The 54,283-nt window shown below is 49.1% G+C and overlaps 2 protein-coding genes across 7 annotated transcripts; both read right to left on the bottom strand.

The window, feature by feature from the left end:
* Positions 1-10,053: 10,053 nt before the first annotated feature.
* NOLC1 (nucleolar and coiled-body phosphoprotein 1) lies at positions 10,054-21,778 on the bottom strand. Of its 2 annotated transcripts, none has more exons than XM_003904174.4 (13): positions 21,431-21,778; positions 16,829-16,884; positions 16,573-16,715; positions 16,346-16,470; positions 15,677-15,842; positions 14,603-14,718; positions 14,343-14,478; positions 13,904-14,032; positions 13,585-13,695; positions 12,830-13,477; positions 12,266-12,372; positions 12,003-12,095; positions 10,054-11,817 (listed from the first exon to the last, which is right to left on the bottom strand). In XM_003904174.4, the coding sequence occupies exons 1-13, from the start codon at positions 21,752-21,754 to the stop codon at positions 11,659-11,661; spliced, it is 2,313 nt and encodes a 770-aa protein (XP_003904223.1). In that variant the 5' UTR covers positions 21,755-21,778; the 3' UTR covers positions 10,054-11,658. The 2 variants fall into 2 exon arrangements, with proteins under 2 accessions (XP_003904223.1, XP_009213503.1); XM_009215239.3 differs by having other exon boundaries at positions 16,573-16,718; positions 21,431-21,756.
* A 2,890-nt stretch (positions 21,779-24,668) lies between these two features.
* Positions 24,669-41,995, bottom strand: PPRC1 (PPARG related coactivator 1). 5 transcript variants are annotated; one of them, XM_003904171.4, is made up of 14 exons: positions 41,773-41,995; positions 37,291-37,479; positions 36,563-36,709; positions 36,349-36,450; positions 33,322-36,232; positions 32,219-32,272; positions 31,012-31,069; positions 30,227-30,297; positions 27,615-28,338; positions 26,473-26,622; positions 26,298-26,364; positions 26,054-26,175; positions 25,663-25,814; positions 24,669-25,068 (listed from the first exon to the last, which is right to left on the bottom strand). In XM_003904171.4, exons 1-14 carry the CDS (start codon positions 41,923-41,925, stop codon positions 24,965-24,967), a joined length of 5,004 nt encoding a protein of 1,667 aa, XP_003904220.2. In that variant the 5' UTR covers positions 41,926-41,995; the 3' UTR covers positions 24,669-24,964. The 5 variants fall into 5 exon arrangements, with proteins under 5 accessions (XP_003904220.2, XP_009213502.2, XP_021799311.2 ...); XM_009215238.4 differs by lacking the exon at positions 41,773-41,995 and adding an exon at positions 37,877-38,031; XM_021943619.2 differs by lacking the exons at positions 30,227-30,297; positions 31,012-31,069.
* Positions 41,996-54,283: the final 12,288 nt, after the last annotated feature.

Below are 54,283 nucleotides of genomic sequence, written 5' to 3' on the forward strand. Positions count from 1 at the left end.
GAAATCAATTTCTGTTGTTTAAGCCACCCAGTCTGGTATTTAGTTATCACAGCCCAAGCTAAGACACGCACACCTTTAATGGCTTCCTATTGCCCTTTTTTTTTTTTTTTTTTTTGAGACAGAGTTTCACTCTTGTCGACCAGGCTGGAGTGCAATGGTGTAATCTCAGCTCACTGCAGCTTCCACCTCCCAGGTTCAAGCAATTCTCCTACCTCAGCTTTCCGAGTAGCTGGGACTACAGGCGCCCACCACCACACCCAGCTAAATTTTTGTATTTTTAGAAGACACAGGGTTTCGCCATGTTGGCCAGACTGGTCTCAAACTCCTGGCCTCAGGGGATCCACCCGCCTCAGCCTCCCAAAGTGCTGGGATTACAGGCATGAGCCATCAAGCCTGGCCCCTATTACCTTATTAAAGACCAACATTTTAAATATGCCTTACAAAGCCTCTGCCTGCTCTGCCCCTGCCTACCTCTCTAGCTTCATGTCACACTGCTCTCTCTCCTCACTCTGCATTCCAGCTGCATAGACCTTCTTTCAGTGTGGGGGTCTCCATCATCCTCCCAAGGCACCAAAAGCCTTTGCACATGCAATTCCCTCTAACTGGAAAACTCACACATCTTGCACTCCCAACCCCCTACCTTCACCTAATTAACTCTTACCTTCAGGTTTCAGCTGAAACATCACTTCCTATTCTTAGATTTCTATTACTAGAATGACCATATGTCCTGGCGTGACTAGCATAGCCTCACTTTACACCTATTCATCTTAGCCTAATTTCCCTCCCTCTCCCTCTCAAAAGCATCTCAGTTCAGACAATAAGTTACATGGTCATGCCGGGCGCAGTGGCTCATGCCTGTAATCCCAACACTTTGGGAGGCCGAGGCAGGTGGATCACGAGGTCAGGAGATTGAGACCATCCTGGCTAACATGGTGAAACCCCGTCTCTACTGAAAATACAAAAAATTAAACGGGCGTGGTGGTGGGCGCCTGTAGTCACAGCTACTTGGGAGGCTGAGGCAGGAGAATGGCATGAACCCAGGAGGCGGAGGTTGCAGTGAGTGGAGATCGAGCCACTGCACTCCAGCCTGGGTGACAGAGCGAGACTCCATCTCAAAAAAAAAAAAAAAAAAAAAAAAAAAAACAGTTAACGGGGTGCAGTGGCTCATGCCTGCAATCCCAGCACTTTGGGAGGCCAAGACGGACGGATCACGAGGTCAGGAGATGGAGACCATCCTGGCTAACACAGTGAAACCCCGTCTCTACTAAAAATACAAAAATTAGCTGGGCACAGTGGCAGGTGCCTGTAGTCCCAGCTACACGGGAGGCTGAGGCAGGAGAATGGCATGAACCCGGGAGGCGGAGCTTGCAGTGAGTGGAGATCGCGCCACTGCACTCCAGCCTGGGCGACAGAGTGAGACTCCGTCTCAAAAAAAAATTTTTTTTAAGTTACATGGTCATGCTATCCATGAGGAAGTCCCACCACCACATGGGTCAGCTGCCCCTGTTACATGCTCTCATAGCTCTGTACAACCTGCCTTCACACACTGAAGTTTGTATTTACACATTTATTTGTGTGGATTAATATTTTGTCCCTCACTAGTCTGAGTAAACTTTGATGGCTGGGACTGTGTTTTTTGTTCGTTCAGGATTGTATCCTCAACAGCTATCACACAGGATCACATGTTATGTACCTGGCACATGGCAGCCACTCATATTTTCTGAATCGAAGAATTTTTGCTGAATGGATAAATTTCTGTTTGGCAGGCTAATTTCTGGAAATATTCTGTACTCCCTCTGCCACCTGGAAGTATCCACTTCCAAGGCGGAAGCCTGGCATTTGTTCTCCTCAATCCTGAGCTCCTTGAGATTATGCTGGGAGAGGAGGGAAGACAGAGGAGAGAGGAGAAGTCACCAGAGCCTCTGAGCTCCCAGACCTAGGAACAACACAGGCCCGTAGTTTCCATCAGCAGTGGCATCTGCAGCCAGTCACCGTTGCAGGAGCCCCAAGGCCCTGCCAGGACCTGGGGGTAGGGTTGGGGTTCCACGGGGAACATGAATCTTCTACAAGCCATGTTGCCTGCCACTGGCTTTCAGGTATCAGGTAACCTCTCAACCAGTACAGACCAGAGATCAGAAAAGCCTCCTTTCTCTAATTTTCAAAACTAAAGAGCCTCAAATGAGGGCCTGTGTCTTATTCATCTGTGTATCCAAAGGCTGTCACAGCAGGCTCTTCAAGTTTTTTTGTTTTTTTGAGACGGGGTCTCACTCTGTCGCCCAGGCTGGAGTGCAGTGGCGCAATCTCGGCTCACTGCAAGCTCCCCCTCCCGGGTTCACGCCATTCTCCTGCCTCAGCCTCCCGAGTAGCTGGGACTACAGGCACCAGCCACCACGCCCTGCTACCACGCCCTGTATTTTTAGTAGAGACAGTTTCACCGTGGTCTCGATCTCCTGATCTCGTGATTCGCCCGCCTCGGCATCCCACAGCGCTGGGATTACAGGTGTGAGCCATCGCACCCAGCAAAGTTTGTTGAATAGAACTGGAGTAACGAGTTAAGCTTCTATTTAAATCTAGCCCAGCTCCCTAAACGGGTGACAAGATCGCCACCTACTGGCCACATCAGTAACTGCAGACAGGCTCTGCACTAGGGATTTGAGAACTTGGTGGACCGGCAGAAATACTGCTTTCACCACGACCAGATTAGTGCCAGGAGTATTGCATTAGACTATCAAATCTCCTAACATACTCAGGTGGACAAAATAAAGTACTAACTCCTCACTTAGGTACAAAAGGCCATTGACATTGAACCCTCAGTGAAATTTCGCAGTATCTCGCCCCCACCTCCCGCACACCTCTCCTTGACCCATTCTAACAGCCCTCTTCTCCCACTGGAAAAGGCACTCTTCCTTAAACGGTATGCACCTTTCTCACACCTGGCGAACTGCTACTGTCTTCAGAATCCTAGGCCAACATCAGCCAAGTCTCTTCTTCTCCTTCTCCTCCTTTTTTGAGACGGAGTTTCGCCCTTGTCGCCCAGGCTGGAGTGCAGTGGCGCGATCTCGGCTCACTGCAACCTCTGCCTTCCGGTTTCAAGCGATTCTCCCGTCTCAGTCTCCCGAGTAGCTGGGATTACAGGCGCCCGCCACCACGCCTGGCTGATTTTTTGTATGTTTAGTAGAGACGGGGTTTCACCATATTGGCCAGGATGGTCTTAAACTCCTGACCTCGTGATCTGCCTGCCTCGGCCTCCCAAAGTGCTGGGATTACAGGCGTGAGCCACCGCGCCGAGCCAAGCCAAGTCTTTTCTTGCTTGTACCTTTACGGGTGCTACTCTGACCTTCAGTTTGGGACAGAACTCAGCTCAGTGCACAGAAACCATTCCCATGCCTGACTTCCCCCATTAGACACTGAACTCTCTGGGAGTTCTATGACGAGTACATAGCAGGTTCACAAAGACTATCGGATACAGGTAGCTCCATGTTTGGACATACAGAGACCTGGGCTCTTGTCTCAATGTGCCACTAAGTTGCAGTTTCATCAACCCTAAGTATATCATTTGATACTCTGGGCTGTTTCCGCAGTGGTTTCCAACTAGGGGCAGTTTTCCTTCCCAGGAAATATTTGACAATGCCTGGAGCCGTTTTTGGTTGTCACAACGAGGGGAAACTATTGGCATGCAGTGTTAGAGGCCAGGGACACTGCCACACAACCTACAACACACAGGGCAGTCCTCAAAAGCAAAGACTCACCTGGCCCCAAATGGAATGATCTAATTGATACCCACCTAACAGAGTTGCAGTGAGGCTACACCAGGAGAAGGGCAAGTCCCCAACAGGACATTAGGAAGTCTCCTGCCTGTGTCCATGAAGCATAATGCAGACGGGCATGAGCAATGTGTCTGGTTGACTGAATTTGTGGATTTCAGTGCCAGAGCCTGTCAGCAAGAGGTGGGAATTCCGGATCCTTCACAAAACTAAAAAGTTTCTAATAGGACCAATTCTGCATATCCATTTTTGTATCAGGAATGAAGATGATAAACGTGAAACAACAAAAAACCATTGCAGGGAAATAATCATTAACATATGCTTGATGCCTTTGCCGAAACAGCATGTTGCACATCACAAGGTAACCAAGGAACATCATTTCCAAAGCTTTTTTTTATTGAGCAAGAGGCAGTTATGGAGTGCTTTATAATATGCCAGGGACTGTGCTAAGTGCTTCAAATTCTCAGTCCTTACAACAAGCCTCTGAGAGAGTCAAGAGATAGTATTCTCTCTTTTTTTTTTTTTTTTTTTTTTGAGACAGAGCCTTGCTTTGTCGCTCAGCCTGGAGTGCAGTGGTACGATCTCAGCTCACTGCAAGCTCTGCCTCCTCAGTTCACGCCATTCTCCTGCCTCAGCATCCCAAGTAGCTGGGACTACAGGCGCCCGCCACCACGCCCGGCTAATTTTTTTGTATTTTTAGTAGAGACGGGTTTTCACCATGTTAGCCAGGATGGTCTCAATCTCCTGACCTCGTGTTCGGCCCTCCTTGGACTCCCAAAGTGCTGGGATTACAGGCCCGGCCAGTATTTTCATTTTACATGAGAAGGTACACTCTGGGCTGGGCACAGTGATTCACACCTGTAATACCAGCACTTTGGGAGGCTGAGGTGGGAGGATTGTTTGAGACTAGCCTGGGCAACACAGGGAGACCCTGTCTCTACAAAACAAAATTAAAAACAAAAACAGGGCCGGGTGCGGTGGCTGAAGCCTGTAATCCCAGCACTTTGCGTGGCCGAGACGGGCGGATCACAAGGTCAGGAGATCGAGACCATCCTGGCTAACATGGTGAAACCCCGTCTCTACAAAAAATACAAAAAACTAGCCGGGCAAGGGTGGGCGCCTGTAGTCCCAGCTACTCGGGAGGCTGAGGTAGGAGAATGGTGTAAACCCAGGAGGCAGAGCTTGCAGTGAGCTGAGATCCGGCCACTGCACTCCAGCCTGGGCGACAGAGCGATACTCTGTCTCAAAACAAAACAAAACAAAACAAACAAACAAAAAACAACTAGCCAAGCGTAGTGACTACTGTAGTCCCAGCTACTCAGGAGGCTGAGGTGGGAGGATCTCAGTTACTCGGGAGACTAAGATTAAAGTATCTGCTTGAGCCCCAGAGGCTGAGGCTGCAGTGAGCCGTGATCGTAATCGCACCACTGCACTCCAGCCTGCGCAACAGAGCAAGACCCTGTCTCAAAAACAAACAAACGTAGACTTAGGTTAACCCTCCTAATACTGTTAGGCAATTTGCTAAACCGCCTCATTTGTGTAGCACACTAGCTGCAAAACGTAGCAGGCTCAGCTTTGCAAGGCCTAAGAGGAAATGAGTTCTGTCAGAAAAAAGCAAACAAGACTCGGAAGGGTTTTTATTGTATTATTATTATTTTGAGCCGGAGCGTTGCTCTGTCACCCAGGCTGGAGTGCAGTGGCGCGATCTCGGCTCAATGCAAGCTTCGCCTCCCAGGTTCCTTCCATTCTCCTGCCTTAGCCTCCCCAGTAGCTGGGACTACAGGCGCCTGCCACCACGTCCGGCTAATTTTTTGTATTTTTAGTAGAGACAGGGTTTCACGGTGTTAGCCAGGATGGTCTCGATCTCCTGACCCCGTGATCTGCCTGCCTTGGCCTCCCAAAGTGCTGGGATTAGAGGCGAGAGCCACCGCGCCCGGGGCTGGGAAGGGTTGTAAAAATGCAAAAGAAAAGCCGGCCGGGCGCGGTGGCTCAAACCTGTAATCCCAGCACTTTGGGAGGCCGAGGCGGGCGGATCACGAGGTCAGGAGATCGAGACCATCCTGGCTAACATGGTGAAACCCCGTCTCTACTAAAAATACAAAAAACTAGCCGGGCGTGGTGGCGGGCGCCTGTAGTCCCAGCTACTCGGAGGCTGAGGCAGGAGAATGGCCTGAACCTGGGAGGCGGAGCTTGCAGTGAGCCGAGATTGCGCCACTGCACTCCAGCCTGGGTGACAAAGGGAGAACCTCCCAACAAAAAAAAAAAAAAAAAAAAAAAAAAAAGAAAAGCCATAGCTTTAAACAATAAACAGCAACCTGACAAATTATTTATCTGTTTTAAGGAGAATAAATTAATGGATGTATGTCATATTCAACTTAAAAATGAAAATGGGCTGGGCAAGGTGGCTCCCGTCTGTAATCCCAACACTTGTGGGAGGCCAAGGCAGGCAGATAGCTTGAGCTCAGTTCAAGACCAGTCTGCGGCCGGGCGCGGTGGCTCAAGCCTGTAATCCCAGCACTTTGGGAGGCCGAGACGGGCGGATCACGAGGTCAGGAGATCGAGACCATCCTGGCTAACACGGTGAAACCCCGTCTCTACTAAAAAATACAAAAAACTAGCCGGGCGAGGTGGCGGGCGCCTGTGGTCCCAGCTACTCGGGAGGCTGAGGCAGGAGAATGGCGTGAACCCGGGAGGCGGAACTTGCAGTGAGCCGAGATCGCGCCACTGCACTCCAGCCTCGGCGACAGAGCGAGACTCCGTCTCAAAAAAAAAAAAAAAAAAAAAAAAGACCAGTCTGGGCAACATGACGAAACCCTGTCTCTACAAAAAACACAAAAGTTACCCAAATGTGGTGGCACATACCTGTGGCCCCAGCTACTCGGAAGGCTAAGGTGGGAGGATTGCTTGAGCCTGGGAGGCGGAGGTTGTAGTGAGCCAAGTTTGCACCACTGCACTTCAGGCTGGGTGACAGAGCAAGACCCTGTCTCAAATAAAAATGCCAAGGCCAGGCGTGGTGGCTCACACTTGTAATCCCAGCACTTTGGGAGGCCGAGGCGGGCAGATCACAAGGTCAGGAGTTCAAGACTCGCCTGGCCAAGATGGTGAAATGTCATCTCTACTAAAAATACAAAAATTAGCCAGGCGTGGTGGCGGGTGCCTGTAATCCCAGCTACTTGGGAGGCTGAGGCAGAGAACTGCTTGAACCCGGGAGGTGGAGGTTGCAGTGAGCTGAGATCGCGCCACTGCACTCCAGTCTGGGCCAAAGTGGTATAGACATACCATGGAATATCATGCAGTCTTAAAAAGGAAGGGAATCCTGTCACCTGCTATAACATGGATGAACCTTGAGGACATTTGGCTAAGTAAAATAAGCCAGCCACAAAAAGATAATTACTGCTATTCCACTCATGAGGTTGTATCTAAAGTAGTCAAAATCATAAAAACAAAGTAGAAAGATGGTGGCCAAGGGCTGGGGAGGAGGGGATATTAGTGTATAATGAATATAGTTTCAATTTTACAAGACGAAAACGTCCTAGGTATCTGTTACACAATGTGAATATACTTAGCACTACTAAACCATACAATTAAAAAGGGTTAGTGGTAAATTTAATGTTGTGCTTTACCACTATAAAACAAAAACAAAAATGAGAGAGCATTTTCATTTATCCAAGTAGTAAAGATCAATTTGGTAATTAGTGTTAGCAAGAGGGCAAAGAGGCACTTTGATAAAATGTTGCTGGAACTATACGATTAGTACAACGATTTTGGAAGGCAATAATGATCAAAATGTTATTAATAAATGCAAATACCAGCAATCATTTTTAGGAATATTTCCTACATAAAAACATACAGATACTCAGTCTCATGTATAAGACTATCCAGTGTAACACTATTTGTAAAAGCAAAATACTTAACGTAAACTTCTGCCCTAAAGTACTAATTTAAATAACTTAAAATGGAGTACCATGCAGCCATTAAAAATGAGCTGCTGTGTTCTTTTTTTTTTTTTTTTTTTTAAGACGGAGTCTCGCTCTGTCGCCCAGGCTGGGGTGCAGTGGCCGGATCTCAGCTCACTGCAAGCTCCGCCTCCCGGGTTCACGCCATTCTCCTGCCTCAGCCTCCCGAGTAGCTGGGACTACAGGCGCCCGCCACCTCGCCCGGCTAGTTTTTTGTATTTTTTAGTAGAGACGGGGTTTCACCGTGTTAGCCAGGATGGTCTCGATCTCCTGACCTCGTGATCCGCCCGTCTCGGCCTCCCAAAGTGCTGGGATTACAGGCTTGAGCCACCGCGCCCGGCCGAGCTGCTGTGTTCTATGAAATGCGCTCTGAAATTGCAAAACTGCATGTGGCGAACTGCCCCGTTTGTACCAGGAAAAAAAGGAGGGGAGGACGCATATAGTAGCACATACCTAGAAACTGTCTGGAAGGAGACACAGAAGCAGGTTCCAGGAAACAGGGCTGAGATTAATTTTTTTTTTTTTTCTTAATTTTTGAGACAGAGTCTCGCTGTCGCCAGGCTGGAGTGTAGTGGCATGATCTCAGCTCACTGCAACCTCTGCCTCCTGGCTTCAAGCAATTCTCCTGCCTTGGCCTCCCAAGTAGCTGGGATTACAGGCGCGCGCCACCACGCCCAGCTAATTTTTGTATTTTTTGTATTTTTAATCACCCAGGCTAGACTGCGATCTCGGCTCACTGCAACCTCCGCCTCCTGGGTTCACCCGCCATTCTCCTGCCTCAGCCTCTGGAATAGCTGGGATTGCAGGCGCCCGCCACCACGCCTGGCTAACTTTTGTATTTTTTAGTAGAGACGGGGTTTCACCGTGTTAGCCAGGATGGTCTCAATCTCCTGACCTTGTGATCTGCCTGCCTTGGCCTCCCAAAGTGCTTCAATTACAGGCGTCAGCCACCGCGGCCGGCCTATACTATTATTTTTAACAAGTATATTTGAAAATGGAAGCATGAAGGTGGGAAATACCAATTCACTTCTTTTCAAATACTCTTTAGATATGCGGTTTTCAACTCTGGCTGTTCACTAGAATCACCTGGGAGCTTTAAAATACCCTAGTTCCCAGGCCTCACCAGAGAGCATGAGGGTCTGACTCAATATCCGTGATTCTTATTTTTTTATTATACTTTAAGTTCTAGGGTACATGTGCACAATGTGCAGGTTACATATGTATACATGTGCCATGTTGGTGTGCTGCACCCATTAACTCATTTACATTAGGTATATCTCCTAATGCTCTCCCTCCCCCCTCCCCCCACCCCACGACAGGCCCTGGTGTGTCCAAGTGATCTCATTGTTCAATTCCCACCTGTGAGTGAGAACATGCAGGGTTTGGTTTTCTGTCCTTGCGATAGTTTGCTAAGAATGATGGTTTCGAGCTTCATCCATGTCCCTACAAAGGACACAAACTCATCCTTTTTTATGGCTGCATAGTATTCCATGGTGTGTATGTGCCACATTTTCTTAATCCAGTCTATCCATTGATGGCCATTTGGGTTGCTTCCAAGTCTTTGCTATTGTGAATAGTGCCACAATAAACATGTGTGATGTGTCTTTATATAGCAGCATGATTTATAATCCTTTGGGTATATACCAAGTAATGGGATGGCTGGGTCAAATGGTATTTCTAGTTCTAGATCCTTGAGGAGTCACCACACTGTGTTCCACAATGGTTGAACTAGTTTACAGTCCCACCAACAGTGTAAAAGTGTTCCTATTTCTCCACATCCTCTCCAGTACTTGTTTCCTGACTTTTTAATGATGGTCATTCTAACTGGTGTGAGATGGTATCTCTTTGTGGTTTTGATTTGCAAGTATCCATGTTTCTAGGTTCCCCAGATGATTCTAATTTTCAGCTGATGTCTTCGGAATTGCTGATTTAGACCAGGAATTGGCAAACTTCTTCTGTAAAGGGCCACATCCTAAATATCGTAGGCTTTGTGGGCCATTGATAAGATCTCTGTCACATATTCTCTCTTTTTAAAAGACCTTTACAAATGTAAAAACCATTCTTAGTTCCTAGGTAATATAAAAACAAGCCATGGGCTGGATTTGACCCATAGGCCATTTTGCCAACCCCCAATTTGGACTATGCACAGGCTAGAATATAGCCTGGAAAAGGCACCGTGAGACAAGCTGTGGCCAAGAAAACCCTGCAAGCTGCTGCCAAAAAGCCTCTGCAGTGAAATCACAGGTCCAGACCCCTATAACTGGCACCAAAGTTTTTCTGGTTTGAGTAGGGTGTGGTAGGGGTTTAGACTCACAATAATAAAACTCCCAAGACACATTATAAACCAGCCAGTTTATTATTTTGTAGCAAGATGTAGAACTTTTACCATGCAGACTGAAATATCTGTGTCAGCATGAACAGTACATTTTCTTCCTAGAGGCAGTTAACATGGAAAACCAGGTTATTATCAGGTTATTTAGCAAGTATGGAATCCAAACAAGAGGAGACTAATTTTAAGACCTGTAACTCATCCATGAAGGCTTGGGGCACACTTTTCTACCACCAGAACGCCTTAGCCTCCAGAAAGCTGTGGACTCTTCCCTCTCCATCTTGGTCTGGCTGAGTACCACCACTGCTCAGTCACTTCCTTCAGCCATACCGTCAGGCCAGCTTGGCCTAAGAGCTCTATCTCTGGTCACTGGTTTGTGTTGTTACAGCCACTGTTACTAACAGTTAAGGTTCTGAAGGGGGCATGTCAATTGCTCCCAGGTACCAACTACGAGACACAATAATCCTATTAGTTTGTTCTCCCAAACCCACTCCACTCAAGTTTATCAGGTAATATGCTCTGTAAGGTTCTTTCCAACCCCATTAGCACATACATAATTACCTACAATTTCACCTAATGTAATCTACCTTCCTACTGAGGATTGAGGTTTTAACGTTTTTTTTTTTTTTCCCCACTTTCTTGATCAGTGATTCCCAACCATGTAGGAATTAATGAAACCAATTCTGTATCACCACTGCAACCAAGACAGCGATACCAAGTGATATGTATTTTTCAAACTAATGTCATTTTGTTCTCTATACTGTAAAAAAACGAGAAGATGCAGTCCTCAACTTAGTACTCAATACTAGGAAGGGTGAAGTTGTCAAAAAATGTCTTTCAACAGTAGAAAAGTTTGCTTTCAAATTAAAAAACAAAGCATGTTTTGCAAACATCATGTAATGATAAAATTACAGAAAAAAAATTTATTCAGTATGACCCCATGGCACATGCCACACCAGAATTCTGCCTGTAACAAAACAGTGAATTTTATCCCAAAAAGTAGGTCAGGTCCATGCTGGCTAAAAACTTCAGTCCCAGACCCAATAATGAAGATGAAATACATACTGCATGCTTAACAGACATTGCATATACATCAATAATTCTTTAATGCCCCTCTCTAGGTTTTTGAGGGAAGGAGGGATGAAATGTGGACATGTGCACTCACAAAGGCAGAATTTTCTTCCAATTATAAAAAATCACACCTGACCCTTTACTATGTTTTGGGCAACAGCCAAGATTTTATCTGTGGGAATCCACCTTTGAAAATCACAACAAAAATCAATAGGAAATGATTTAATATAAAATATACAAATTTCTCAGTATGTGGACTTTCACAGAAAAGTAAGGAGACAACAATGAAAATGAATTTTCTTTAAAAACAACATTCCCTTATTTTGTCCCCGCTACTCAACACTCAAAAACAAGTCTGTACAAAACTAGGAACAGAGAAAAGGACCAGAGAGGATGTTACATTGTAAAGTCTTAGGACCTACCCTAAACTTCTGTCCTCATTGAGACCCTCACCTAGAGAGATTAGGGTTCCCAGGTCCACTGGAGAAAGTGAGTAGTCTCCGATCATAACCCTTGCTTCACCAAAGATGGCCTCAGGTCACTCGCTGTCAAACTTAATGGAATTGACCTGGACAGAGATTGAGCCTCCCCGGTAGCTGCCCCGCTTCTTCTTGGTTTTCTCATGCCGGAAGGACTTGCCTTTGGTGAACTTCAAAACCTGATTGGCTCGCTCTCCCCAGTCTCCGGCTGCACCTCGCTGGTAAGTAGAGAGGGGGATTAACACAGAGGAGGACCACGCCAGGGCCCTGTCACTTTATTCTTTCTACTTCTTGCTCAAGGCAACCTGAACCCAGAGAAGATTCCCACCAACCTGAACCAAGAGCTATCCCCTCTGACACTACCTATCCTCCCTCTCAAGAATGGCACAGATCTCTCTCTCACCTTGGCATCAAAGGAATTGTCTGCAACTCGTGAATCCACCTCAATTTCCTCCTCCCTGACCCTTCGGAATGGGGATGATGCCCTTTTTTCTCCCTACAGAAGAATGAAGTAGGAAATGAAAGACAGAGTGGTCATGTAACAGCTCTTCTGAGTGATACACATGGACACATGTGCCAGGTCATGCCAGGCAGAGCTGTCAAGATGATCCTAGATTTTTCTACTTTTAAAGAGCTGGTTCCTGAGAGGAAAGTGAGACAACTTACTTTCTTCCTTTTTGGAAATGTGTTAGGGGTCTGAAGCTTTATCTTCTTGGCCTGAGGAGTCTCTGCCTCCTTGGCAGCCTCATTCTGCTTCCGCTTCTTTAATGAACCTACAAAACAAAAAGCCAGACTCAGGCCAAGTGCAGTGGCTCACAACTGTAACCCCAGCATTTTGGGAGGCCAAGGTAGGAGGATTGTTTGAGCCCAGGAAATTGAGATCAGCCAGGGCAATATAGTGAGATTCTGTCTCTATAGAAAGTTAAAAAATGAGCCAGACATGGTGGTGCATGCTTGTAGTCCCGGCTACTCAGGAGGCTAAGGTGGAAAGATCACCTGAGCCCATGAAGTTAAGGCTGCACAAGCCGTGATCATGCCATTGCACCCCAGCCTGGGTGACAGAGTAAGATTCTATTAAAAAAAAAGAAGACCAGTTTCCTGTTCTTCCTCCCAGTTTCCACAACTGGAAGCCCAGTGGTGGGCCTCCTCTCACTACCCTACTCTCAAAGAGTATATCCCATCCTGATTTGGGGGGACAAAACCCAGAGGGCATGTTTACTGGGTACAGACCTGATTTGGAAACTGCCACTGCTGCCTTTTTCTTTTCTTCTTCCTCTTCCTCGCTGTTCTTAGCTTCTTTTCCATTCTGGGCAGTCAGTGCAGAGGTGCCATTGGCCTTGGGGGCTTGTGGTCTGGGAAAGCCCTTGCCTTTGGGCTTCTCTTCCTCCTCCTCACTGGAGTCATCAGAGGAAGAACTGCTGCTGCTCTCAGTCTTTCCTTTCTTTGCAGAGGCTGGCTTGGAAGGGGCTGTACCTCCTGCTACCTTCTGTGGCTTCTTCTTAACTGCAGACTTAGCTGTCTTCTCTTCCTCCTCCTCCTCCTCACTGCTGGAGCTGTCTGAATCAGAGCTGCTGTCCCTACTACCCTGAGGAGCCTGCTTGGCAGGCAGAGGCGGAGCTGCTTTGGCAGTCGCCTTGGGCTTAGTGGTGGCCACCGTCTTTTTTTTCTTCTCCTCCTCACTGGAGCTGCTCTCTTCCTCACTGGAGCTGCTGTCAGCCTTTCTCATCGGAGGCTTCTGGCCACTGCCCACAGATTGCTTGGGGGTTGCAGCTGGCTTTGCTGCAGGTGACTTGATGGTGACAGCTGGCTTATTTGAAGAATTCTTGGTGGTACCAGCTGGCTTGGAAGGAGCTTCAACATCCTCAGAGCTGTCAGAGTCTAGACACAGAGGGATGGGATCAACAGCTCCCCAATTCAGATTCAGGGGAGCCCTTAGCAGCTGCCTGAGAGCATTTCACTGAACTGAGGGCCTCCATATGCCTTACCTGAGCTGTCTGAAGAACTCTCTGCTGCTTTCTTTGCTGGAGGTGGCTTAGTGGTTGCTTTAGAGACGACTGCCTTAGTTGGGGGTTTCTTCTCTTCTTCAGAACTTGAATCTGAGGAGAACCTGTAGCATTATGCTGGGTCCAGAGTCCCAACCCAACCAGGACAGCAATAAAAAGAATGCAAAGACACACACAGAGCCATAGCTCTGTCTTGCTTTAAGCAAAAAACAATGGAGGGATGGAAGGCTTTCTCTCTCCCTTATTCCTCATCCCCTTCGCCAGACCCACACTGAGGGGAGGCTGCATCCCTCTGACTCACCAGACTCATCACTGCTGTCTTCACTGCTTTCCACAGGCTGCTGCTTCTCCACAGCCTTCTTGGGAGGCTGGGTTCCCAGAGACTTCTTTGGTACGGGAGCAGAAGGTGGGGGGACTGAACTGTAGGGACCTGTTTAAAAAGGATAATATGATGGTTTTAAGATATGTCTACAAATTTTTTTGATACTACTTTCTTCTAGAAATGAAGCTTAATTCCCCTTGAGTATAGGCCAGAATCATGGACTCAGTTCTAACAGAACACGGTGTCACTTCTGAGTCTAAGTTATACAAGGCACTGGAGATTCCCAGATCACTAGTACTGGGAGAAGCTAGCTGTCATGTCATGACGACGCTCAAGCAGCTCTATGGAGAGGTCCATGTGATTACTGCAGCTGGACCCTGACCACAGTCATACAGCTTCACTCTCCATGTCCAGTCACCTGGTTTATTTTTCAGGGTTTTTTTTTGCTCCTCTTCCTCCTCACTGGAGGAATCCTCACTGCTGGAACTCTTCTGGGTAGGGGTGGCAACTGCTTTCACTGGGGCCTTGGCCACAACTTGCTTTTTAGGTACAGTCTGCATTGGAAAGAAAACTGATTACCACAGGAAAATGCTGATCCAACCAATCCTGCCAGGGAATGGAGACACACACACATCCCACCCTGGTCACCTCTTCCCTGACCGAAGTTATGGCCCAGACCTTCTTGGGGGTGGCTGCTGCCTTTTCCTCCTCTGAGTCATCACTGCTACTGCTGCTGCTGCTGCTGCTGCTGCTACTGGCTGCTTTACCATTGGCTACTTTAGGTGCTGCTCGAGCTGGAATACCCAAGAAAAAGAAAGAGTAAGGAGTAATAGGGCAAGTCAGGACCATGAAAAACCTCCTTCCTATGAGCAGAGAACTTAGAAGTCCACCAATTCCCCCCCTTTTTTTTTTTCTTTTGAGACGGAGTCTGGCTCTGACTCTGTCGCACAGAGCAGTGTGCAGTGGTTCAAGCAACTCTCCTGCCTCAGCCTCCGGAGTAGCCGGGATTACAGGTGCCCACCACCATGCCCAGCTAGTTTTTTTATTTTTGGTAGAAACAAGGTTTCGCCATGTTGGCCAGGCTGGTCTTGAACTCCTGACCTCAAGCAATCTGCCTGCCTTAGCCTCCCAAAGTGCTGGGATTATAGGCGTGAGCCACTGTGCCTGGCCAGGAGTCCACCAATTCTTTCAACTTTACAGCAGCCATCAAGGAGAATGCCATGGTTTACCATATCAAAGGATGCCTTTCCTATCCCATGGCAGGAATAAAACTAAGAAAAGATGACATAAATAATCTCAATATGCCCTCTAAAATCTTTCACTTCAACCTCCATTCAGAGAAATAACCTAACCCTCAAGTTACAGAAAAAAAGAAAAATTCTCATTTGTCTCATAGAATGACGTACAAGAATAAAAAAGGCAGTGAAAAGCACAACAAATAGATATTTAAGTGGTTACAGTGGAATGGGATGTGTAAGAACATAAAATGTCTATGAAATGTCACAAAAAAATACCAAATGGATATCATTTTAAAAAATATACATTTTTCCTTGCTGCAATAACTGTTTCTCTATTTACTAGCTCCTATGAAATCTTGTTATTAGTAAAACCTTTAAAATTAAAAGACCAGTAATCAATACCTCCAGTTCAACAACCAGTACCATTTCACCCCTGTGCCAAATCAGCAGTTTTAACACCAGTCCCCAGAGCAATCTGGTTCCCAGCCCAGCCTCTTGGGAACGGAAACAGTACCTGGTTTGGGAGGGGCTTTAGCCTGAGCTTTAGCTGCCACAGGTGTTATCTTTGGCTTCTGGTTCTTTGGTGGCTCATCCTCGGAGCTTGAGTCAGAATCAGAATCAGAGCTCTTGGCCTTCTTAGGAGGAGCTTTGGCTGCCTTGGCTTGGGGCTTAACTCCCTTCTGTTAGAAAAGACACAAGGAGAGAAATCAACAAAAGCTTCCAGGTACCCAAAGGGCATTCTATGTTCCTTTTATTTTTAGGGGCTTAATGCAGCAGTAAGAGCAAGAGAAAGCTAAGGACAGGATATGGAAAGGGCAAAAAACTCTTAAGAAACAACAAAGTTCAGCCACTTGATACACTGGCCCTGTTCCTGCCATATCCTGCCAAAGCTCCCAAGAAAACACACTCTCTTATTCTTGGAGCCCTGAATAGTGTCCCAGAAGAACCCAAACTCCTCAAGCAGAATGGGTTTAATTTCCTCTAGATTCCAAGCCTGACCTCAACCTCACAAATCCCTTCCAGATCTCATATTTTTATCAGCTCTCTGAAAATCCCCAGATTTTCTTCCTCATAATCACCTATTGTATTGCCGGCATCACTCCTTGGTTACAAGTTAGAGGCCAAGATTTTGGTTTCTTCCTTTCCAATCCTTAAACCCCCTTTTCTTCCCAGAGCTGCAAACCTGGACAGGCTGTTTCTTTTGGTCCTCCTCCTCCTCATCATCACTGGACTCTTCACTGCTGCTGCTCTCTGATGCTTTGGCTGCAGCCTTCCCAGGAGGCAGACCGACTCGCTTGGCAGGTACAGCTGAACAAAAACACAGGTCCCAGTAAGAATCACCCATGTGAAACAAGCAGGCTGTAAATTATTTTCCTGGCACCACCAAGCCCACCCGCTACTTTGCCTTACCAGCCTTCTTTGCTGGAGGCCCTTGAACTTCCTCCTCCTCCTCGCTGCTGTCCTCACTACTGTCACTGGATGAGGCCTTCTTCTTAGCTTTCTTAGCCACTGGTCCATTTGCCTGTAACTTTCGCTCTGGGGCCTTGGCAGACCTGCTAAGGTAGATTAGACCAATTTCTAGGAGACTGGAATCTTCCCAAACCAAGAAACATAGCCCAGCCCACCTTGGGGGAGAAATAGCCAAAATGGAACAGGAAAGGCTTACTTGAGCCAGAAGCTATAGATGTCTAAGAGGGAAGAGGCATTGGCATCCTGCTGTGTCTGTAGAAGAAAAAGAGCTGGGTAAGGAAATTATTTTATCCTGGTTATGCTTTCATTAAATGTGGCCTGTTATATACATAATTACTAAATTTGGTATAAATGTTACATCTTCATAAAACTTTTGCTACGTGCATAAATCAGGAGAAAAATATTCTGTTTGTGGATTTCCCAATTTCTCATCTAAAAAACTTGGGCTATTATCATGTTTGTGGCACCATCTAACCCCCTGCCCACCAATCTATATTGACCAAAGTCCTAAAAAAAAAAAAAAAAAAAAAAAAATCAGCCAGTCACAGTGGCTCATGCCTGTAATCCCAGCACTTTGGGAGGCTGAGACAGGCTGATCAACAGGTCAGGAGTTTGAGACCAGCCTGGCCAAATCAGTGAAACCCCCTCTCTACTAAAACAAAAATTAGCCCAGTGTGATGGCACATGTCTGTAATCTTAGCTACTTGGGAGGCTGAAGCAGGAGAATCGCTTGAACCAAGGAGGCGGAGGTTGCAGTGAGCTGAGATCGCGCCACTGCACTCCAGCCTGGGCAACAAGAGTAAGACTCGGCCGGGCGCGGTGGCTCAAGCCTGTAATCCCAGCACTTTGGGAGGCTGAGACGGGCAGATCACAAGGTCAGGAGATCAAGACCATCCTGGCTAACACGGTGAAACCCCGTCTCTACTAAAAAATACAAAAAACTAGCCGGGTGAGGTGGCGGGCGCCTGTAGTCCCAGCTACTCGGGAGGCTGAGGCAGGAGAATGGCGTAAACCTGGGAGGCGGAGCTTGCAGTAAGATTCTATCTCCAAAAAAATAAATAAATAAATAAATCACTTTTGACTGGGCACAGTGGCTCATGCCTGTTATCTCAGCACTTTGGGAGGCTGAGACAGGAGGATCACTGGGTGCCAGGATTTCATGACCAGCCTGAGCAACACAGCAAGACCTCCATCTGCCAAAAAAAAAAAAAAAGCTCACTCTCTTTACTTTAGCAATGTACTATCTATGGAGAAACCCCGTCTCCTAGCCGGGTGTGGTGACAGACGCCTGTAATCCCTGGTACTCAGGAGGCTGAGGCAGGAGAATCGCTTGAACCCCGGAGGCGGAGGCTGTAGTGAGCTGAGATCACGCCACTGCACTCCAGCTTGAGTGACAGACCAAGACCCTGTCTCAAAAAAAAAAAAAAGAAAGAAAAAAAAAAAAGAAACAAGACTGATGAGTATTGTATTGAGTGTAAAGAACTGCATTTAGGGGCCAAGCACGGTGGCTCAGGCCTGTAATCCCAGCACTTTGGGAGGCTGAGGTAGGCAGATCATGAGGTCAGGAGTTCAAGACCAGCCTGACCAACATGGTAAAACCCTGTCTCTACCAAAAACAAAAAAACTTAGCTGGGCGTGGTGGCGCACACCTGTAATCCCAGCTACTCAGGAGGCTGAGGCAGGAGAATTGCTTTAACCCAGGAGGCTGAGGTTGCAGTGAGCTGAAATCACACCATTGTACTCCAGCCTGGGCGACACAGCAAGCCTCAAAAAAAAAAAAAAAAAAAAAAAAAAAAAGAACTGCATTTAGGCTGGGCGCAGTGGTTCACACCTGTAATCTAATACTTTGGCAGGCCGAGGCAGGAAGATCACTTAAAGACAGGAGTTCAAGACCACTGGGCAAAACATTGAGACCTCCATCTCTCTCTTTTTTTTTTTGAGACTGAGTTTTGCTCTTGGTCGCCCAAGCTGGAGTGCAATGGCACTGCCGTGGCTCGGCCTGTGGTGGCTAAACGCCTGTAATCTCAACACTTTGTGAGGCTGAGGCGGGTGGATCACCTGAGATCGGGAGTTGGAGACCAGCCTAACCAACATGGAGAAACCCCGTCTCTACTAAAAATACAAAATTAGCCAAGCGTGGTGGCACATGCTTGTAATAATCCCAGCTACTTGGGAGGCCAATACAGGAGAATTGCTTGAACCTGGGAGGTGGAGGTTATGGTGAGTTGAGATTGCACCATTGCACTCCAGCCTGGGCAACAAGAGCGAAACTCTGTCTCAAAAAAAAAAAAAAAAAAAATTAGCCAGCTGTGGTGGCACATGTCTGTAGTCCTAGCTACTCCAGTGACTGAGGCAGGAGGATTGCCTGAGCCCAGGGGTTCAAGGCTACAGTGAGCTATCATTGCATCACTGTACTCCAGCCTGGGCAACAGAGTGAGACCCTCTAAAAGAAACACACACACACAAAACAATACACATAAGAGTATAGGATCAGGCCAGGCGCAGTGGCTCACGCCTGTAATCCCAACACTTTGGGAGGCCAAGATGGGCAGATCACCTGATCAGGAATTTGAGACCAGCCTGGCCAGTATGGTGAAACCCCATCTCTACTAATGATACAAACATTAGCTGGGCGTGGTGGTGGGCGCCTGTAATCCCAGCTATTCAGGAGGCTGAGGCATAAGAATCACTTGAACCTGAGAGGCGAAGGTTGCGGTGAGCTGAGACTGCACCACTGCACTGCCGCCTGGGCAACAGAGTGAGACTCTGGGGTACAAAAAAGAGTAAAGGACCAGAGTCAGGACACATGGGAACTCACCTTTGGACAAATTACTTAGTCTCCCTGAGATTATTTTATGCTCTATAAAATGGAGATAATACTACACATCTCATTAAGTTATTGAGAGGATAAGACATAATGCATGTTGGCCGTGTGCAGTGGCTCACACCTGTAATCCCAGCACTTTGGGAGGCCCAGGCGGTGGATTTCTTGAGGTCAGGAGTTCAAAAGCAGCCTGGCCAACATGGTGAAACCCCGTCTCTATTAAAAATACAAAAAAAAAAAAAATTAGCTGGGCTTGGTGGGGCGCACCTGTAGGCCCAGCTACTTGGGAAGCTGAGGCAGGAGAATCACTTCAGCAGAGGTTGCAGCGAGCTGAGATCATGCCACTGCACTCCAGCATGGCGACAGAGCCAGACTCCGCCTCAAAAAAAAAAAAAAAAAAAAAATTAAATGCATGTAAAGGGCTTAGCTCCTGACCCTTAGTAAACTCTTCACAAAGATTAGCTTTTCTCACATAAAACCATTTCAGAATCCTAATTCTGAGGCCAGGCACGGTGTCTCACGCCTGTAATCCCAGCACTTTGGGAGGCCGAGGCGGGCGGATTTCTTGAGGTCAAGAGTTCAAGACCAGCCTGGTCAACATGGTGAAACCCTGTCTCTACTAAAAATACAAAAATTAGCCGGGCATGGCAGTGCGTGCCTGTAATCCCAGCTACTCGGGAGGCTGAGGCAGGAGAATCTCTTGAATTTAGGAGGCGGAGGTTACAATGAGCCCAGATCGCACCATTGCACTCCAGCCTGGGCAACTGCACTCCAGACTGGGCAAGAGACTCCGTCTCAAAAAAAAAAAAAAAGAATCCTAATTCTGAAATGTCCAATTCCATTCAGTCCACTGTGAAAGTCCTCTCTGCAGTCTCCTTAACAGTTTCATTAACTCTAAACAGTTTCATTAAGAAAGCAGTTAGATAACATGGCAGCATGTCCCAGCTTAAGGAAGTTCTGAAGCTGATCTGATTCTTTGCTTTTGCAGCCTGATTCTGCTAAAAGTGCAAGCCATCCTTTCTAGTCATGCTATCATCCCTGCAGAAGACCTCCTCTCTCTCCTCCCTCAAGGTCTCTTCCCATGCAGGGATGTCTGTTGATGTGCAAGATTACAAACCTTTCCCATTCCTGGTTCTCTTACTCTCACATGTGTTTGGAGCATCCTAAATTGCCATAATTATGGTACAGCTTTAACTTCTACAAGATTCCTCTGCACCAGCACTGAGATTGCTACTCTTACACATCATCTTACTGAAATTCACAAAAATCCTATAAAGTGGATGATGACATCCCTGTAGAAAGACTCAGAGAGGTTAAATAAACTGCCCGGGTCACGTATCTAAAAAGTGACAGAGCCTGGTCCCAAACCTAGGTTTGTTTGATTGCATTAGCCAAAGCTCCAAGCCCACTACTATGCCTGCTTGGTAGGGCTGTTTATGATGCTCAATTCTCATCAGTGTAACTCAAAACAAAACTCTGCTTCTACTTTCATTCATTTTCTTCTTTACTAACGAAAATCCCGACCTTCATTCTAAAGCAATTTCACTTGCTTTTGAAGCCCAGTAAATGTAACTGAGGGTAAGGTCAAATCGCGGTTTGCCTCACCCAACGAAAAGCACCCCAGAAGAACCAGATGCCGAAGAACCAACGTCCTCAGTGGGACAAGGCTCTAGCTCCCCGCTGCACTCTGCCAGCCATGTGACTTCGGGCCACGAGGCTCCCACGCTGCCGCCGCTGCACGGCTCCACAAGAAAAAAAACAACAAGACTCAGCGATATCTAGTCAGAACTGGGGGAAGAGGAGCGACCGAGGCCGCAGGCTTTCTCTGGCCACTGCCCAGGGGTCGGCGTAAAGGCCTTGCAGACACTGAACTGGCGGACCCCACAGACTTCCCCACCTGGAAACCTAAGCACGTCAGGGCCTGAAGCTTTGTGGTCATCTCAGCCCGGTCCCCACCCCAAGCCCGGAACTCACAGCTCCTGTCGCTTTGGCGAACTTATTGGCCACCTCCGAGAGTTGGTTATCGCGCAGGAAGCCGAGCACGAGGGGATACAGGTCGCTGGGAACCACGCGGCGCAAGCCGGCGTCCGCCATCCTCCGGGTAATACGCGTCACTACCGTTGTCGACGCAGCACGACTCAGGAACCCAACAGGGGCAGTGGGCGGGCCCGTGTACGTCATTGCGCCGCGCGGGCGCATAGCGGAAAGGGCGGGGCTCCACAGGACAGTCCCACCTCCACCTGAGGTAGGGTAGACGGGAAATCTATAAACTCTTTCCGGTCCCACGTGTATCGCCATCTTGGTTAAGGGCGGAGCCCACTGGCCGCCAGTTTGTGGAGGTGGAGCTCTGACGTCAAGGGTCACGCCCTCGGCGTGGCGGGAAACTCGGGACTTCCCGCGCTGTCTTTCTGGGGGAGGTACCTTTTCTCAGAGCAGCGGTTTCCCGCGCCCCTGCTGGGATTCGGATTCCAGAGTAATGAGTGGACAAGCGGGCTCGAACAGTCCTTCCCCGTTCTAGACTTGGTCTACAAGATCTCCCAACCGCCCCCACTGGCGCACTGGCGCGGCCAATGGATTCTCGCCCTTCATCTTCATTGCCTCCAACACCCAGGGAGGCCCTTTCTGATACTATCCCAGCCTCCAGACTCCTGCCTGTGCTGCAGAGGCCCCTTCAAGTTATCCGTCGTGAGGGTGGGAGGTGTTGTTCAGAGGATCCTTCAAGTTATCAGTCGTCCAGAGGATCCTTCAAGTTATCAGTCGTGAGGGTGGCAGGTGTTGATTTCCAAGCCGCCCCTCCCATTCCCCTTATATTCCGCCTTAGATCAGCTCCATGAAGAGGAAAGATGTCATGCACTAAACCTGAATCACACAGCTTGAAGAGATTGTTGAAAATAACCCTTCTTTCTCCAGGGTCAGAGTTCACACTCTCCCTTTGTCATGAGTAACTCCAATATCAATGCTCACATCTACCAAGTTAATTCCAAGTTCTGCCACATTTCAGATCATATAAGCAGTTAGCAATCGCTTCGATCCTACCCACTACCCCTTGGCTACCTCCCACTAATGCCGCTCAAGAAGGATAAGGATTCTCATGGAACACACCTCTCCTTTGCCTTTCTCCAGACACTCCCCTCTCCTGTATAAAACTGGCCAGGCACAGTGGCTCACACCTGTTATCTCAACACTTTGGAAGGCCAAGATGGGAGGATCCCTTAAGCCCAGGAGTTAGAGGTCAGCCTGGACAACATAGTGAAACCCCCCTCTCTCTACAAATTTTAAAGATTAGCCAGGTGTAGTGGCACACACCTGTGTCCCAGCTACTTGGGAGGCTGGGGCGGGAGGATCGACTGAGCCAGGGAGGTCAAAGCTGCAATGAGCTATGATCCTGCCACTGCAACCCAGCCTGGGCCACAGAGTGAGATCCTATCTCAAAAATCAAAAACAAAGCCAGGCATGGTGGTTCACGCCTCTAATCTCAGCACTTTGGGAGGCCAAGGTGGGTGGATCACCTGAGGTCAGGAGTTCAAGAACAGCTCTGGCCAACACGGTGAAACCCTTTCTCTACTAAAAATACAAAAAAATTAGCCAGGCATGGTGACAGGTGCCTGTAGTCCCAGCTACTCAGGAAGCTGAGGCAGGAGAATCATTTGAACCCACAAGGTAGAGGTTGCAGTGAGCCAAAATTGTGCCACTGCACTCCAGCCTGGGAGACAGAACAAGACTCCATTTCAGAAACAAAAAAAAAGGCAAAAAAAAAAAAACCAACCTCCACAGTTCCCTCTTCCCCATGCTTCCTATTCTATCCACATGCATACATTATTATTATTTCTTTTTTTTTGAGACAGACTCTCACTCTGTCACCCAGGCTGGAGTGCAGCGGCACAATCTGGGCTCACTGCAAGCTCCGCCTCCCGGGTTCATGCCATTCTCTTGCCTCAGCCTCCCAAGTAGCTAGGACTACAGGCAACGGCCACCACACCTGGCCAATTTTTTTTTTTTTTTTTTGATACGGAGTCTCACTCTGTCACCCAGGCCGGAGGCAGTGGCCAGATCTCAGCTCACTGCAAGCCCGGCCCCTGGCTTACTTATTCTCCCACTAGCCTCCTGAGTAGCTGGGACTACAGTTTTTTTGTTTGTTTTTTTTTGAGACGAGTCCTTCTGTCAGCCCCAGGGCTGGAGTGCAGTGGCTGGCCCTGCCACTGCAAGCCTCGGGCCCCGGCTACTTACTCTTCCCGCCTCAGCCTCCCCGGAGTAGCTGGGACCACAGGCGCCCACCCTTGGCTAGTTTTTGTATTTTTTAGTAGAGACGGGGTTTCACCGTGGCCTCGGCCAGGGATGGTCTCGGATCTCCCGGGCTTACGCCATTCTCCTGCCTCAGCCTCCCGAGTAGCTGGGACCACAGGCGCCCGCCACCTCGCCTGGCTAGTTTTTTGTATTTTTTAGTAGAGACGGGGTTTCACCGTGTTCGCCAGGATGGTCTCGATCTCCTGACCTCATGATCCGCCCGTCTCGGCCTCCCAAAGTGCTGGGATTACAGGCTTGAGCCACCGCGCCCGGCCCAATTTTTTGTACTTTCAGTAGAGACAGGGTTTCACCATGTTGGCCAGGATGGTCTCCATCTCCTGACCTCGTGATTCACCCGCCTCTGCCTCCCAAAGTGCTGGGATTACAGGCCTGAGCCACCGCGCCCGACATGCATTATTTAAAACATCTGAGCACCTGTTGCACCATGCAGTGTGCTCAAACTGCGAGAGTGCCGCAGCTTGTGGCCACTCTCGATGGCTGCAAATGCCTCCTCAGCATAGCGATAAGTGACAAAGCCGTAGTTGTCCCTGGTAGGAAGAGGGTAAAATGAACATAACTGACATGATGAATGTATACACCAGTCCCAGTTTAGAAAACCTTTCTTTGAAACAAATGTGAGCTTCTCTAGGTCCTTGTTATCAAAAACCCTTCCTGGACGGTGTCATCATCCCATTGTCAGAATCTACATTCTAAAAAGATCGCTAGATGATTTGAATTCTCTTTAAAGTTGAGAAGCACTGTCCTAAATGACTCATTTTAGACAAGACATCTGAGGAACCAAGTTTCAAATCCAGTGGGATTTTTGCACCTGACCAGGGAGAAGCATGTCCCTGGACCATGTTCAGATAGGAAAAGTGAATACATTTGGCATTAGCACCATACAAAGAAGCACAACAGCAGTTGGGAGTTCTCTCTAGTTGATGTTTATTAGTCTGCATAGTGACTTATGTTCCAAACACTGGGGATCCCCTCAGCCCCACCTATCTTACATAGGAATGCAAGTTAACTTGTTTCAATACCTGTTATAAAAAAACAAATACCCTTTTTAAAAAATCTGATTCAACACATTTTTTATTTCACTTTTTTCCGTTTCTTTATAAAACAGTCATCTCACTAGCAGCTCTCTCCCCTAGAGTAGGGGAAGGGGTGGAGGAGGTTGGGCACCTCCAAAGGAGAAAAAGGGTAGCAGGGAAGGGCCCAAGGTTACCTCCTGAGGTTCTTCTGGGCCTGTTTCAACAATGTGTCAAAGTCAAGAGAATCAAATTTGCTCTTTACAGGTGCAGGGTCAAAGTCTTCCCGGTTGGAGTCTATAAAGGTAAAGACAAACTTCAAGGTCTCTGACCACACTTCCCAACCACAGGGTCTGCAAATGGCTATCTCCCATCCCAAAAACGGATGGAGTGAAAACTGCTCTAATTTTAAGTCAAAGAGATAGAGTCCCCAGTCCCCATTTGGGTCTTTTTTTGTTTTTTCACCCCTTGAGTCTTTTTTTGTTTTTTTTCAGACAGTCTCGCTCTGTTGCCCAGACTGGAGTGCAGTGCTGTGATCTCGGCTCACTGCAATCTCCGCCTCCCGGGTTCAAGCAATTCTCCTGCCTCAGCCTCCCGAGTAGCTGGGATTACAGGTACGTGCCACCACCTCCAGCTAATTTTTTCTATTTTTGGTAGAGACGGGGTTTCATCATGTTGGCCAGGCTGGTCTTAAACTCCTGACCTCGTGATCTGCCCACCTTGGCCTCCCAAAGTGCTGGGATTACAGGCGTGAGCCACTGCACCCAGCCCCCTTGGGTTCTTTGTATGTCAAACTAAGATAAGTCTGCCTAGCCCCACTCACAAAGGGTTAGGAACCCTTGTGGGGAGGGGATGAAGTATTCCAAAGCTTTAGGCCCTCCCTCCACTCACCAAGATCAGAATAACTCCTCTTGCAGAACTGCCTTCGGCCCCCAAAGCAGAGATCAAAGGGCTGCTCATCTGCCTGCCGCAGCTTGTGGCCACTCTCGATGGCTGCAAATGCCTCCTCAGCATAGCGATAAGTGACAAAGCCGTAGTTGTCCCTGGTAGGAAGAGGGTAAGGCAGGGGCTGGAGTGACTATATGGGCCCATGCCATGGAGGAGACACAGCACCCCAGGGTACAGAGGTGGTTCTTCTCATTCCCAGTGGCCAACCCTGTGACTGCAGAAATGAAGGTGTCCCATATTGCTCAGCACACCAGAGCAAAGAGGCAAGACAAAGAAACATCAAGGTAGATGAATGGGATAGAAAGAACATCCTGACCTTGGGGCTCAAGCTTACCCTTGGACACGGAAGTGGATGGTGCACTCCTCAATCTCTCCAAAAACGGAGAACCTCTGTTTCAGCTCTGATCGAGTCATGCGGCCAGGTATCTTTCCAATGAAGACCACCCTTCTTTCTTCCTATGTTTGGAAATGAAAAAAAATCAGCATACCATGAGCCAGGGCTACAGCTGCAGGCAGCTCTCTGAGCTCAAGGTTCAGCGGGTAAGCCCCCTCCTCCCATGACCTGTTCCTCTACTCACTATTGCACGCTCCTTTTGCAGCACTCTTTGCCTTTGGTAATGGTCATGTGAACGATAAGAGCTGTACCTGGCAAGAGAAGGTGTCGTCAGCTCCCCAAACATAAGACAATTCAAGACTCAGAACTCTTAGGCACCTGCATGCCAGGTGCCTGGTGCTCCCTAAACACGTGCTCACCGCCGCCTCCTGTCACTTCTTCGGCGGGGGGATGGGGAGCGTGAGCGGCTTCGGGAACTGGATGATGAGGATGAGGAAGACGAAGAGGAAGATGATGACGAAGAAGAGGAAGAGCATCTTCGAGAACGTCCGGAGGAACTACAGCTGGACCTGAAGAAAAAGAGGGCATGCAGGAATGCTGGGAGTGGTTCAAGTATACTCTGCTTCTCTCACCCAGGCCCCAGTCCTATCTTTCTTTCAGGAAGCTCAGGACCAAAGACAAAGCAGAGTAGAAGAGGTCTAGAAGAACAATTTTCCTTCACAGATGAACAAACTGAAGCCCTTCGTGGAACTTTAGGTGTACCTAGAATGTTGTGGAGTGTTTTGGAAGAGATCACATTTATTTTCAATTGTGCAATTAAAAATTGAAAAATACTTAACAAATCAGAAAGAGGAAGAACAATAAATGGAGACTCAGGGAGAGGGCTGAGCCCTAGGTCTCACACCCAGCTATCTGTGGTGCTGGGGCCAATCCTGGGTCTTTTGGGTTACTATTGCTCCCCTACCAGGTCTCATGGAAATACTGTGAGCATGGTAAAGAGAGAGGTAACTGCTAGACTTGTAGTATGGGCCAGTTCTGAAGATATATATCATCTCCAAAATTCAAGAATTACTCATTAAGTGGGAAAACTTGGTTACGGAGAAAAAAAGACATTGCCAGGAAATAGATGAGGCCATAGCGACACCCAAAGGAACTGCCCCAGACACCTTCCTCAGCAGATGATTAAGGGAAGAACTATTTTCTATTAACAGGTAACCCACTACCTCACATAGCACCCAGAATACCAAAAATGAAGGCTGATACAGTATGTGAAAAAAATCAACAGGGTCAAACTCAAACCCTAAAAGTCTCCCCACGGCAGGTCTCAAGGAAGCAGGAGACCTCACTGATACCCCAAACTCCAACAGGGGACAGAAACAATCGTCTCACAGCTTGCCTCCTTCAACAATCCCGGAAAAGGGAAAACACAAAAGCCAAAGACAGAAATAGAAGCCTTAGCGCCTGGAAGTACCAAAGTCAATGTGTAAAAGCTTTCAAAGTAAACCACAGAAGTACGTCAACTTCCTAAATGGAGAGAACCTACAGGGCCATCAAAGCTCACCTTCGCCACCTCTTGTGTGGGGGGGAGAGGGACCTGGACCGAGATCGGGATGAGGAAGACGACGATGAGGATGAGGAGGAAGATGCTTCGCTGGTCCGGATGGACCCAGAGCTGACAGAACGACTGTTGCGGCCTCGGCGGCCCTGCCAGCCTTGGCTTGAGGGGCTGGCTGACCTGCAGGCTTTTCGGTAACAGCGCATTGACCGCTGCTTGGCTGAGGGTTCAGGGGGAGTCCTAGTGTTCATGTCATTCCGGCAGGGTGAGGCCTCAGGGGACAGCAAGCTGGATGGGGCAAGGCAGGGCGCTGAGGGATCTGCCTGCTCACTGCTAGTCCTGTGATCAAGTGGCTCCCGGGAGGCAGCTATGCATGGGGGCGGAGGGGCAGCTGGGCCCAAAGACAAAACAGGTTTGATGGTGATGTCCTGATGGCGCTTGACATTCCATCGGGAGCCCACCTCTGGAATGACTAGGGCAGGCATCTTTTTTGGGGGAGTCCTGCTCCGGACACAATAGTCATGGTCCCCAGAGCCCACATGGACTCGACTAGGGCCATGGACCCCTTCTTGGAGGCGAACTGCAGCTGGATGTTTGGCCTCCGTAACTCCTTCAGGCTTCAGGGTTCCCTCCTGGGCGGTGGACTTAGGAGATTTGGCTTTGGCCAGCAGTGAGACAGCAGCCAGGGGCTTCCATAACTGGTGGGGAGGGGTAGCTGGAGGGGTGAGCCCTGTGGTGGGGAGGGAGGATGGAGATAGCAGGGTGAGATCCGGTTCTACACTTCCAAATACTGTGTATATAGCCTCCAGAGACCCCCACCTCATCTCACAAAGTACACCAAGCAAGGTAAGCAGCCCAACTTCTCCCACTGCTTCAACTGTTCCTTCCCCATGTTCCCCAACTTGGGAACCAGCAAGAGAAATCCAGCCAGCTACGGTCTTCCTAAAGCCCTCATCCTCTCACTACCCAGACCTAGCTGGCGGGCAGGTCCTACAGTCTAGCTCTCCATTCTCAGATCCGCCCCCTCCACCCAGTACTGCCTGACTTCTAGGCTGCATCTTGCCTACTCATGTAGTCATATTCTGATGGTCTCCCCACTTCCAGTTTCAGAGTCATCCACCTGTCTTCTATATTCCTGCTAGATGGAGCACCCAAAAACCAATCTGGTAAAGTTTCTTCAATGCATAGGATAAAGTCCAAAGAGCTTAATATGGCATTTGAGGTCCCTATAATCTGACCTTCTATTTACCACTCCAATTTTATCTCTTGCTTTACCTCTGCCCACTGCCCTGATCAGCTACTACACTCCAGCTAAACCAAGCCACTCACAATTCCCCAAAACATACCTGGCTGGTTTTGTTTCTTCAGTTCATTCAAGCTGCTCCGTCTTCCTAGAATGTCCTCTCCCCTAAATCTACCACCTGATTGATAGTTTCTCAAGCCTCAGCTTAGGATATTAGTTTCTATATAACCCTACCCTGACTGTCCCTCTTCACATCTCACTGTAATCCATAGGTTTTTTTTTTTTTTTTTTTTTTGGTGGGACGGAGTCTCACTCTGTCACCCAGGCTGGAGTGCAGTGGCGCGATCTTAGCTCACTGCAAGCTCCGCCTCCTGGGTTCACGCCATTCTTCTGCCTCAGCCTCCCAAGTAGCTGGGACTACAGGCGCCCACCACCTCGCCCAGCTAATTTTTTGTATTTTTAGCGGAGACCGGGTTTCACTGTGTTAGCCAGGATGGTCTCAATCTCCTGACCTCGTGATCCACCTGCCTCAGCCTCCCAAACTGCTGGGATTAAAGGCGTGAACCACCACACCCGGCCTTTTTTTTTTTTCTTCTGAGACAGTCTCGCTCTGTCGCCCAGGCTGGAGAGCACTGGTGCGAACTTGGCTCACTGCAAGCTCCGCCTCCCGAGTTCACGCCATTCTCCTGCCTCAGCCTTCCAAGTAGCTGGGACTACAGGCACCCACCATCACGCCCAGCTAATTTTTTTGTATTTTTAGTAGAGATGGGGTTTCACTGTGTTAGCCAGGATGGTCTCAATCTCCTGACCACGTGATCCGCCCGCCTCAGCCTCCCAAAGTGCTGGGATTACAGGCGTGAGTCACCGCGCCCAGCCTTTCTTTCTTTTTTTTTTTTTGAGATGGAGTCTTGCTCTGTCGCCCAGGCTGGAGCGCAGCGGCACAATCTTAGCTCACTGCAAACTCCGCCTCCTGGATTTAAGTGATTCTCCTGCCTCAGCCTCCCAAGTAGCTGGGACTACAGGCGTGTACCACCACGCCCAACTAATTTTTGTATTTTTTAAATAAAGATAGGGTTTCACCGTGTGGGCCAGGCTGGTCTCAAACTCCTGACCTCAAGTGATCCACCTGCCTCGGCCTCCCAAAGTGCTGGGATTACAGGCGTGAGCCACTGTGCCCGGCCCATAGGCTGTAACATAGCACCTGATACTCAACATGCTCATTTGTTTACACATCTGCCCTCTAGACTGTGAGTACCTCAAGGCTGGAGATCAGATCTCTATATCCTTAATGCCTACACACAATTGATTTGGAGTAGGCTCAGCAACTGTTGCCGCATAGACTAATCACAGGCAGAATTCCCCACCCTGAACCCACCTGCCACGTTGGCCAGTTCTGGGGCTTGTAACCGGTCTAGGGGCCTCTTCTCCTGGGGAATGTCAACGCCGCTGGCGGGGGGGAAAAGGGAAAGCCTGATTCATTGCCTCCTCAACATCTTGTACATTTGCCTTTCTCACAAATCAACGGGAGGGGGTGGGTGCAGAGAAAAATGGGATGCACAAACTGCCCCCATCATCTTCTTCCTGCACAAAAGGGTCTTATTGACTGAACTACAGATTGGGTCTCAACTCAGCCCTGCCCAATTCCAAGAGGCAGGCTGGCTATGACCTTGAATACCCGCCACCTCCTTCACATCAGGAGTCTCACCTGCCCAGCTCAAACCAACCTGAAATCAATGTGGAGGGGAACATGCTTGGCAGAACAGGATGGAGGACCATGAACATGAAAAATGAGTCCTAGCCATTAATATCTTCCTCCACTTTAAGTTACAACATTACCAGCACTGAGTGAACTTGAAGTGTTATTAAATGAAGGCAAGAAATCCCCAAAGGCATGACTTGCCAGGAGATAAAAGGTACCTCCAGGACATTTGGAACCCCTGATTGGAATCAGCTGGAGGGCAGTGAACATGCCCGTCCTCACCTCACCACCCAAGATACTGCCCAGTAGTGATGGGCAGAGTTAGGGGTGGCGAAACAGGGAAAGACTCTAGAGCTGACTACAACGTCCCTGCAACAGACGCATCCAGTTGATGGTCCTGGAGTGTCAGCCGGCTGCTGACCAACAGCTGTAGGGTAACTCGCTCACATCTCCATACTTACCCTGAGTTTCCTACAGCCAAGCTGTCAGCAGGAGCCGGAGGAGGACACTCCTTTTTGGCTGCAAAGAAACCATACTAGTTAAAAGCCCAACCAGATGTTCTAACTGAGGCGGCACAGAAGGGCTTGCTTTGAGACCCAAAGGAGGAAAATCCACTTTGCCTATATATTCCCTGTTGGGATCTCCCCGAAGAGATCCAGTCTCCTCCAGTGGATGACCAAGTACTATTTTTAATCATGTCTCTTTTCTGCTCAGAAACACCCACATTCCTCCACTGAATTTGAGATAAAGTCCAAATGTATAAGCCTAGTGTTCAAGGTGATCTATGATCTGCCTAACTAGCTTCCTGGCCTCACAGCCTACTCTCATTCTATAAATCACATTTTCTATTTTGCCTTGTTACCAACTCAGGAATCATTTCTGTAGATTCTTCTCCCCAGTTGGACCGTAAGCTCCTTGAGAACAGGATACAGTGTTCTCCATAGCACCTACATCCATGCCTTATACTGAGAAAGCCAGCTATTCATTGCCTTTCGAATGTGCCATATGCCATTCTTCCTATACCTACCCTTTGCCTTTAGTTGCCACACATATTCTCTCTGTGAATTCCTACCTGTCTTTCAATGTCCAGCCTGAAAGCTACTTCCCTCTAGAAAAACGTCCCTAAACAACCCCAACCTGCTTGGATTCTTTTTTTTTTTTTTTGAGACGGAGTCTCACCCTGTCGCCCAGGCTAAAATGCAACAGCACAATCTTGGCTCACTACAATCTCTGTCTGCTGGGTGCAAACAATCCTCCTGCCTCAGCCTCCCGAGAAGCTGGGATTACAGGCACCCGCCACCTCGCCCAGCTAAGTTTTGTATTTTTAGTAGAGATGGGGTTTCACCATGTTGGCCAGGCTGGTCTCAAATTCCTGACTTCGTGATCCGCCCGCCTCAGCTTCCCAAAGTGCTGGGATTACAGTCATGAGCCACTGCGCCCAGCCTGGATTCTCAGTCTACTCTTTTATAATACCTTCCTTCCTGTATCACTGCCGTCCCTAGCTTGGATTACCATCACAGTTCAATCTTGTCTCCATCTTCCAATTAGGGAGCTGCTCTAGTGGCTAAGGCTGTCCCCTCTCACCCTAGTTAAAGCAACTACAGGGCTAGGCCCAAAAGGAGTATCACCAAAAAAAGAGTTGGAACAAAACTACCCATGTTCCCTCACCTTCTGATTTCTCAAACTGCTCCAGCAGACTGGACAGGTCCGATGCCTCAATTCCTGTGGAGGCACACAACACAGGATTGAAAACGAGCCCCTATCAACTGAGTACACAGGTCCCAGGAAGCCCCCAAATCATCTCACTTCTCCCTTTCCACTCCCCCTGCCCTCTGTACTAAGTGAACCAAGGTAGCAGCACAAAGCATGAAGGATTCAAACCAACCCAGAGCTCTGCCTCTGAAGAACCCTCCACAGCCAGGCATGGTGGCACACATCTGTGCCTATAAATCCGAGCTACTTGGAAGGCTGAGGTGGGAGGACCACTTGAGCCCAGGAGTTCAAGTCCAGCCTGGGCAACACAGGGAGACCTCATCTCTTAAAAACAGAAACAGGCTAGGCACGGTGGCTCACACCTGTAATCCCAGTACTTTGGAAGGCTGAGGCGGGGGGATCATGAGGTCAAGAGATTGAGACCAACCTGGCCGACATGGTGAAACCTCACCTCCACTAAAAATATAAAAATTAGCCGGGTGTGGATGTGAGCACCTGTAATGCCAGCTACTGGGGAGGCAGAGGCAGGAGAATCGCTTGAACCCAGGAGGCGGAGGTTGCAGTGAGTCAAGATCGCACCACTGCACTCCAGCCTGGGTGACAGAGGGAGACTCCATCTCAAAAAAAAAAAAAAAAAAAAAGTTCCGGCGCAGCGGCTCACGCCTGTAATCCCAGCACTTTGGAAGGTTGAGGCGGGTGAATCACAAGATCAGGAGATCAAGACCAACCTGCCTAACATGGTGAAACCTCGTCTCTACTAGAAATACAAAAATTAGCTGGATATGGTGGTGGGCACCTGTAGTCCCAGCTACTTGAAAGGCTGAGGCAGGAGAATGGCATGAACCTGGGAGGTGGAGGTTGCCTTGAGCCGAGATTGCGCCACTGCACTCCAGCCTGGCGACACAGCCAGACTCCGTCTCAAAACAAAACAACGAAAACAAAAAACTCCCCCAAAGAAATCCAACAAAGGCCAGCCTCATCAGGGTGGCTTATCCTGTTCTAGAGAAGAGTCCCCCAGCCAACTTGGGGACTATGTAGGGGAACTGTGTGGCACTCACCAATCTCACTGATGAAAGCCTGTACCACATCTTCAGAACCCTGAGTATGTGGGGTAGGCAGGAAGGACAGCTTCCTTAGACGGGCTGGGTGGACAGGAGGCAGCTTGGAGACAGTGCTCTGCCTTGGTGTCGGAACAGCCTTGGTAGCAGGCAAGGGGGGCTTCTCCCTGGGCCTGGTCTCCTGGGTCTCAGGCTTTAGCCCCTCTGATGCAGGCTCCTCAACAGTCACACCTTCAGCAGACACACATGCTGGAGCCGCTGGAGCCTTCAGCCGGGGACTTTGCACCAGGGCAGACACCTTATGTTTCGGATGGGGAGATGCAAGCACTGGCTTGACCTCCACCTTGGTAGGCTCTATCTGTGGAGCTCCGTGGCTAGGTAGCCCACTGAGGGGAGGAGTCATCGACACGGGAAGTACATTTTCAGGAGGGCCAGCTGGAGTGCCCCTAGACTCCATCTTAGCTTGGGGAACAGCTCTCCCAACGGAGGCTGCAGGCAAAGGAGGCGGGGGTACAGTAGACCAGAATGGAGCATGTTGAGGCCCTGGGCCCCAACCCAAGGACCCATAGGTACAGGTGGAACTGTAAGGTAAGACTGGGGCAGGAGGGGGTGCCCAAGGCACATTGCAAGTGGGAGGCATGGCATAGGCGCCAGGAGTACCAGACACTAGGGGCACTGTCGGTGGGGGGGGCAGGCAAGGATAGCCAGAAGGGGACACAGGAGGATAACAAGGCCAGGGTGGCATGGGGGCATAGTGAGTAAATGGATCAGGTAGGACTGGCCCCATAGACACTGGAAGACTAGGAGGCTGCAAGGGAGGTGGCGGCAGACTGGGGGGTATGCCCAGCCCACCTGCAGGGAAAGACAGGGCAGTAGGCATTGCGGGAGGTGTGGGCACAACAGGGGACACAGACTGCACAGGAGGGGAAGGTCTCGCCAACAATGGCATCTCCTGGGATGGTACCTGCTCAGTGAGAGCTGAGGCCACAGATTTGCTTACAGGTGGCTCAGGACCAGGAGAAGCAGGGCTGGGACCTACAGGCACAAGGCAAGTCTCAGGGGGCGCTTCAGGGCTTCTCTGTAGAGCTGTCTTCTTGGCTGGGGCTGGTGGGATGACAAGACAAGGGATGTCTGCCAGTCCTGTGGGAGTCTCTGGAAGGCTAGGCCACTTCCCAGTTGGGGGCTGGGGACTTCTCTCTTCTGTTTCTGCTTGGCGTTGCTGCCTTCGTCGCCGGTATTCAGATAAGCTGAGAGGCCGAGGTCTGGCTTCATGGGTTGTAGCACTGGTACCACTTTCAATTTTCAGAGAATCCACAACCTCTTTGACTTCAGGGATGATGGTCTTTGGTGGGTCCAAGGACTCTGACTCCAGGAGGAGCTGGGGGGCTGGACCCCCCAGGGCTGATGACACTGCAGCACGTCTGGGATCAGTTGGTCTGGACTTAACTAGCACTGGGTCAACTGCAGTCAGGTCATTAGGAACAGGGTCAACTAGTGCTAGATCAACTGGTGCTGGGCCAGACGGGACAGCATCAACTGGTGGCAAGTTATCTGAGACGGGAACCACTGCAGGGTCAACTGCTGCTGAGTCAGCCAGGACTGGGTTGATCAGCACTGGCCCAGCAGGGAGAGGCTCAACCAGTTCTGAACTGGTTGAAGAAAGGTCAACCAATCCAGGGTCAACAGGTACAGGGCCAGCTAGAACAGAGCCAACTGCAGTGGGATCAGCTTCAACAGAGTCAACTGGCATGGGGCTGGCTTGGGCAGAGTTGACCAATGAGAGATGGGTTGGTACAGGGTTGGCTTGGATAGTGTCAGTCAACTTGGGGTAGAGGTCTAGAGGGCCTTCTTTAGCAGGACTACATTGTCCAGCACTTCTCTCCAAGTTCTTAGGGCTAGAATTCTCCAAGGCAGCTGCCCAGGCCCGAGCCCAAGCCCGAGGCTTCCCCTTACCCTGGAGAGGCCCAGACTCTCTTGGAAGTTCTTCCTGAGGCTGTTTCTGCAAGTTGTCTACCTGAGCGGTCACTTCCGTACCTACGGCAGACTGCCCACGAGAAGATGACCTCAGCCTCCTGGCATAGCCTTCCACACAGGCTGCTGGCTGCTCCTTGCTCTTCTTCTTCCTGCCCTTTCGAGCTCTCTGGGAACCCGGTGCTGCATTGGCAGGTGGGTTCTGAGGCTCCTTGGGCACCACTGGCTCCATGACCTCCCTGGGCTTCAATAAGCAGGCTGAGTCCAGCTTCTCCTCTGAGTTCAATGACAACCCCTTCTTCTCAGAGCAGAGGGTTATCTTAGGCACAGCAGCCTCCGTCTCTGACTCCAGTGTAGGCATCAGCAGCTGCAAGGCAGAACTAGTCTCTAGCGAGTCATCCAGGAGCACAGGCTGGGGTCCAGGAGAGACCTGTCGCACCACAACTGGTATCTCCAGGTCATCGCCAGCTGTGGCTGCCTGGCCCACAATCTCCAGCACTACACAGCCCTCAGGCAGCGTCAGATCATCTGGCTGCTCCTGAAGCTCAGCCTCAAGTGATGCCAGTTGGGTGAGGTTGGGCAGGCAGTATGGGTGCATGGCCCGCACCAGCTCACTCAGGGAGGAGATGCTCTCATCACCAGCTGCTGGCACTGCCGTCTCTGCTGCTGTTGCTTTATCTTCCTCCTCAGGGCAGGCCAAATGCATGGGGAAGTCCGGGGTACTGCTCACACAGTTGTCAAGCTCCCCAGCAAGAATCTGGCCACTGAAGCTGGCCACCTCCTCTTCTTCTTCTCCATCACTGCGCTGCTGGGGAGGTGGGGATTGGCCCCAGCGTGGTCTTGATCTTGGGGGCCTCCAGCTGGGAAGCTTGGGGGAAGAAGTCTCTAAGAAAGAAGGAGGGGAGAAGTCCCAAGGGGGATCTGGAAGAGACATTTCAACCTGCAGGAGAGAAGAGAAGTCTCAGGAGGAGTCTTCTTTGGGAAAGTATTCTCCAGACCTGTCCCCACACATTCCTCCCACCTGGGAGTTTCTGAAGCCCCCTAGGTCAGGCTTACCCCACTCCCTCTACTGCTGCCTGTACTGGGCCCCAATGGGTCAACTGGGGTGATGAGGTCACGTTCTGGGGGTGTCCGAGAGAGAGTAAGCAGCTTGTGTAGCTAAGAGGAAAGAAAGACCTGAGATCAGTCTATGCTTCAGAGCTATATGAGTAGGTCCACAGGCATGGGTCTAAACTTTATACCAATCCCCTTCCCCTGGTCCCACACTCACAGAGGAGCCCTCCCGGGGTGACACAAGCAGCTCCGAATCAGGAATGCTGTCAAATGGAGAAAGGTTCTCAGAATCTGCATTGTCCAAGATCTCCGTCAGAGCCGTGAGCAGCGACACTTCATTCTGGTCCTCCAGAGATAACCTGCTCTGCTCCAGAAAAACAACCAGAAGGTCCTACCAACATCCCTAATGACCTACTATGCCACTAAGGACTGGATATCGAAAGAATCAGTCTCCCAGGTTCAACTCAGCTAATGGGGCAGCAAGAGGGATCTGAATACCAGAAGGCATAGATTCCGATCTCAGTTACCATCCACCAGCTCTCTGGTGTCAACAGGGACCTGTCAGACTTGACTCAAGCTTGGGCTTCACACATTCCCCTACCCTCAAATAAGATGTGGGACGCTCAGCAGACAACCATCGGCTAGGCTAGAAATGAGCTCAAAAACAGAGATCAGAACCCTCTGGACATGCAGTTCAGGGGCCTAAACAGTGGGAAAGGCCTTGGACTACAGTCCAAGTTAGGCAAGGAATTCTTACATGGGACATAATCTGGCAGCCTGCAGCCTATTTCCCTCTTAGAGACAAAAAATACACTTGAAGGGTTCAGGTTGGGCACCCAGGAAGAAGCTAAGGTCCTGGGAGAGCAGAGCCATGCCAAGAATTTTAGCTAGAGCCTCCCATGTAAAGCTCCTGCTTGAAGATATCCAAGCCCAGCCCCAGCTCACCTCTCCAAGGCTCCCAAAATCCTCGATGAGGGAGATGAGGGAGGCATCCATGTAGCTCTGCATGGTCCCCAGCAGCGTCTCATCCTGCAGCATTAGCTCCTCCATTTCCAGGTCCTTGTCCCTCAGAGATGGGCCCAGCCGAGACAGACTGACAAAGCCAGAATCACCCCCTTCCTCGTGCAGCAGCACCTGGAGCAGAGAAGAAGGCGAGAAGGGTATGAGCCCTCTGGCAGCAGCTGATTGGTATGCTCCATAAATCAGGTACCCTCCACTGCTGGGCCCAAACTCAGCAGCTGCCCCACTGTTGCCAAACTTCCGGGCTAGCAGGGCAGAGAAGCACAACCTACGAGCAAAAGCCCCAGCCAGGATGGCAGTTTTCAAGGACCTTCTGGGGCAGAAAAACATTTCGGCTCCAACCAGAAACAGCTAAAGTCACAGGAGATTAAAACCCGGGAGTAAAAACATCAGAAAAATCAAGATTGTTCAGAATCATCTACTGGCAGCAGTGAAGATAACAGTCTGAGGGGCTCACCAAAGCAAAAGAGGTCAGCAAAGAGACAGCTGCAGCTGCAACAACCTCACCTACCTCAAACCCCATTTAGGTCTCTGCTCTCTGCTTAGTGCAAATCCTATCTTCTTCAAGAAGACACCCCAGCTTCCAGCCCACGGTGATCTCTCCTCACAACTCTAAAATCATAGACTTTTCTGCAGCATTAAGTTTTCTGGCAATCACACCCCACCCCACTACCCCCAGCCCCGTGAAACTCCTGGGTTTGGACTCCTGGGTTCAAGCGATTCTCCTGCCTCAGCCTCCGGAGCAGCTGGCATTATAGGCGCCCACCACCATGCCCAGCTAATTTTTGTATTTTTAGTAGAGACAAGGTTTCACCATATTGGCCAGGCTGGTCTCAAACTCCTAACCTCAAGTGATCCACCCGACTCGGCCCCCGGAAGTGCTGGGATTACAGGCAGGAGCCACCACGCCCGGCTGACACTTATTTTGAAAGCTCAACGGTGAGACACTCAACCTCTCAATGGTAATTCCAAGCAAAGGGCCTCTTCCCCACTCCTACCAGGTGAGAGCAAGTGAAGAGAAAGCTTGATTCCCTAGATGGAAAGGCCCCACCCGACACTCCTCTAAGAACTAGCAGCATTTATGGTCTCTTGTGTTAGGCATCAAGCAGCCCGCCCAGACCTGTCAAGAGTGTGGGTGTTGGCAGGGCCAGAAGGGACTAGAATGGTAGTGGTGAGGCCAGAGCCACAGGGATCTCCGCTACAGTAGTCCCCCCTTATCCTAGAGGGATAAGTTCCAAGACCCCCAGTAGATGCCTGAAACCACAGATACTACCAATACATTGGTATGTATTGATACATACAATACCTACCAACGATGAAGTTTAAGTTATAAATTAGGCACAATAAGAAATTAATAATAAAACAGAACAATTAAAACAATATACTGTAATAAAAGTTACATGAATGTGGTCTCTCCCTGGCTCTCAGAATATCTCACTGTACTGTACTCACGTATTTTTAGACCCCAGTTGACGGCAGGTTAACAGAAACTGTGGATAAGGGGAAACTACTGTATAGGAAACATGAAGTAAAAAGGCCTGAGAACAGGATCACATACAGACAGGCAAGACTTTTCTTTTCCCCTTCTGCAAAGTGAAATTCTGCACCACTTCCAAAAGAAAAAAGCAACAGGTGTCCCCCCCCACCACCACAATATATACCCTCCTAACAGAGCTGGGTACCAACGCCCAGGGAAAGGAAAGGTTGGTTAAGGACGCGTTAGGAGGCCAGGCCCAGAGAATAAGTGAAAGGTGGTAGGTTTTAGGCACTAACTCCTCCCAGGCCTTCACAATCCTATAATTACAAACCAGCACCTGAATAGCACCTGGCTCAGCAAACACTCCAGGATGAGCCAAGAGGCTGCAACTCCACTTCCTCTGCCACCACCTACCTACCAGAGCCCCAGCAACTAGGCTGGAATCTCAAGACAATGCCCAGCTCTCTATGAACCACTCATCTTCACCTCCATCAGGTGTCCAGTCAAATACACCCTTACACTTGACCTCACTCATCACTCAATTCCCAAATAGCACAGCTCCCAGAGTACCAAGATCATCCAAGTGCTAAGCCCAGGCTAAAAGTGAGCCAGCCATCAGCACCTCTAACTTCAAAAACCTCCCAACTAGCTTTCCCCCACCAAACCTTCTCCCTCCAGGGTTCAAAAACAGCCAGAAGCTTTTTAAATGCATATCTGATCACTGCCTGAGACCCTCCCTAAGTCCCTTCAATGGTATTTTACTGCTCTTAGGATTAGGTTTAAACTCTTTAATATAGCTTACAAAGTCTTCCCCACCAGACTTCTGCTCCAGCGTGTCCTCTCCCACTACTCTGCAGTACAGGTCTCGGTTTCTCCAATAAGCCATGCTCTCTTCCTCCTTGAGGCCTTCACTATTCCCTGATTAAAGGTTTTCCAGTCTTAACATCTCAGCTTTAAATGTCCCTTCCCAGACTCTGCAAAGTAGATCACTACTGCCAATTACATAAACCCAAATATCCTGCACTTTTGTCTCATTCACTATTATTTATCATGTTCTATCCTAATTCAAACATAGATCCTGAGGGATAAAGACCATGTTTGTGTGGTTTACCTGTGTATCCCCTGTGCCTAAACATAATGGTATTTCAATAAATAACTGGTTGACTGACCAGCTCACATATACCCATCTTTGGTTTTGGGGGAAAGGGAATGACAATCTCTCCATGAGATCCTCTCCAATCCCAAATTATCACTTAATGCCTATTAGAGCTGGACCTTGGATCCTTCCTGCCTCTCCCTGTGCTATTTGGGAATTGAGTGATGGGTGAGGTCAGGTGTGAGGGCATCTCTCTGACTGGACACCTGATGGAGGTGAAAATGAATGGTTCATAGAGAGCTAGGTAGGCATTGTCTTGAGATTCCAGCCTAGTCCCTGGGGCTCTGGTAGGTAGGCAGCACCAGCCCCGAAAGATGTGACCTCTGAGAAAGTAGGGGAGAAGGGATTAGCGCTCCCAAATTCTTGTCCCAGAAACCATTCTCCCCTGGGCAAGGGCCTAGATTGGTCTGCCGGACCTGACATTACCAGGCAGCCTGCAGCCCAACTCCCACCTAGTAACACACAAAAAACGCTGTCAAGGACTCAGTTTAATTGTTTGAGATAACAGTTCAAACTAATTCCTGCCCCTTCCACCCTAGGTGGAAACTTCTAAGAAGCCCTCCACTGTAGAGTAGGACAATAACACTTTTTGAAAGCCAAGAAAAAAAATCTAACAGAATTCCCCCTCAACCAGTAGATGTTCAACTACTGAACATGTTGAATAGTTCTCAAACCGCCTCCAACTTTTCCCATCCCCATCAAAATATCCAAAGAGCCTTAAATACGGACCACCCCAGTTTCTGTGTGTCAGATTACAGGAGCATGCCTTCCCAAAAGAGATGCTGGAGGAAAAAGTGAGGAGAGAAGAGGATTCCCTTTCCCTTTCTTAACCTTGTCCCAGGTATATGTTGACACTCCTCATGCCCCTTGAATCACTAATAAGGCAAGACTGCAAAGCAACCAAAACGCCAATGCCCGTGACTCACAACCCACCCCAAGCCGGTCAGACAGAAGCGCCACAAACTCACTCCTCCACAACCCTTCAGCCTCAGCCCTCTACCCTCCCCATCACACTCCGCCATCCGCAGGGAACAAACACCCGGAACATCTGGAGAGTCCTTCACCATCAGCAGTGGAGAGACGTTGCGCACCCAAGCAGCAGGGAAAAAAAACCTCCAAGGCTCTGAACAAAGTTGACTCTAGCAGCCCTTACCTTCCTTCCCGGCCCGGGCCTCTCGCCCCGGCAGGAGATGGCGGGACCGGTGGAGACACACCCAGTTCGCGTCAGCGAGGCTCCAAGGCCGATACTAGATGCCCGACAGCCTCGGACTGAAGCCACGTGGACGTTCCGTCCCCGCCCCCACGTGGACCCGCAGCCTGCGCCCCCCTCCACCAGGAGCCCGACCCACGTGGATGCCCCGGCCGCCTAGAGGGGGAGGGGAGGCAGACAAGTTCTCCCGGGAAAATTGCTCCCCCCACCCCACGTGGCTCCGAAAAGGGAACTGCGGCGCCGGGCTCAGGGAGCCCCACTGGGCATCCTTACAGGGAGGTCTCAGCCTTCGACCCCAAGTCCGAACCCCTGACCCCCACCCGCGGGTTATGTTTCCGACACCCGGCTCTGCCCCTCCGGCGTCCCCCAGGAATGGCCGTAGAGACGCTGCCTCTGCCCGCCTACCCCCAGCAAACGGCCTAGGGTCCTCTTGGTCCGGCCCGGCTCCCGCGGCCACCCGGCATCGACTCCCAGGCGATTCCTCCCTTTCCTGTGGCGTCCACGTGTCACCGCCCGGCACACACCGCTTTGCTGCCAGCCGCGGGCCGCCAGCCACCCTCTCACCTGCTCCCCGCCGCTCACAGCGCCCAAAGTGCCATACGGCGCTTGGCTTCGACTTCCCCAACCGCTGCCGCGGGCTCCCCCGCCAGGGTCCGGGCCGGGGCCCCCACTCGGGGGCGGCGCGACTCCGTCTCTCAGTCCCCGGCGCGCCGCCATCTTGGCCCCTGAACACCCAGCGCTGCTCTGATCGCCGGCGCCGCCTCGCCCAGCCGATTGTGGGAAGGGAACTACAACTCCCGAATGACACTGCAAGACTACGAATCCCAGAGGGCCGTGCGGCGAGACCCACTTGCACCCTGGAAGAAGGCCCTGGCCTCGCGCGAAGGTTCCTGGGAGTAGTAGTCGCTTTACGTGGGGACCGTTTGGCACTAGCTCTAGACATCCTGTAGGGTTTAGTTTCGTGGTACACTGGGATACCGATTTAGGGAGCGCTTAGCAGTAAGGGGGAAAGTTAATATTTGCGTATTTTATTGTGGTTAACCTGTCCAACTGTTGGAACGTCCTCTTCGTCGTTCTACCTGCTGTACGTTCCTTTCACTTTAGTCCAAATGGGTCGAAGTGGGCCTATATATGTTTTGAAACACCACCCCCTAGTGGGCACTTGCGCTCCAAGCGCTAATCCTCACCTAATCCCATACTGCGGCAGTACTGCAAATTTAATCGGAAAAGATCGCATTCTCTGCCCTCTCTGCTGCTACTCAGAAACTTAGGTTGCCTTCTCTATCAAATTTGTTTCTTGCTGATCCAGGTCTCCTTGCTGTTCCCTAAAGACAACAGGTGTTCTCCTGCCTATGTGTCGGCATGGAATACTTGAACCTCAAAGGATTTCATGTCTTATTTAATCTAGGAAAGGCTTTGGTTATCCTAGTCAAGAGGGATCCCGCTCTGTATTTCTACGGTCCATCACTGTCTCTACTCTTCATTCATTTGCCACTTAAAAGCTACTTCATATTATTTTTCTATTTTAAATAACTTTATTACAAAGCACAAAAAAATTTCAAAAAGTACAAAACTGTTTAGAGGAAAAAATGTAGATTTAACCCCCTTCTTCCTTTTAGTGTGTATTCATTGATACTTTTTTCTATGAATGGAAAAATATATAGGGGCACAAACTGGTCTTTTGTTCAATATGGGATCAATCTGTATATATGGTTTTACGATTTGCTTTTTTTCATGTAACAATATGTTAATCCATTCACTAGCTAAATATTTACTGAGCCTTTAGCACCAGTTCTATTTTATGAATGTATCATTATTTATTTATTTATTTATTTTATTTTATTTTGAGACGGAGTCTCGCTCTGTCGCCCAGGCTGGAGTGCAGTGGCCGGATCTCAGCTCACTGCAAGCTCCGCCTCCCGGGTTTACGCCATTCTCCTCCCTCAGCCTGCTGAGTAGCTGGAACTACAGGCTCCTGCCACCTCGCCCGACTAGTTTTTTGTATTTTTCAGTAGAGACGGGGTTTCACCGTGTTAGCCAGGATGGTCTCGATCTCCTGACCTCGTGATCCACCCGTCTCGGCCTCCCAAAGTGCTGGGATTACAGGATTGAGCCACCGTGCCCGGCTGAATGTATCATTATTTAAATTATATTTAAGTTGTTTCTGGCCATGACTCGTGGCTCACACCTGTAGTCCCAGCACTTTGGGAGGCCAAAGTGGGTGGATCACTTGAACTAAGGAGTTGGAGACCAGCCGGGATGACATGGCAAAACCCCATCTCTACCAAAAATTAAATAATTAGCTGGACGTGGTGGCACACATTTGTGGTCCCAGCTACTCAGGAGGCCAAGGCAGGTGGATCGCTTCAACCCAGGAGGTGGAGGTTGTAGTGAGCCAAGATCATGCCACAGCACTCCAACCTGGATGACAGAGTGAGACTTCTTCTCAAAAATAAATAAATAATATTTTTCTTTACAGTTTCTCACTATTACATATTGTTATGATGAACACCCTTGCATATGTCATGTACATGTATCTTTGCACTTTTGTGCAATTTTTCTATAGAATAGTTTCCATGTAATTCACTTGCTGAGTTAAACAATGCATGTATTTGAAATACAGTAGAAAATTGCCCTTTGGAAATATTGCATCACTATACATCCTCACAAATGTTCATGAAAAGAGAAGACCTTTTCTGGACCTTTTCTTAGATGTTGTTTCTTTTTGATGTTGTTGTTAGAGAGAGAATAGGGTTTTACTCTGTACCCAGGGCTGGAGTGTGGAGTGCAGTGAGCAAGAGTGTCGTGGCGGATGATAGCACAGCTCACTGTGATCTCCCAGGCTGAAAGGATCCACCTGCCTCAGCCTCCAGAGTAGCTGGGTACTACTGCCATGCCCAGCTATTTATTTATTTATTTATTTATTTATTTATTTATTTATTTTTGAGATGGGGTGTCGCTCTGTCACCAGGCTGGAAAGCAGTGGCACGATCTTGGCTCACTGCAACCTCCACCTCCTGCCTCAGCCTCCCAAGTAGCTGGGACTACAGGCACCCACCACCACACCCAGCTAAATTTTTTTTTGTATTTTTAGTAGAGACAGGGTTTCACCATGTTGGCCAGGATGGTCTCGATCTCTTGACCTCGTGATCTGCCCACCTCAGCCTCCCAAAGTGCTGGGATTACAGGGGTGAACCACCATGCCCAGCCATGCCCAGCTAATTTTTGGGGGGTCTGGGGGGTCGCACATCTTGCCCAGGCTGTTCCCCAACTCTTAGCCTCAGAAGATCCTCCTGCCTTGGTCTCCCAATGTGTTGGGATTACAGGTGTGAGCCAGTGTGCCTGGCTGTTTAGTTGTTTCTTTTGTTTTGTGTTTTGTGTGTGAGATGGAGTTTCGCTCTTGTTGCCCAGGCTGGAGTGCAATGGCGCAATCTTGGCTCACCGCAACCTCTGCCTCCCGGGATCAAGTGATTCTTGTGCCTCAGCCTCCTGAGTAGCTGGGGTTACAGGCATGTGCCACCACGCCCGGCTAATTTTGTATTTTTATTAGAGAGGGGGGTTTCTCCATATTGGTCTGGCTGATCTCAAACTCCTGACCTCAGATGATCCGCCTGCCTCAGCCTCCCAAAGTGCTGGAATTACGGGTGTGAGCCACCGTGCCCAGCCCTGTTTAGTTGTTTCTTTCTTTTTTTTCTTTCTTTCTTTTTTTTTTTGAGACGGAGTCTTGCTCTGTCGTCCAGGCTGGAGTGCAGTGGCGCGAGTTCAGCTCACTGCAAGTTCCGCCTCCTGAGTTCATGCCATTCTCCTGCCTCAGCCTCCCCAGCAGCTGGAACTACAGGTGCCCGCTACCAGGCCTGGCTAAATTTTTGTATATTTAGTAGAGACAGGGTTTCACCATGTTAGTCAGGATGGTCTTGATCTGACCTCGTGATCCGCCTGTCTCGGCCTCCCAAAGTGCTGGGATTACAGGCGTGAGCCACCGCGCCTGGCCTAGTTGTTTCTTAATTAGTTGTTTCAGGTGAGTTAATTTTGTCTTCCCAAAAAGGCTTTAAAAGCCACTCATTTGGAAACTGAGTCTTGTTCACACTTTTCTCTATAAAATAGTTATATGAGGAGCAACACTAAAGTTTGAAATAAAGTTGCCTATGAGCAGCCAGCAAGGTTAATACAGATGGCACAGTTTTTCCTGTGTGGAAGATACATACTCCAAAAGATGCTCTAAGGCGGGGCACAGTGGCTCATGCCTGTAATTCCAACACTTTGGGAGCCGAGGCAGGCGGATCACTGAGGTCAGGAGTTCAAGACCAGCCTAGCCACATGGGTGCAAAACCCTGTTCCCTCCTAAAAATACAAAAATTAGCCGGCGTGGTGAAATCACCAATCCCAGCTACTTGGAAGGCTGAGGCAGGAGAATCACTTCAACCCGGGAGGTGGTTACAGCACCTGGGAGATCGCCATCGTGCACTCCAGCCTGCAGCCTGGGCGATTTGAGCTAGACTCCGGCTCCCACAGAAACAAAGTAAAATATATATTTGTCTATTTATTATTTATTTTTGGAGATGGAGTTCCTTCCGTCACCAGACTGCAGGCTGGAGGCAGTGGCTATCTTGGCTCACTGCAAGCCTAAAGGCCCCGGTTCACGCATTCTCCTGCCTCAGCCTCCCAAGTAGCTGGGACTAAGTTGGTGCATCTACCACCAGCTAATTTTTGTATTTAGTAGAGATAGGGTTTCACGAGTGCTAGCCAGGATGGTCTCCCCCATCTCCTGACTCCTGGTCTGCCCGCCTTGGCCTCCCAAAGTGCTGGGATTACAGGCGTGAGCCATTGTGCCCAGCCCTAAAAATTTTTTAAAAATAAATAAAATGCTACTGGTTTATGGTGATAAGGCTTTGAGAGGAAGACTAATATAAAAGAAAGCAGAACATTTGCCACTTTTTTGCTTTATTCAGCATCTGAAAAAACAATCTATTCATCTAAGTCTGGTGTCTCCATAAAATCTATCTCTGGGTCTTCAGTGCCACCTGAACAGGGGTGTTGTGAATACTAGTCCTTAAATGCATTCCTAACGACCATGAAGGAAAACCTTAGAGCCACAGGCCACCAAAAATTGGGAACCTCCAATCGTTTGTCCTTTTCTGACTCCATGCTCGCCAAATACTCATCTGATTATAATAACTGACTTATAATTTTCTATGGAGGTCAGGCATGGTGGTGCACACCTGTAATCCCAGCACTTTGGGAGCCCCAGGCATGTGAATTGCTTGAGGTCAGGGGTTCAAGACCAGCCTGACCAACATGGTGAGACCCCCTCTTAACTAAAAATACAAAAATTAGCTGGACATGGTGGCGTATACCTATAGTCCCAGCTACTCAGGAGGCTGAGGCAGGAGAATCACTTGAACCCCAAAGGCGCAGGTTGCAGTGAGCCAAGATTGTGCAACTACACGCCAGCCTGGGTAACACGGTGAGACTCTGTCTCAAAATAATAATAATAATAATAGGGCCGGGCGCAGTGGCTTACACCTGTAATCCCAGCACTTTGGGAGGCGGAGGCGGGTGGATCACCTGAGGTCAGGAGTTCGAGACCAGCCAGACCACATGGAGAAACCCCCTCTCTACTAAAAATACAAAGTTAGCCGGGCGTGGTGGCACATGCCTGTAACCCCAGCTACTCAGGAGGCTGAGGCACAAGAATCACTTGATCCCGGGAGGCAGAGCTTGCAGTGAGCCGAGATCACGCCACTGCACTCCAGCCTGGGTGACAGAGCAAGACTCTGTCTCAAATAAATAATAATAATAATTTTCTATGGGAAGAAAGTGTATTGATCAAGTGAGACAAAAATCCCCAGTTCATGTGACGTATATTTCTATGTGAATTAAACCAGCATAATCACTTATTTGTTGAATGCCTTCCATATGCCAGGCACTACAGCAATGACAAAATGGACCAAAAACAAACAAAACAAAAAACTCCCCTTAACAAAATGCAGCTTACATTCTCCTCGGGAAACAATCTTCATGTAAACAAAGAATTAAAACAATTTCAGAGAGCCATATATGCTGTCAGAAAATAATGGGATGGAAAGTATAAAAGATAAGAGGGAATAATTTTATATTATGAAGCCTCTGAGGAGGAAACATTTGAAGACCTGAACACAAGGAAGACCTACCTAGCTACTCAAAGAACATTATGTGGTAAAAGAATCAGCCAGGCCAATATGGTGAAACTCTGTCTCTACTAAAAATACAAAAATTTGGCCGGGCACGGTGGCTCACACCTGTAATCTCAGCACTTTGGGAGGCCGAGGCAGGCGGATCACGAGGTCAGGAGATTGAGACCATCCTGGCTAATACGGTGAAACCCTGTCTCTACTAAAAATACAAAAAATTAGATGGGCTTGGTGGTGGGTGCTTGTGGTCCCAGCTACTCTGGAGGCTGAGGCAAGAGAATGGGGGTGAACCCGGGAGGCGTAGCCTGCAGTGAGTCGATATCACGCTACTGCACTCCAGCCTGGCGACAGAGCAAGACTCTATCTCAAAAGAAAAAAAAAAAAAAATCAGCTGAGCATGGTGGCAGGCACCTGTAATCCCAGCTATGCAGGAGGCTACGGGATGAGAATTGCTTGAACCCAGGCGGTGGAGGTTGCAGTGAGCCAAGATCATGCCACTGCACTCCAGCCTGAGCAACAAAGTGAAACTGTCTCAAAAAAAAAGAAAAAATTTAAAAAAAAGCTGGGCATGATGGTGTGTGCCTGTAGTCCTAGCTACTTGGGAGCTGAGGCAGGAGGACTGCTTGTATTCAGAAGTTCAAGGCTGCAGTGAGCTATAATTGCACTCCAACCTCAGTGACACAGCAAGACCCTGTCTCTAAAAATAGATAAAATTGGCTGGGCGTGGTGACTCACTCCTGTAATACCAGCACTTTGGGAGGCAAAAGCTGGTGGATCACTTAAGGTCAGGAGTTCGAGGCCGCCCTGGCAAATATGGTGAAACGCTGTCTCTATTAAAAAACACAAATTAGCCAGGCATGGTGGCACGTGGCTGTAATCCCAGCTACTTGGGAGGCTAAGACAAGAGGATCACTTGAACCCAGCAGGTGGATGTTGCAGTGAGCCGAGATCTCTATCTCAATTTATTTTATTTTATTTATGTTTTGAGATGGAGTCTCACTCTGCTGCCCAGGCTGGAGTGCAGTGGTGTGATCTTGGCCTACTGAACCTCTGCCTCCCAGGTTCATGCAATTCTCCTGCCTCAGCCTCTTGAGTAGCTGGTATTACAAGCTTGTGCCCCAACACCTGGCTAATTTTTGTATTTTTAGTAGAGATGAGGTTTCACCATGTTGGTCAGACTGATCTCAAACTCCTGATCTCAGGTGATCCACCCACCTCAGTCTCCCAAAGTGCCGGGATTACAGGCTTGAGTCACCATGCCCGGCCTCTGTCTCAATTTTTTTAAAAATTTATATATATATAAATAAAATAATTTTACAAACATATTCCTTAGTTCTCCAGAAATATGATTTAGTTCATCCAAGGGTGGTGCCTTCTCCATGTTTAACAACTTTCCTGGGAATTTCTTTTTTTTTTTGAGACAGAGTCTCACACTGTCGCCCAGGCTGGAGTGCAGTGGCGCAATCTTGGCTCACTGCAACCTCCGCCTCCCAGGTTCAAGTGATTCTCCTGCCTCAGTCTCCCAAGTAGCTGAGATTACAGGCGCCCACCACCACGCCCAACGGGGTTTCACCATGTTGGCCAGGCTGCTCTTGAACTCCTGACCTTGTGATTCTCCTGCCTCGGCCTCCCAAAGTGCTGGGATTACAGGTGTGAGCCACCACGCCCGGCAGGGAATTTCTTACATACTTTGAGAAACTTGCTTTGGCAGAAAAACAACTGATGGTTGTAAATAATGATGGTGATGATGATAGCAAATGGACAAGAGGGGAGGAGTCACGTGTCAGGGCAAGGGATGACCTATAAAAATTGCTGTAATCATTCAACAAAAGTTACAGTTCACGGCTGGGCGTGGTGGCTTGCACCTGTAATCCTAGCACTTTGGGAGGCCAAGGCAGGTGGATCACCTGAGGTCAGGAGTTAGAGACTAGCCTAGCCAACATGGTGAAACCCTGTCTCTACTAAAAATATGAAAATTAGCTGGGCATGGTGGTGGATGCTTATAATCCCAGCTACTTGGGAGGCTGAGGCAGGAGAATCGCTTGAACCCAGGAGGCAGAGGTTGCAGTGAGCTGAGATCGCACCACCACACTGCAGCCTGGGCAACAGAGCGAGACTCCATCTCAAAAAGAAAAAAAAAAGTTATAGTTCACAAACTAGGTTCCAGGCACTCTGTTAGATGCTGGAGGTTTGGCTGTCAATAAGACATAATATCATCTGCTGTCTGGAAAAAGATTCTTTTTTTTTTTTTCTTTTGAGTCAGAGTCTCACTCTGTCATCCAAGCTAAAGCACAGTAGTGCAATCTCAGTTCACTGCTGTCTGAAACTCTTGGGCTCAAGTGATCCTCCCTCTTCAGCCTCCTGAGTTTCTAGGATTACATGTGTGAGCCATAGCATCCAGGTCAAGATTCATCCTTGAAAGACAGAGCGATGCCAGGCCGGGTGCGGTGGCTCATGCCTGTAATCCCAGCACTCCAGGAGGCCAAGGCAGGTAGATCACCTGAGGTCAGGAATTTGAGACGAGCCTGATCAATGTGGTGAAACTCCATCTCTACTAAATACAAAAAGGCAGGAGAATTGTTTGAACCTGGGAGGCGTAGGTTGTGGTGAGCTGAGATTGCACCATTGCACTCCAGCCTGGGCAACAAGAGTGAAACTCTGTCAGGAAGGAAGGAAGGAAGGAAGGAAGGAAGGAGGGAAGGAGGGAAGGAGGGAAGGAGGGAAGGAGGGAAGGAGGGAAGGAGGGAGGGAGGGAAAGAGAGAGAGAAAGAGAGGAGAGAGAGGAGAGAGAGGAGAGAGAGAGAGGAGAAAGGAAAGAAGGAAGGAAGGAAGGAAGGAAGGAAGGAAAGAAAAAAGAAAAGAAAAGAGAAAAGAAAAGAAAGAGTGATGCCAATAACTAGTTGAAGGAATTTCAAGGGTGAGAGAAATATAAGAGAAAACATAGAAGGCCAAGGTCAGCAGAGGGAATTGGATGGGAGCAGTTATAGGAGCTGGGACAAACAGGGGGCTTACTTCTATTGGAATGAGTCTAGCCAGTTGCTTCTGCTGTCTGCCTTTTTGTGAGGCTCCTCTTCTGTTTCCCTTTCCTAATCTTTTTTTTTTTTTTTTTTTTTTTTTTTTTTGTGAGATGGAGTCTCGCTCTGTCACCCAGGCTGGAGTGCAGTGGCCGGATCTCTGCTCACTGCAAGCTCCGCCTCCCGGGTTTACGCCATTCTCCTGGCTCAGCCTCCCGAGTAGCTGGGACTACAGGCGCTCGCCACCTCGCCCGGCTAGTTTTTTGTACTTTTTAGTAGAGACGGGGTTTCACCGTGTTAGCCAGGATGGTCTCGATCTCCTGACCTTGTGATCCGCCCGTCTCGGCCTCCCAAAGTGCTAGGATTACAGGCTTGAGCCACCGCGCCCGGCCCCCTTTCCTAATCTTAATCTCTTCTCAGTACCTCCTGCCTGTGTCCAGAGTGCATCTTGCACTAATGACTACTATTGAAAAATACTAGAGGCCGGGCGCGGTGGCTCAAGCCTGTAATCCCAGCACTTTGGGAGGCCGAGACGGGCGGATCACAAGGTCAGGAGATCGAGACCATCCTGGCTAACCCGGTGAAACCCCGTCTCTACTAAAAAATACAAAAAACTAGCCGGGCGAGGTGGCGGGCGCCTGTAGTCCCAGCTACTCTGGAGGCTGAGGCAGGAGAATGGTGTGAACCCGGGAGGCGGAGCTTGCAGTGAGCTGAGATCCGGCCACTGCACTCCAGCCTGGGCGACAGAGTGAGACTCTGTCTCAAAAAAAAAAAAAAAAAAAAGAAAAATACTAGAAGCAGCTGGGCACAGTGGCTCACGCCTGTAATCCCAGCACTTTGGGAAGCCAAGGTGGGCGGATCACAAGGTCAAGAGATCAAGATCATCCTGGACAACATGGTGCCATCTCTACTAAAATACAAAAAATTGGGCCAGGTGCGGTGGCTCACGCCTGTAACCCCAGCACTTTGGGAAGCCAAGGTGGGTGGATCATGGGGTCAGGAGATAGAGACCATCCTGGCCAACATGGTTAAACCCCATCTCTACTATAATACAAAAAAATTAGCCAGGCATGGTGGCGTGTGCCTGTAGTCCCAGCTACTCTGGAGGCTGAGGCAGGGGAATTGCTTGAACCCGGGAGGCGGAGGTTGCAGTGAGTCGAGATAGCGCCACTGCACTCCAGCCTGGTGACAGAGCAAGACTCCATCTCAAAAAAAAAAAAAAAAAAAAAAATTAGCTGGGTGTGGTGGCACGCACCTGTAGTACCAGCTACTCGGGAGGCTGAGGCAGGAGGATCACTTGAACCGGGGAGGCAGAGGTTGCAGTGAGCTGAGATCCAGCCACTGCACTCAGCCTGGTGACAGAGCGAGAGTCTGTCTCAAAAAAATAAATAAATAAAATACTAGAAGCTTGGTGTAGTACGGGCCTGTAGTCCCAGATACTCAGAAGGCTGAGGCAAGATGATTGCTTGAGCCCAGGAGTTCAAGTCCAGCCTGGGCAACACAGCAAGACTATAAAATAAAAAACAAAAACAAGGGCCAGGGTCAGGCAGTGGCTCATGTCTGTAATCCCAGCACATTGGGAGATCAAGGCAGGGGATCACTTGAGGCCAGGAGTTCAAGACCAGCCTGGCTAACAGCAAGAAACCTGTCTACAAAAAATAAAAAAGTTAGTTGGACACAGTAGCGTGTACCTACAGTCCTAGCTACTTGGGAGGCTGAGGCAGGAGAACTGCTTAAGCCCAGAAGTTTGAGGCTGCAGTTACCTATGATCATGCCACTGCACTCCAGCCTGGGTGACAGAGCAAGGTTCAGTCTCAAAAAAAAAAAAAAAAGGGCCGGGCACAGTGGCTCATGCCTGTAATCCCAACACTTTGGGAGGCTGAGGCAGGTGGATCACTTAGAGGCCAACTTGGTGAAACCCCATCTCTACTAAAAATACAAAATTAGCTAAGTGTGGTGGTGCATGCCTGTAATTCCAGCTACTCTGGAGGCTGAGGCAGAAGAATCGCTTGAACCCGGGAGGTGGAGGTTAAAGTGAGCTGAGATTGCACCACTGCACTCCAGCTTGGGCGACAGAACAAGACTGTCTCAAAAAAAAAGAAAAGAAATAAGGCCGGGGGCGGTGGCTCACGCCTGTAATCCCAGCACTTTGGGAGGCTGAGGCGGGCACATCACAAGGTCAAGAGTTCGAGACCAGCCTGTCTAGCATGGTAAAACCCCGTCTCTACTAAAAATACAAAAATTAGCCAAGCATAGTGGCAGTGCCTGTAATCCCAGCTAGTCAGGGGGCTGAGGCAGGAGAATTGCTTGAACCTGGGAGGCGGAGGTTGCAGTGAGCCAAGATCGCGCCACTGCAATCCAGTCTGGGTGACAAGAACGAGACTCTGTCTTAAAAAAATAAATAAAATTAAAAAATAAAAAGCTAGAATACCTCTGAACTGATCATTTAAAAATGGTTAATTTTTAGCCAGGCATGGTGGTGCATGTCCATAATCCCAGCTACTCGACAGGCTGAGGCAGGAAAATCACTTGAACCTGGGAGGCGGAGGTTGCAGTGAGATGAAATTGCGCCATTGCACTCCAGCCTGGGCAACAAGAGCGAAACTCCATCTCAAAAAAAAAAAAAAAAGGCCGGGTGTCCCAGCACTTTGGGAGGCCGAGGTGGGCAGATCACCTGAGGTTGGGAGACCAGCCTGACCAACATGGAGAAACCCTGTCTCTACTAAAAAAAATACAAAAATTAGCTGGGCGTGGTGGCAGGTCCCTGTAAGCCCAGTTACTCAGGAGGCTGAGGCAGGGAGAATTGATTGAACTGGGAAGGTGGAAGTTGTAGTGAGTCGAGATCATGCCACTGCACTCCAGCTTGGGCGACAGCATGAGACTCCTTCTAAAAAAAAAAAAAAAAACGGTTAACTTTATGATATGTGAATTTTATCACACACATACACAGAGGGAGAGAGAATACTGGGCGCTTATACCCATCCATACAAATCAGCTAAGCCTCCAGCCCTCCAGGACATTGTCATTAAGTTAAAGACCCTCCCTCCACATAGACTCCACCCCCTTCCTACTACATCCTATCTGTCTGCCAGGTGTCTGTGACCTTTCTTCCCATTTTTGCCTATACCACAATTCCCAGAGATGCTCCAAAGATGTTCTCTTCTCCATCCCCAGGTCTGATCCACACTAGAGGTAAGGCAAGGACTGGAGCAATGGGTCAAGTGCTTGTTAGCTCTGTTACCTTGGCAAAGTCAACTAACTTCCCTAAATGGAGTTCCTCTAGGAGCCCCAATCACTTATTTTAACCACCCGTTCAACAGTACTGAGATGGTATTTCCTTACGGGTAACTGGGCTATAATGTCAGTGGGAGTGGGAAGGGTAATCTTCCCAGAGAAGGTGAAGCTAGAACTAAGGTGTTAAGGAAGCATTAACTAGTAGGTGAAGAGGGAAAACAGTGTTTTACAGGCAAGTTCAAATTTATTATCATCTCTGAACTTGTTTTCCTACTTGTTCAATGGAGGTGATAGCACCTTCTTCCAAAGGTCCTCATGAAAGGTAAATGAGTCGGCTGGTGTAAAAGGCCTAGGGCAGTGCCTGGCACTAGTGCATGCTCAAGTAAGGCAGTTTTTTCTTCCTTCCTAAGCTTCTACCTTCCACATATGTAATCTAGGACAGGGAAATCTCAGATTCACAGGAGGCAAAGACCTTTATAGGGTGAGTTGTAGTCCCCCTATCCACCCAGATGATCACCATTGTGTTGGTCACCATGGAATCTGACCAAGCTAGTTGTTTGGAATGAGTGGCCTTAGGGGCAAGTGGTCACAGGATTGGAGGAAGGCAAATTCATGGACAGAAAAGAGAGAAGGAGGTCAAGGTAGGTATTCCCCTTC

The sequence above is a fragment of the Papio anubis genome, chromosome 11 (assembly GCF_008728515.1).
Source record: "Papio anubis isolate 15944 chromosome 11, Panubis1.0, whole genome shotgun sequence".
Taxonomy (NCBI): Eukaryota; Metazoa; Chordata; class Mammalia; order Primates; family Cercopithecidae; genus Papio; species Papio anubis.

Bases quoted from the DNA above. Each gene is read 5' to 3' on its own strand.
- PPRC1 (XM_003904171.4), bottom strand. From the start codon at position 41,925: ATGGCGGCGCGCCGGGGACTGAGAGACGGAGTCGCGCCGCCCCCGAGT. The intron at 36,710-37,290 runs GTGAGCTGGGGC...TTTCTGGAGCAG, and splicing joins ATTTTGGGAGCCTTGGAGAG to AGCAGGTTATCTCTGGAGGA. The intron at 26,365-26,472 runs GTGAGCACGTGT...TTCTCTTGCCAG, and splicing joins AGAAGTGACAGGAGGCGGCG to GTACAGCTCTTATCGTTCAC.
- NOLC1 (XM_009215239.3), bottom strand. From the start codon at position 21,754: ATGGCGATACACGTGGGACCGGAAAGAGTTTATAGATTTCCCGTCTAC. The intron at 14,033-14,342 runs GTGACTGGACAT...CTTTTTAAACAG, and splicing joins AACCCTGAAAAATAAACCAG to GTCCCTACAGTTCAGTCCCC. The intron at 13,478-13,584 runs GTAAGGCATATG...CTCTGTGTCTAG, and splicing joins GAGTTCTTCAGACAGCTCAG to ACTCTGACAGCTCTGAGGAT.